The sequence below is a fragment of the Rhipicephalus microplus genome, chromosome 3, assembly GCF_043290135.1.
Source record: "Rhipicephalus microplus isolate Deutch F79 chromosome 3, USDA_Rmic, whole genome shotgun sequence".
In the NCBI taxonomy this organism is placed as follows: Eukaryota; Metazoa; Arthropoda; class Arachnida; order Ixodida; family Ixodidae; genus Rhipicephalus; species Rhipicephalus microplus.
Window position 1 is genome coordinate 177,367,688 of NC_134702.1, and position 72,089 is coordinate 177,439,776.

General features: G+C 46.1%; 1 long non-coding RNA gene and 1 other non-coding gene across 2 annotated transcripts; both read left to right on the forward strand.

The window, feature by feature from the left end:
- The first annotated feature begins 1,016 nt into the window (after window positions 1–1,016).
- LOC142804057 (uncharacterized) lies at window positions 1,017–46,058 on the forward strand. The gene is made up of 4 exons (XR_012894446.1): window positions 1,017–1,122; window positions 5,734–5,811; window positions 5,885–6,062; window positions 45,926–46,058. It is a non-coding gene; the product is annotated as an uncharacterized LOC142804057 (long non-coding RNA).
- Window positions 35,940–36,012, forward strand: TRNAI-UAU (transfer RNA isoleucine (anticodon UAU)). The gene has a single exon. It is a non-coding gene; the product is annotated as a tRNA-Ile (tRNA).
- Window positions 46,059–72,089: the final 26,031 nt, after the last annotated feature.

Sequence of the window (72,089 nt, forward strand, 5' to 3'; positions counted from 1 at the left end):
TTTGTACTAATTTCAGAGGATGCCTTGCATTAAAAAGTTGCTTGCTGATTGACGGCGTCACTTACGTAGCGTTAATTATAATTACGTTTACGCAATTCTAAAATTTTTACGTTATATTTGTTGCATGTAACCTCCAAAAACGTAAAAACCTATTTGAAGATACCCCCCTACATGAGTGGCGCACTATTGTAGTTCCAACGACCGCCGCTTCCCAAGTGACCACCGATAATCCGGCTGGCACAAGAAATCTAGGAGGCATTGACAACAACAACGCCACCATTGTGCCCAGTGATGATGTCATCTCCTGAACACTTTTCACGTAGCGCGCCGGTTGGGCATGCCCTCTCCTACCTTTCCTTCCTCCGTGTAGATGGAGAACTTTATTGAGAAGCAGAACTTTATTGAGACGCAGAACTTTATTGTCAACGTAGGAGGTGCAGGTAAATCGTGAACCAGCGCTGCACCTTCTCTGCACTTTTAAAACGAATGGCAAGGTACAGCACCTTGTGAACGGGTTCACGTGGTGCAGGCGAATCGAACAGACCATCGGATTGAGAAAATTTGTGGAGATGGCAGCGCCCAGTGCCCAGGTGTTCTGTGCAGTGCCCACGTACGAAACGCAAATCGGGGTATTATGCTGAGCAACTGTTAAGAAGTCGTGTCCCGAACGCTCGCACCGTCACTGTGTACAGGTTTGCCGCTTTAGTTGCCCGTCTTATCCTGGAGTACTCGAGCTGCCCGCTCCTCGTTCATTGCTCACACGTGAAGCATTTGCTACTGGACGGAGAATCTTGTCACCGTGCTGGAGTTTTGCGCAGTGTACGGCTGAAAAAGCATCTGCAATCAAAACCATCTACCGCGTCGCAACTTCCAACGTGAGAAAAAACAGAGGGCTCAGTGAATCGCTACGGTGAAAGGAAGTAATTTCAAGTCTCCGAGAGCTACTGTTTGAAACAGGCTCGTGATAGTAACTTCAACCAGTGTTTATCGTTAATGCGTGTAATGGCAACTCCAATAAAGCCTGCTCGATTAAGGCCTGGTGGGGTGCCATCAGTTTTTGTTAATGAAAACAATGCGTCGGAGATACTCGGAGCAGCATTCTTGAAGAGGCCAGAAGATGAGGTAAGATTTTGAATATTGAAGCTCACGGAGGGCATGTGGTCTTGCAAGAAAAAAAAAGCGACAGCATCTCAGTAAAGAACACTGTAAGGCAGGGAGACAAGATCTCCCCAATACTTTTCACCGCGTCCTTACAGGATGTTTTCAAAAAAGGGCCTCAGATTCGGAAGAGCAATGATTTATAGTTCATGGATAGTACCTTAATTTGTAACCTGTGGGTCACTGATAATATTGAATTAATAAATTACTGAGGGGAGGAATCACAACTTGTGATTACTGAACTGGACAAGGAAAGCAGAAAAGTAGGTCTAAATATTGATATGCACGAAACCAATGCACAGCAATCTCGGTAGAAAATAGCGCTTTGCTATGGTTAGTGACAAACGGGAAGCTTAAAGGTATACGTCCTCTTAGGACTAGTAATAATCGGTGACCGGTAAAATGGGCAATCGCAGGAAACGGTGCAATATGCCGGTTCTGGTTCCACGCTCCACACAAGTCAACAGCGGCATGCACGCATTTTTGTACTGCTCTGTTGAACAAAGCACCTCGCCGTGCAATGTCTGTGCTTTATTTATTTTTTTGCCAACCGTGGCTGTGACGATGACAAGCTACGAAAGCCATAAACGATCCGGAAAATTTTTTGTCGCACTGAAAAGATCTGCAATGCTCTAATGCTGCTCGGGGGTGCTGTCAGTTTAGCTAGTAGATCAGTCGATACACAAAACAGTTTTCTCGGTCCACCACCGACCACCTTGTCCGAATCTAAGCACAAATTCGAGCAGTTTGTTCATAAGCAATTTTTTCTTTCTGTGTTCCTCGATATGGAAAAGGCATATGACACAACATGGCGCTTTGGCATATTGAGAGACCTGTCACATTTAGGTGTGCGGGGCAGAATGCTGACAATAATCTAAAGCTACCTGTCCAACCGGACATTCCGTGTCAGAGTTGGCACTGTGTTATCTCGAATATTTGTCCAAGAAACAGGAGTGCCACAAGCAGGTGTATTGAGCTGCACACTCTTCATAGTTAAAATGAATTCCCTGCACCTGTCTCTCCAACGTAATATTTTTTACTGCATATACGTCGATGATGTACACATTGGTTTCAAACGTGCTACATCTCATTGTGCCAACGTCATGTTCAACTAATGTTGAACAAAGTATCACGATGGGTTGATGAAAATGGTTTTATTCTCAGCGCGCAAAAGAGCTCTTGCGTCTTGTTTAGCCGAAAGAGAGGCCTCTATCCTGACCCCGACATTGACCTGCATGGTCAACCTCTGTCAGTGAAGACGGAGCACAAGTTTCTTGGACAAATATTAGACACTAAACTAACCCTCATCCTACACATCAAGTATTTAGGAGACAAGTGCTTAAAAACAATGAATATTCTTAAAGTGTTGTCACGCACTACGTGGGGTAGTGACAGGAAATGTCTGATGAATTTATATAAAAGCCTCGTACGCTTAAGCCTAGATTACGGTGCTGTAATCTATCATTCGGCACTACCATCACCCTTAAAGATTCTCGACCCTGTCCACCATCTAGGTATTCGCCTCTCTAGGGGGCTTTTCCAACTAGCCCCGTGGAAAGCCTGTACGTGGAGTCGAATGAAAGGTCGCTCCACCTACAGAGATGTTACGTGTCTTTTGTGTACTTTCTGAAGGTAAAGGCAGACAAGCAACACCCCGCTCATTTCACAATTATTGATTAGTGCTGCTTTGGCTTCTCTGAGAACCGTCCTTCGTTGAGGCAGCCCTATTCGCTCCGTGTAAGGGCCTGACCAAACACAGTTTGATGGCTCCTTCTGCATATCTGCCACCGTGGCAGTGGCAGCTTATAGACTGTGATGTCTCTTTTTTTGGAAGTCACAAAACACGCACCACTTGCACACATACATACTGGCTTCCTACAACTACAACATAAATACACATGCCCTGAGTTCTTTACCGATACCTCAAAGTCTAATTCTTCTGTGTCATATGCAACGGTAGGCCAATCCTTTTCCGAGGCTGGCGTTCTTCATCCTGATGCAAGCATTTTCACTGGAGCTTACGCAATACTGGCGGTCGTAAAACACATCAAACAGATGAAATTACAGAAGGTGGTAATATACACAAATTCGCTAAGTGTGGTCAAAGCACTGAAAACTAAAAAAGACAAAAACCCCATGCTGGTGTCACTTTACTCACTTCTGTGCACATTGTACACATCAAAACAGCATGTAGTTGTCTGCTGGGCGCCAGGGCACCGTGAGATACAAGGGAACGTTTTCGCCAACAAGATGGCTGCCTCCGCCAACGACACTTCTTCCTATGCGTCAATACCAATTTCTGCACTTGACTTGAAACCGTTTCCAAAACGAAAGCTCAGAAGGTATTGGCAGAGCACGTGGGATAGACACACAGACAATAAACTTCATGCTATTAAGCCGCAACTAGGTAAATGGGTGCCACTATCGAAATAACGACACACAGAAGGAACACTAACAAGGCTTAGAACAGGACATACACTCTCTACACACTCATATCTTCTATCTACCGGCAATCCACCATCGTGTGAGATATTCTCGTCCAGTGCAATGAGCTAGATGCTCTAAGAAAAAAGCACTTTTTACTGCCCTACCGACAGCAGCTCCCACTACACCCTGGCGTGCTCATCGGTAGGGATCCGTTTCTTAAACTGCTATCACTTTTCACGTTTTAATACATTCTCATGGCTTTCACACCATATTTCGAGGTGATCCGTAGTAGACCTCTGTATTGTGGTCGTGGCTGCATCTACATCATAGTTTTATTATCATGACATTTTGCCATCCACTTTCACTGCACATATCTCACGTCACTGTCACGATTTTATTACTTCCATGTTTTTACCCGTGTTAGTGCGAGGACTTTTAAGACCCCTTTACAGCCACGCATCATATCATTGTTCATATCTCTAGTCTTTCGAAGTGGCACTCTTTGGCTATCAATTGGTCCTTGCGCCATTAAAAACCACTCATCATTTGGCTAGAGGGCAAGCAGGGGGCCAAGCAGAGCAGAATATGACAGGGAAGTTCGTCCCGAGAGAGCTTTTTCAGTAGCAAACGGCTAGTGAAAACTTTGCAGAAACACTCTAGAACTCCAATACATGCTGTTCGATGATATATTGCCAACTACTCATGACCTGAACGCCGGCAGAGCACAAACGCAAGTAGAGCTTGCAGCAGAAGATGCATCAGCATTTCTTCTTCCTTCCCTTCGCTAGGATTTTTTCAGTAATTTCTAACTCAGGAGAAGCAGATTTCTTGTCTATTCAAGTTTATTTTCAATAGTAAAGGAGCAGTGATGCCAACTTTGTGCATGTCACGTTTTTCGCGTCAGTGTGTAGTTTTCTATTACATGGTATCGATTCCGTACTAATAATGTCACAGAGCGGAGAATTATTATACGTGATCGCAATTAGTATCACCAGTATCAAAGGCATTTCAAAACGGGTGTAAAGCCTGCCAATTTTCAGCTCTTCCATGTGGTCACGTCTCTTGGTCCCACCCCATCTGATCACATGGCCACATGAATTGATGATGTGATCTTCGGTTGACATTTCGTCTGCTCGGCACGCACGTGTATAGACATGTCTTCGCCACCCCCATTGTTGTCGCCGCCGTCATCAGTGTCCACAAGCGACGATGAAAACACCGTGTAATATGGCATAGCGGTGATCTGTGGCTTGGTGAATTATTTTCGGTTGGATCCTTTACTGAGCAGTGATTCTGAAATCGAAGCAGGACAGAGCAGCGAAGAGGCAGCTGGAGACGCACGCTTGGGCAACGCTGGCTGTTGAGACATACGAACGCTGTGTGAGTGTTAGTTGTTTGCAATGACCGTAGCTTCATATTATCACATTCATGATCACGACTACATGAGAAATCAATCGAAGCGGCACAAAGGAAATGCTGGACTTGTACAAACGCGCTAGGTGAAGCAAGCGAAACAAAGCGAGTGGAGCCGTTGCTAGGCAGCCAGGTGCCGCCACCAGACGTAAACACCTCAAGGACAACACTAAATTGTCGGCATTAACGCTGCTCGCTCATCATCACTCGAATCCTGAGGTGTGGCCTAGGAGTTAGCTGAACACATCAAAATACTGTCAATCTCTCATGGCCGAGAACGTGTCGACGTGCCTTGGGACGCTCCTTGCTCTCGAAATAGAATAACTTCTACGTAACGGACGTGAAGGATACTTCGCCAAAAAAACCTTTCATGTACCAAGCTAATCGAATGATTGCCACATCTTGAGTTCCAAGATTTGGCGTCACTGCCCCTTTAATGAATGAGAATAACACAAATATCATTTCGTATATGATGTTATTTTACCATCCATTCCAAGTCAAACTCCATAAAAAATTTTATAGAAGATTCAATTTTGTAGGCAACATTGGTGTCTATTACAAAAATACAGTAGTTACAAACAGACACTGGAGGAATAAAAACATAAGTAATTATGTAACAGTGTAAGTGATTTACAACATCCTTCTAAACAGGCCTGAAAAGTATTCATTGAATAGTTATCATAAGTACCCATTTTGTTGTGTGTCAATAATCAATTCTTTCATACACTGTTGGAGATTCTTGGGCCACTGCTCTCTAAAGACTCCAGCATGGGGCACCCACCTAGACAAAGTGATTTCAGCGAAATGGATCACGTAAGAGGGCTTCTTTTCCTGGCTGTAGTCTTTGGCAATGTCACTCGCAACAACACAAGCTGATTTGTTTCAGGATGAGATGGCAGCTGAGTCAGTACACCAGGCAGCACAGAGTACGGCTTGTGAGCTGGATGATGTCCCAGTTAAATCTGTTCAAGTGCAGCTACTAACCCATGAAGAGGCATCACAAGCAGAAAAAAAAATTCTGTCAACAAGTGCTACGCAAACAGAGTCACAAGATATTTCTGCAGGTATGTCTATGCACTTTCTTAAGTTAAAAAAATGTATGTGTTGCGCTGCAAGAGTGAAGGAATTATTTCTATAGAAGTACATCTACATGTTCCATCATGTTAGGCTATTAGGCTATGAGCCCAGTTCTTTAATAATCAATCTTTCTTCAATCTGCTGACCGCTGTCATTAGGGGCTGTTTTCAACATGTCTCCATGCATGGTTTACTTCCTTGGGGGTCAGGGAATGGATTATAAGGAAAACTATGAGCCACAGTAAACTTTGGAAGAACAATATTTATTGTAAGTTTCAGGAGCTGCTGCTCTTGCTGTCGAGCCCCAGATAAAGACTAGTGCAGCTGGCTGGATCCTTGGGGAAATCGAGGTACTCGTGTAGCAGCAATCATAGTTCGTTGGCGATCAGGGCAATTTTGGACCTGTGCAGTATACGATCCTTGAAAAGATGCTCACTATTCTGTGGCTTTGAGCTTATTGTCTGGAGTCACAATTTAGCTGGCAGTCCCAGATGAACTGTTTTATGCCCACCTGAGTGTTTCAGTGGCTGTAGACATCATTGTCAAAGGTTTCGAGGCCTCCAGGATTTAGGATATGAAATGAGGGGACTCGGGGAGAGGTCCCCTTGGCTGGTTAACTATAGCACTTTCGCAGCCGCTTGACAGTCCCTACAGGCAATAGTTCTAGAGTTTCCGCAGGCATGTGTGTGCTGGCTGTAAACATCTCCGCATTCAAGCACTACAAGTGGCTATTAACAAAAACTATGCTGCTGTGGACAAGGATCTAACCAAAAGCTACAAGATTGTCATTACTGTTGCATACAGGAGTTCCGCAACTAAAGGAAGATTTTAATAATACGAAGCAATAGTTGACTCCCTTCAGCCTCCCTTTCCACCAATGCGTATGGGTTGGCACTCTGGAGAAAATCACAACATTTTTTTCCCTTTCTTTGAAAGAAAGGACATGAAAACTTGGGTTTCGTAAGCATCGCACCGTATAATACACACACAGTGTTTGATCGATTGTAACATGACCACGATTGTAACACGAAAGGTGACATTTCATTATGTCCAGGAAAATAAAAAAAGGAATTGCGATTCTGTGTATGCAAGAGTTAACTTGAGTAGCAAAAGGAAAGAAAAAGAAGAAGACACTTGACATTGGAGTCTATCTGACTGTCGTAGGCACAGCTCAAGACCTGTTATGAAAGGTTGAATGATGGATGGATGGATGCATTGAAAAAATTTGTTGATAAAGCACCTGCAGGGTTGCCATCTTGGGCTCAGGCCACCCGAATAGATTACTACTAGAGAAACCATGATATACGCATGTTCCATTTCTCATCATACTGCATGAAAAACACTGAACCGCCACAAAGTAAATTGCCAATAGGTTCTAAAGGCATTTTTTCTCGAGTATCGGGCTTAGGTGACGGCCAACAGCAAGTTTTCGAACAGTCTGCAGATGACACTAAGCTGACTGCGTTAAAGCACCATCGTTTCGATGAGTTTGCATTTATGATAACACCAATGATATCCACTTTACACTGGCCTTTCATGTGCAAGGAGCCTTGGGCATTTATTTTGCGATTTATTGTTAACTTCAGTGCCTTCTTTCTTTAAAGACTGCAGTATGAGGATTTTGTGGTTTCACGCGCTGTTAAACACACCATAAAAGAAAGCATGTAAGGAAACAGCTTCTGTTATAATGTGCAAGAGCTGTGATTACCGACTATGTAAATCCTATGTGCTTGCTCAAAATAACTGTTACTGGGCTGAAAGCTACCTCATTGCTACATGAGTCACCAATTTTATTTTAAAGTGGGCGCACAGCGAGCACACTGTATCATTGTCGAGCTTCGATGGCACAATTTGAGCGCAGTTCCATGTTAGTTTATGTCGTACAATGCTTGGCACTACGCTAAAAGGTCACAATTTTTTATCTCTGCGGAAAACACTATCTTCCACATCAAAGACGTGCTTTGCATTTGACAGCTTCTGTCCTTTTGACAGCACCATCTCGCAAAGGCTCTCGACCACGCACACCACATCGCTTAAACCGTAGCAGCAAGTAATTGCTGGCAACGCTGCTACCCGCTGCGTCAAAGTTCAGTGAAGTGTCCCCTTCTTAGCTGGTAATGCACTTTCTAAGGTAGCTACGTGGCGCACATCGAACAAAACCAGTGTTAGTGTCGCTTGGTGTTCACTACCATGGAAGATGAAATAAACTGAGGAGAAGCCGTTATGTCAAGGTTTGTGAAGCCGGACGTAGGAAAGTCTAGAGGCCTTCTCCTCGCAATGGTGGGCATGCTACGGCAGCTCCCGCATGCACAACGGGCGCCAGCATGAGGAAGGCAAGTCGCGCTAGTCGATTTCGGACGCATCAGGCGGCGCTACCCCCGCCGCCACCTGATAGACGAGCTGGAAAAGCAAAACTTTTGTGCTGATAATGAGCAAACGTGCTGTGACACTCGCTTGTGGAGTGTCTGTGTCGCTCCCACCCACATTATGGCTCAAATCGTGAATCTACAATAATGTTTCAGCTTTTCATATTGTGTTTATTAATCTGTTGAATGCAAGACAACAATGACGCGAATATTCTGGATAATTGCCATGACAGGCTGCTTTCTTCTGCAGATACGGTAAATTCGGGGTACGGAACATAATGTAATAGTGAAAGTTCATTTAATTTGTCTTGCTGTTTGGCCTGATGAAGTGCCTCTGAATAATTTTTTGCCATGCACGATACGATACCTGTGCACGAGTATCGCTCGCAGCAGCGTGCAGACTGGCCATAATCAAAAAAATTTGGCCAAAGATGAGTTTACCGCGAGCAAGACGTTAAGAGAAAGCGATAATTCAAGCAATAAATCACATTATGCATCAGGTACGTCTAGTTCTTGACTTGGCAAGCTCTGGTGGGAACAGTGGGCCGCGCACTGCTTTCCGATAGTTGTGACCTTCGTACACGAGAACGGCTCACCGCCACCTCTCGCGTTAGAGCCGTAGACACTGCCGTTCTTGTCTTGCAAGTTATAGGCTTCCTTCGTTAAGGCGAGCAAGGACAGTGCTAAAGAAAAACAGCGAAGCTGTGGCGCCAACCATTTTCGAAAAAGTGGTCACGAGCCTTGAAAACGACCGTTTTCGACCTCAAGCAATATGAACTAAACTTGAAACCGTAAAGATAAGCTCTCACTGTAGACCTCTGACACTTTGAATCATCTTTGAAGTGCAACACCTGCATTAGAATGCACTAATGCACATTCAGAACTCCAGCCAGCTATCAACAACGCAGTCATACAAGTGGTGATGCAGATGACACGAGACGCCGGCGTGCCCTTGTAATCCCACAACCCCACTGCAAAAGCACATGACTTCCACCACACTTGTCGCTTGGCAGCTTGCATTGCAAGGGCCTCTCCTCAGCTTTCCTTCCTCCATGTTCACTACGCATTCTGCGAGGTGCATGAGGGCACATTGAGACATGCCCATAGTACACTTCGTGGCAGCTTTGTATAACTAGTTGTGTATCAACACTGTCGGGCTAGACTGCACCTGCACGCGCTTCTTATGGCATTCTCACTAGTCGAGAAAGCGATGGGAGAGCTTTTGAGTATATTTCGCTACTGGCCACCTGTCGTCGGTAGGGGCGTTGCGACCCTGACCGCGCATCTCCTGCTACGCGCAAGGGTGTTGCTTGATGTGAAACCGCAAAATTGGTGTTCTCGATGAAGAGGGCGAGCAGTGGGATTGTTCAAAAAGTAGGGCATAGAGAGAGGATCTTCTATTTAAAAAAAGAACACGAAAAGCAATGGCTATTAGACGGCTTGCCTCATAATGTAGGTATGCAAGTGTGAGAGATAATACAAATTGAAACTCAGTAAAAATGCAGTAGAATCGTCTAGCAAGGCATAATGCAGGAGGCATAAAGCTCCAGCAACGATCAGAGAGAGTGATATACAACACTGCACCTTTTCTGCTAGCAGAGAGCACCATATACCTTTGGCCCTTGGTCTTGTTGGACAACAAGGCCACAATTACAAGAGGTCACTCACAGAAATTATGAGCATGCCTTCTCTTTACTGGCTACTTCCTATTTCCTTATTCTTACAGATACATTTGGAGTGTTGTTGAGGGCTAAATGCTGTGGTCTGCCTCTTGACAGCTCTTGGAAACACGTACATGAGTTGTATCTCTAATAGTTAAAAAGAACTGTGTATAGGCAGATAGAATAAAAAATAGAGAGTACTTGTGCTGCAGAATAACCCCTCCGGGTGGCACACCCTGAGAGTAGTAGTGTGCATTGTCAAGGTGTTAACACTACATGGAAATATTAATTCAGGGAACCCCTAGCTCTTAGGGGTTCTCTTGTGGTCCAAGTCACGTCCATGAAGAATGCCAAGAAAACAGCTGCTTACGCTTGCAAGCCGCTTGGCCTGGAACAAAAATCTAGTGCAAAGCAGTTTTTGCTAACCTTCGAGTTGGTGGAAAAAAATGTTTAGAAAGAGAATCCGACAACGTTCCGACTTTCCAGCAAGTGAGCAGCTTTTTTTCAAAATAAATCCGTATGAATGATCTTGTGGCTTAATGCTACAAGCAGGTTGTGTTCAATTTTCTTTTCTCTCTAGCATGGCTTTTTTTTATTTGGGATTTGCCCACGGCGGCTGCATATCGTTCTGTGTTTTCTCAGTGTTCAGTTGGCAGTGATTTCTCGACTTGAGAAGACGGTCGTACAACCTTCACTGTGCGCAGTACGTGCATGGATATACATTAGCTTTATGACGGCGTATTTATGTGTTTCGTATTGCAAGTCGTGCTCGGGGAATACACCCGGAGTTTCTTTTCACCAGTTCTCAAGCAATACTGAGCTGTGCACTAAATTACAGAAGAATATTGCGAGAGAGAACCTCATCGCCAAGGACAGGTCTGCATCGGCTGTCGTATTCAGCTGGCATTTCCGCGATGAAAACTATGTGCCTGCGTGCCGTACCAGAAAACTTTTTTCCTGACTTTACACTTACTCTCTTCGAGGACTATCCTTCCTAATTGATTCCAAGTGCAAAGAAACCTCGCAAAGAAGACCCTGTTTCACCAGCTTCGCCCCGACGTCAAACATCAAAAGCGAAAAGCGGAGACCAATGAAGCAGATTTTGATCTTGCAACCTCACAAAATGCTTTCATGAGACAAGAGCAGCACGTGTATGCACGTAAAAAATAAACAGCGACACTCATATCATGGGTCAATACTTTGCTATGATAAGAAGATTTCGCTCCCAAGTTTGGTACCATCGCTCTAAATGTGAGAAGGTGCTACAATTGCTGAAAGAAGAGGAAAAGGCATGCGAATACTGTTTGTGCATCTACAACAATTTGGCAACTTGTTTTTCAACACACGGGGAGTGAAGAAGCACGCCCGTACTCATGTGTCGGCGTTTGGCGAAAGGTCAAAGTTGCAGCGCCCCCACCGCCTCCCTCAAATTAGCGGCGAGAGGACGCAAAGGCCATAAGAAGCGCCCGCACAGGTGTAGTTTAGCAAGGCCGTGTATTCAGACAGCATGCCAGGGCGGCGCATCACCTTGGAGCCCGTCTGACGAAGAGAGCTGGATCTAACGTGTGTGTGTGTGTGTGTGTGTGTGTGTGTGTGTATGTGTGTGTGTGTGTGTGTAAATCTATATTGATCATCGCACTGCAAAGGCAGGGAGACTTTAAGGCCTCATGTGTGTCTTTGTTTTTGCAAAGACTCTGCTTGAGACACTGCAACCATTTCAGCCTGCATACCTGCTGAGCTTGGGTGTCAGCATTTGAGGGCACGAGAGGTATATCAAAGGGTTGCCTGGTGCAAATAGGTAGCTGCGCCTGTACACTATTGCTTGGAATATTCATAGCTTCCGACTCTCGTTAATTGTCTGGGAGACTCCCTAATTTCCTCCTAATCTCCCGATTGTTTGAGTGCTATCTCGAATCTCTCTTTCCTTTTGTTTTTAATTACGCACATACGTCAGCCTTTCCTGCTGTGACAGTGGAGGTGCGGTGGTAGAGTACTCGCCACTACATTTCTGGTTCATTATAACCGTGTAGTAGAGTACTGCTAAGTATATCTGGGCACTTGAGCACCACGTAATCGGGCGAAGGCTGGCGGCCTCAAGACCCGCTCACCACCGTACCAAAAGAAAGTGACCACAACTTTTGTATCTGTCTGCCTTGTGGAGTACTCTACGCCTATGCCGCTTCCCTGGCCACCAGTTCTGTTTTTACGTGGCTTTGGTAGTTGCGTGTTTTCTGAGTTCATCTGGAAGGTTTTTGGCGGTTTCAAAAGTGAAGTTTTTGATGGTGTATCTGGACTCTCACACAACCGAGTTTCCGTGCTTTGTAACTTCGTGGAAAGGTAGCATGTATGGATTGTGTACTCGCTACGTTCACTCGCTAACAAGATTGTCCCAAAGTGGCAACAACTTTATTAATAACTCTGGCAAATTATTGGCCTGGGCTTAGGCCTCTGCTGAGGAGGATCCGAGCCTCGCGACCTCGCTTGCTTGCTGGATGGCCCACGGTTGATTTTGAAGGTTGGAGCTTACGCAGCGCAGCCATCCACCGTGCCGCAGCATCCTCTGGGGAGACAGCATTTTCTTCTGATAAAACTGCACATTCCCAGAGAATGTGCCTAATTGATGCGTAAGTCCAATTGAAAAATTTACAAGTATCACCTGATTGAACATCTGGGTATATTCTCTTAATATGAATGAGGTTGGGGCAGGTCTAGGTTTGCAATTGCCTCCAATCTACTTCTTCGGATTTGTGGAGTTGGGGGCTTGGTAGTGGATAAGTATGCCTATATGTTTTATAAAAATTCGTAATTTTGCAGTATCGGGTCATTCTATGCCTCTATGTTCAGCCCTCTATGGCATGCCCATTCTCTGAAAAGGACCTTTCTATGCAAGCGCAGAACATGACACCTCACTCTTCTTGATGAACCTCCCCATTGAGGTTGGGCATGGGGTTGTGAGGAGACGTGTGAACTGCGAACCATATAATGTCGTTCTTCTAACTCTTCGAAGGTTATATACTTCATGTTCTGGCAACCGCATTATAACGTGTCTCTCATCTTAGGGGACTACAGAATAAGTGGTATGCGTAAACATGTTGTTTTATGACAGGGTGAGCGCGAGTCCAAAAGACCGCATGGTAAGCAATTCTTCACTCTAAGCAAATATGTTATAAGTGGTCTATAATGTAACTGGTTTTCGTTGTATATATAAAACATAGAACTGAAATTAGTGTTGATTTCAAAGATTGACTTCGTTTCCAGCAAATGAATCGGTTGAATGGATTACAGGTTACTTAGCGGATTTTTGAGATCCCACTTGAGTTCGATTGTTTATTGGCCTAATAAGAATATCAGTGTAAGCACATCTGCAATATACAATTTTTCTCTTCTGATGCGTAGTTTGAACTTATTTACTGTGGTCATTACTGAAAAAGCAGTAATGTTGCTGTATGCTTGGGTACAAGTGAGCGTTTCTGTCTTCTTTTTTTTATTTAGAATGAACTCTCGATGTTCGCCCACATCGAGAGTTCTCTCACACAACTGCGAGTGGTGCTTCTCGCTTATGTGCTTGCATCATACGCTATTTTTTTGGACCCTGAAAAAGCTAGACATTCTCTTGCGCAGCCTGTGGGTACATCAGAGGATACTGTATGTGACATGCAGGATGATGACAAACGCAACGCTTTGCATATGCTATTCTAAAACTTCTTGGCGAAGCGGAGTTTCTCGGCGCTCGAGACCTGTGGTGCTGAACCAAGTAACAACAGGCCGATTCCATTTGTGAAAGGCACTGTTCACGTGATCGTGGTTCCATCCAAGTAGATGCCAGCTATCGGCCGCTCAGCGTGTTAAGGTTGTCTCCTATAAAAAGCGTGCGGTAGGCTTAAGGTAGCACTACATTACGCATGTGCCATAGCACTGTAGCTGAAGGTGAGAGCATTGTCGACCATATGTCATACTGACGTGTTCATCGGTGCCCGCCATCTCGCTTTCATTCTATTCTAATGCTTACCCGCAAAGGTGTTGCGGCAATTGAGCGAGTCATAATTATTGATCGTCCCATCCAGGGCCGTACCTAGGAATTTTTTGTTGGGTGTTTATGTGCAGGATGCTCAACTTTGTGCAACTGAAGATTGGTGTGAAGGTGTTTAAATATTTAGAATGTACGCAGGATAACTTTAAAGATCCACTTGGCACTTTTAACGAAGTGACGTACCATTATCAGTTTTCTGGGTGGAGGTACTCGCTTCCACATACTAAGCTCACTCGGCCGGAGTAATGGGTTTTTCAGATGCTACAGGCAGGTTCATTCCCATCTCTAGCACATTCAGCCACTTTGCTGATGGCATAACTCGAGGATCCCCTAGTTGTGAGGCACATAACTGCGCACTCGCTCCCATGCTCTGACAGTGCCCGGCGTTAAATGGCGCAAAGTTCATCCCTGAACACTGGGAGAGGGCTCTTAAAGCTCCAACATCTCAGTCCAATACTTGGCAGTCCAGGAGGCCTGCGAACGGGCAAAGGAAAACGGTCTTCCAGTCCCAGTGTGGACGTGGCCAGCAACCTTGGCATACCCCTCTTAGGGTGGTGTCTGACCAGTTCTCCAGGACTAAATAAAGTTCAGTTTACTTACCCTGAAAAGCGAAACCATGAACACATTTTTGTAGAAAAGGGATTGAGGTGGCAGAACCCTTTTAAATATGGCTCGTTATGGCACCCATCTCTGCACTTCTAGAAAAGCGACCGCTTTGCAGCACATTTTGGCGTCAAGTTACTTTTGGTACAAGGAGCTATCGCTGAGGCCGTGAGGCGTAGAACGAATTGCTGCTAGCCTCCTAATGCTTTCTCAGAGAATACCTTCCGAATTACAGAGCATCATATCGTCAGCATAAATAGTGTGGCCAATGCATTTGATTTCCTCCAGTTTTAAAGGTGCACGGACAGGATTCTGAAACATCGTAAAATGGATATTTTTCCCGCTTCCTTGGTATGCAGTGTCAGCACTCTCCACACACCAGTGTGAGCCAATACCTTTAACACACATATATATATTGTCGCGGTTCAACGTAAGCAGTGCACCGAGACGTTGAGTCCGAGAACAGACGGCGTGTGTTTTTATGCAGGAGCCAAGAGCAGGCGAGCCAAAAACGAAAGTACGTCGTCTTCTTCAGTCCTCCTTTTTCACGAGGCTGTTGGCGCGCACATCGTCTTCGTTCTTTGTTTCGGGCGCGGCATTTGCCTCCCCTTAAAAGAGCATCGCCCCGATGGTATAGCTGAGACAGTAGTTTGCACAAGAAGTCACTTTGTAGAAGCGACGCTGCCTCGCAGAGTCACTCGCTGACGTATGGCTTAATGCGCACTACGTGCACAAGCTCAGGTTGGTGCTGGCGACGCCTTGAACAGTTTGGGCTATCCGGGACGACTTCATAGGTAACGTCACTTAGTCGTCGCAGCACTCGGTAAGGTCCGAAGTACCTTCTGAGCAATTTTTCGGATAGTCCCCGTCTTCGTACAGGTGTCCACACCCATACCCTGTCCCCGGTTTCGTACGTTACAGGTGTATGACGTTGGTTATAGCGGCCTGCGTCGTACTCTTGCTGGTTGTATATTCGCAGACGTGCGAGCTGCCTGGCTTCCTCTGCGCGTTGAGTAAACGCGTCAGCACTCGTTTCGTTGTCATCGCATTCGTGTGGCAGCATCGCGTCTAACATCGTTCTTACTTCTCGTCCGTAAACAAGGCTGAATGGGGTCATCCGTGTGGTTTCTTGTTTCGCAGTATTGTATGCGAACGTTATGTAAGGGAGAATCTCGTCCCAGTTTTTGTGTTCGAAGTCCACATACATTGAAAGCATGTCTTCTAGAGTTTTGTTAAGTCGCTCGGTCAACCCGTTGGTTTGTGGATGGTAAGCTGTCGACTTGCGATGAATAGTACCACTGAGCACCAACACATGATCTAAAAGCGCGGCCGTGAATGCGGTTCCGCGATCTGTTATAACGATCGATGGCGCACCGTGTCTCAGCACAATGTTCTCTCTGAAGAACCGGGCTACCTCCTCTGCTGTGCCTCTCTGGATGGCTTTTGTCTCGGCGTAGCGAGTAAGGTAGTGGTCGCCACTATAACCCAACGGTTACCAACACTAGAGGTGGGAAGTGGGCCCAAAAGGTCCATTCCGATCTGGTCAAACGGCGTTGTCGGGATCTGGACAGGGTGTAGCAAACCGGCTCGTTTCGTTGGAGGTGACTTGCGCCGCTGGCAATTGAGGCAGGTCCGAACATGATGCTTCACGGTAGCGGTGAGTCTAGGCCAGTAATATCTCCCTCGAACTCTGCTCAGTGTGCGCGTGTAGCCTAAATGTCCAGATGTTACCTCGTTGTGGCACGCTTGCAACACCTCAGATCGAAGAGTGGTAGGGACGACAAGCAGGTAGGTGGACCCGTCTGACTATATGTAAATATTCTTTATTTTGAAGTTTTCGTCGATGGCAGGCCAGCCCCACTTCGATGCACAATATTCCTATGAGTTCAACTGAGTTGGCGATTTCTGCATCTTGCACAGTCTGAATCGCAGAAATCGCTGTCGATGTCACTGGAGACCATGCACTTATTATTGTTTACCTGTAGAACGAGCAGACGGCAGATCCTCGTCTAGGACTGCGCGAGTCGTTGTCATCCCGTGATGTCACACTGCCATGGCACAACATGAAGAAGCTGCCTGCTGGATACCGAAACCAAAAAAAAAGTCTCTTTTCGTTAGCAGTATCAAAAATATGTGCGATGAACTCCCACACACCACAGTACTCTTTTTAGGGTTCTCGACACAATTGCTTTTATTTAGAGCAACAATCTCAAAATATTTAAAACTTTTTGCCAGTCCTTCTTTAAAGGGGCTCTGCAACACTTTTTGAGCATGGTCACAAAATGCTGCAGATCTGTAGTCAAGGCTCCCGAAGATACGTGAGCCAAATATTATAATGCAGCATACTGCCTGAAATATATAATAAATTTTCAGTCAGCTAAAAATCGCTTTTTGTTCTCTCAACAAGTGATGCTACAGACTGAAAAATGACTGTGTTGCAGACCTTGGATCAGCCATTGGTGAATTTGAACATAGCCTGCTCGGTCATTACAGAGTCTGCCATGGGAGGCCGCGACTTGTCCACGCATGCGCCTGCGAGCACACTGAAAAGTCACGTGCAAAAAAAGAGAGAGAAAGTGCTCAAGGTGTCATCCGTTTCTGCTTAGCATCGAGTGCCTTTATCGACAAGAGAACTGAGTACGCAAGCAGCGTGTGACAATTTTTCTCAACTCCTCTCTTACTGGAAGGATTTAAAAATTTTTTGCACCTGGTGAATCATGAGGCAATAAGCTCCTGTATTGAATCTAGTCAATGGCTACTTGGAAAAGTGTGGCAGGTGTCCTTTAGAGAAAGAGCAGCTAGGACAAGCTTAAATAGCGTACGGAAGAGTGTGGCTCTCTTTGAAACACTAACCTGGTTTTTAAGACAGGAACTGCGCTTGTTGACAAAATAAACGTTAAGCATTTAGCCTTTCAGAAATGCGGCGCTAAAGTGGTGCACTTTGCCCTTGCTTTGTGTTTCTTGTGTTGCTTGCATGGTTGATACACGGGGAGAGGAAGGCCTTGTTGGTGTATACACTATACGAATGCATGAAGACATAAGGAATATACTAATTGTAAATTACAAGTATGAATTCGTATTGGGTGTGTGGTAGAAGGCAGTTTTCATCTAACCTCTACATTAACCTTCCATACACAATGCCTATATAGGGCGAAAGCCTTAGGTGCCACAAGAAATGGTAAATATGATCATTGCCTGCGACCATCCCGCGCAGCATCGGGGACAAGTGACGCAGAAATTCACTATCACGTGATGACGTCACCGTATGACATCATCAGGGTGCTACAATTTTCAGAAATTTATAACATTATCATGACATCGCAAATTTGAGCTTGACGTCATGTAAGGTAAGGCCACGCAATGCTGTTCTAGCACCCTCCTTTGGGTGTCTTGCCAAACCGGGGAGTGGTACCTTAACAAAAAGAAAATGAAGATTGCACTTGGCAGTGCCACGTGAAGCCGTGGCTCGTGTTCCCTGCTCCCTTATATATATACTGAAAAGAAGACAGCTATCATCTTTAAGTCACCTTCGCACTTGTCTCGAGATGGAATTTACTCTGGCAGTAAGGGCGATTTGTTAGATCAAACTTGGCTTCCACCTTTCTCTGAAGTCTTATATCTACGAGAAGAGTGATTTTTTTACTGAAGTGAGGCTTTTGCTATGCACTTTTTTATCTGATGTGCACTACCGTGCCCGGTTATAATTACTTTCCTTAACTTCATTGCCCCTTTAACGTTAGGAAAGATGGTTACTTTGGCGATTGCAACTAACGATGATAGCAGAGTTTGCGAGGGGACAGGAGTGGTCAAAGGAAAAGTGGAATAAGGAGGAGACTTCTCGCTGGTTTCTATTCCCAGTGCCATCGTTTTTCTAATCGGCCGATGAGGTGCTCACTAGCTCGGTGTCGGGAACATACATCTTTCTAAAGACGGTTGATTCTACTTTTCTCCAACTTCTTTCACTCCAGTTTCCTCTTTCACCAACTATGCTGGGCTGTGCTCCCTCATAGGCTGCAGAAATATGTACTGTTTTTTCTAAACCACTACTTCATGAACATTTGCACTAAGGAGCACCAGGAACATGACAACTCTTCATCACAAAACCTGGTGAGCTGCTATAGGCAGTGGTTATTCCTGGTGCCTTCTGAATTCGAAGAAAACCCTTTGATCAATTAGCATAGCTGTGATTGTTACTGGTGAATGCAACGAAGAAAAGTGTGCAGGCAGCTCAGGTGAAAGTTTCAGTCCTCTTCTTTGAGGTGTTCATTGTGAATAAAGTACAGCAGTAGAAGTGCCTGCTGTAGGTCGTAAGGGAAAACAGTTGTCACTGAAAGGAATGCAAAAAAAAGATTCACCAGGGAATGGATTTGAACTAATTTGTGGTTGGGGTTTTCACTCATCTGTCGTTTCTGGAGAACAAGTGGCATAGGTCGCATTCAATTATCACAGTTCTCTGGATGTGGTGGCAGCCGTGTGGAGCTTTACTGGGTAGTGCTCCACGCGGCAGGCAACGTGCGTATTGGCTGCTGTATGGAGCACTGCTCAACACTTGGCTATACCGGATGACTTTCCCTGTTTCCTTATGGCAAGTTTCGCTACCGATGACGCTACCCAACTTTCTTCAATGCCTGGCACCTGGCAAGCGACGTGTTTTCGTTATGTCTAAGGCATCCTCAATTCTGTCACAGTGATAGAGTGTGCTTCAGCGTCGTCTCCCCCTTGGGCATCATCCCTGGAATAGATTTCACATGTAGAATGCGGAAAAAGGATGTTTGCTGGTTTTTCTGAAAGTTTTGTTACAGTGTTGCTTTGCACTGGTGAAGCTCTCCTTCGGTATGCATGTGGTGCAGTGCCTGATGTCTTACACCGGCCCAGGAGGGATCTCAGCGTATCCAATAATTTGCTTGAAGTGCTTGAACCATGCTTTTTTTTCACGTGTTTGCAAGTGGTAACCTCGACGTGGAGGCTAGCTCTGGGTTTCTCTCCGTGAGAAAGGGAGAGAATAGAAAAGATGGGAAGGCAGGGAGGTCCACCAGTCCAGGATAACCGGCATGCTCCTCTACATGTGCGATACGTAGATTGAAAGAAGGGTAGAAAATGGAAAGAGTGAGATAGCACCTCACACAGCATGTGTACAAGCACCTAGTCAGTAAGAGTCCATTAATCCGGCGTGAAGCTCTCACAGCCGCTTGCCCAGGTCCGTCTTCCTCTAAAACATCAGCATGAAGAAAGCCGTGAATCATATACAGTAAAACCTCATTAATTCGACCTTGGTTATTTTGAAATCCCACTAACTTCGAACGATTTTCATGGTCCTGTATTTTGTAATTTAAGTTTGAGTCGATAATTTGAAGCGTCAACTAGAGCCAGGCCGGTTAATTCGAAAGCTTTGGGTGCCATGTGCCAATTCCCAGTTTTGATTACGCTGAAAATCCGCGGAAACAACCGCTTTTAGGATGCTCAAGGTGATGCAGTGGACTGATACTAATCAGTGACAGGTGAACCACCGCAGCCTCGCTTCTGCCAGCACAAAAATGAAACAAAACAAGTGTGCCTGCAAAAAAGGACATGCTTCACTGCAATACAGCAGGGCACGCAGGCAGCATGTCGCATGCTTCTCTGAACGTCGGCCCATCAATCATCACTTACTCATTCCTTCTAAGAATATAAGTAAATTATTACAAGTCTGCTGAACACTATTTGCAGTGTATGCGAACCCCGGATTGGCGGTTGCTCCAACAATTTTCACACTTACACTGCTGGCGTAGTTTTTGCCTGCACTGCCTACTTCAAAGAGTTCGTCTAGAAACTTAAAAAAAAGAAGTAATGTTTTCCAGACAAAAAAAACGTTATGAATACCTTCACTCTGGTCGTTAATAAATATTTATTTTATGATAAAGAATGACCATATGGTAGCTGAAATTGGGAGGAGCAGGCGTTGTGTTTTCCGCGTGTCACCCCTGTACTACAGTGAAGCACAATTTTGTTTCCGTAGGCACACGTTTTAGTTGACACCGAGACCACTTTTTATTTAAGGAGCTTGCTCCTTCTGATTGCTGCTTATCTTCTGTCGGCAGCGTGTACACCAGTTTTGCCTGTACACTCTTGTGGTCGTGCTCATGATCGCCTCTCCGATAATTCCAACAATGTTCACTAAATGGCGTGCCGCCCCCCAAAATTGTAAAATCCCCAAAGAAAACTAAGGTGGCGCCAACCACGCCCCTCGCCTCTGCTTCCTCTCTCAGCAGCTGCAGCAGCCCCCTACAGCGTACAGCAAGAAACTACAGACACAGGCATACTCTTTTCGGGAGCACAGGGAGGTAAGCTAGTGCAGCGCCGCCTCCTCGCCAGTCTCATCGTGGAAGCAAAAAAAATGCAACTAAGGACAGACAAGATGGCGCTGGCACTACCAAGGCTACCAGACATGAGGGAGAAGAGAAGCCTGCATGAAGACACGGATGGCGCGACTAAGTTAATTCTAGTGACATTAAAGGGTGACAGTTTTCGATGGCCCATGCGCTCCCCTCCTTGAAGTGAATTTGAAAGAAAGGGAAGTGAAAAGAAAAGTGTGTCGTGGTAACTGTTCTCGTAGGAGGTCACCTCAACAACGCCACACGGATGAATAGTGGGGGAGAGAAATGTGAGAGAGGAAAAGAGGAAGGTGTCAGTGGTGTTTGGCTCAGTCGTACGCGAACACATGCCCCCTTCCAAAGCATAAGTGTTCCAGTGAATATAACAGTGCTCACTAGATGGCGCGTCATCACTCATGACGGCGCACACCGCTTTGGCACGTCCTCATTCTGTCTCTTTCTCAGAAGCTCACGCAGTGAGCACACTTGGTGGTCGCTCGGCCGCCTGTACAACCCACAAGCCAAGGCAGGAGAGCAAAGGGCTCCCAACGCAGCTGCAGCTCGGGCTCGTCGCTAAGGCCCTGTGGTGACAGCGTCAGAGGCCATTGTGAACAGGGCTAGCTTGCTTTGAAACCCAGAGCTGCGGGTTGTGTATATAAAATGTATGTAATTTGTCAAAATGTATATAGTGCTGCAACGAGGGCAGTGGGCATGGAGCTCGAGTATAGAAAAGGAAGAAGACTTGCTGTGATCGCAGGCTTGCGTTCAGTTAGCCCTTGCGCTAAATAAAGCTCTCCTACGCCGAGTGAACTCCTGCTTGTTCAACAACCCGTTGCAAGTGGTGGAAGTGCGGGGTACATCTGGTCCTCACCCTGGAACTTCGCAGCCGCACACTCCAACGACCTCCTACAATGACTGATCCGGGACCATCTCATGCTGCTACTCCAGATCTCGCACCTGTGCCTGTCTTCTGCGCTGGCGCTCTCCGGCAGCGTGACCCCCCCATATTTGGTGGCACAGAGGACCAAGATGTGGACAACTGGATTGCCGAGTATGAACTGGTGAGCGCCGTCAATAAGTGGAACGCAGCCGATAAGCTCACAAATGTGAGTTTTTACCTGACCGACGTGGCAAAACTATGGTACAGAAATCATCAAAGTGATTTCAGTACCTGGTCAGAATTGGCAAAAACCCTCGCGGAAGTCTTTGGCCGTCCTGCTGTCCGCCGCCTTCGTGCTGAACAGCGCTTGCGGGGCAGAGTACAGAGAGCAGATGAAACTTTCACGAGCTACATCGAAGATGTGCTATTTCTCTGCAAGCTCGTCGATTCGACTCTGGACGAGGCAGGCAAGATCAAGAACATTATGAAAGGAATCGACGACGGTGCCTTCCAAATGCTGGCTGCGAAGAGTCCCCAGACGGTCGCCGAGGTGATTCAGCTCTGCCAAAGCTATGATGAGCTGCGTAGGCAGCGCGCTTCTACACGTTGCGCTGCTCAAGACACCGCGGACATCTCATCCCTCGACTATCGCCATGACACCGCCGACCACTCCGCTTTGATGCCAGTCATAAAGCAATTCATACGCGAGGAGGTCGCCCGGCAGCTATCTATAATCACAAGAACTACCGAGCCGATGTCACCCTTGTCGCCTTCGCTTCGCCAGGTCATTCAATCGCAAGTTGCCGAAGCATTGCCGCCAGCTCAGGCTCCATCAACTGTTACCGCACCACTAACGTATGCAGCCGCAGTTGCTCGGCCACGTGCGCCAGCGTCTCCGGCCATCTACGAAGCTACTCGCCACGTTTATTCGTCGACGCCACCTGCCCGCCCGTTGACTGTCCCGTCTCCGGCTGTATACGAAACAACTCAGAACGTTTATATGCCGCCGCCGCCTGCACGACCATTTACGGTACCTTATTCAGCGAACAGTGCCCCTATCGTCAGCCAATGGCGCACTCCGGATAACCGGCCAATATGTTGTTCATGTGGCATCCCAGGCCACGTAGCTCGTCACTGCCGTCGTCGTAGCTTTCCTTCTCACGACATTGCAGGGGCCTCACATTACATGCCCACCATGCCCACTCAGCCGCGATATCCCGTTCCTGCCGATCCACCTCTAGACGTACGTCCCGGTCGCCGACCATCCGGCGCAAGCCGTTCACCTTCTCCTCGTCGTCGATCTATTTCTCCGATGTTACGTCGCAACAGCCCACCGCAAGGGGAAAACTGACGGGCGCAGTTCCGGAGGCAAGAACTGCGTTGGCAGCGAAAATTTCAAGACCTAACTGCTGTCCCCCGAACGAAATCGAACTCTATATTGATGGCATTAAGGTGCACGGACTTGTTGACACTGGAGCTGCCGTATCTGTAATTAGCGAGAAACTGTGCCGAAACTTGAAGAAAGTGACCACACAACTTACCGACCTACCTCTGCAGACAGCTACGTCCCATCATATTCAGCCTTCAGCTTTGTGCACTGCACGAGTCGTCATTCAAGGTGCGATGTACGTCGTCACATTTGTAGTTTTATTCCGTTCTTCGCATGACGTTATCCTTGGGTGGGACTTTCTTTCGTCAAATTCTGCTTTGGTCGACTGTGCTCGTTCTGAACTCGCGTTATCTGTGCCGTGCTATGACCCCGACGATGGTGCTTCGTGTAGAGTGTTTGCTGCTTCTGACGTTGACATTGCGCCTTTCTCAGCTGCTGTTGTCTCGGTGTCGTGTGCCTCCCCTCCGAAATCACCTGTGTTGTTTATGCCATCGGTCCCATCTGCGCGCCGTCGAAATATCATGCTTCCGTTCGCCGTCGTCATTTTTCGCAATGGTCACGCTGCCATTTATGTGTGCAATCCCTCGGACAGCCCGTCATCCCTACTACGTGGAGAATGCCTGGGAAGCTACGAACCTTACGAGTGCATTCTTCCGGCTTCTATACCCGATTCTACGGTTTCGCTCCCAATTTGTGCTGTCACTCCTACCAACGCGCCTAATGATGCTCTGGACGTATTCTCGGATGCCATCGACTCTGAGCTCGCACCAACTCAACGCGAAGAGATTATAAATCTTCTTCTCCGCTTTCGTTCTTCATTCGATCGTGACCAGTCAGGCTTAAGCCGAACCTCTGCGGTCGTTCACCGTATTGACACCGGTCAACAAGCCCCGCTAAGGCAGCGTCCGTACCGTGTGTCATCTGCTGAACGCCGTGTCATCGACGAACAAGTGGACGACATGTTGAAACGTGGCATCATCGAGCCCTCCAACAGTCCTTGGGCTTCACCGGTTGTTCTCGTCAAGAAAAAAGACGGATCCATCCGGTTCTGCGTTGACTACCGCCGACTCAACAAGATAACGCGCAAAGACGTATACCCTCTGCCGCGCATCGATGATGCTTTGGACTGCCTACAAGGAGCAGAGTTCTTTTCTTCGTTAGATTTACGCTCAGGCTACTGGCAGGTGCCCATGGCAGAGGGTGACCGCCCGAAGACAGCATTTGTAACACCGGATGGACTATATGAATTCACCGTTATGCCCTTTGGCCTCTGCAATGCGCCTGCCACTTTCGAAAGGATGATGGATACCGTCTTGCGAGGTCTGAAATGGAAAACGTGCCTCTGTTATTTGGATGACATTGTGGTATTTTCAAGCGACTTTGCGACTCACCTCAGCCGCCTCGAGCAAGTTCTTACGTGCCTTTCCACGGCGAGACTTCAACTTAACTTGAAGAAATGCCACTTCGGCGCTCGCAAGCTTGTAATTCTCGGCCATGTGGTTTCTAAGGACGGCATTCTCCCGGACCCTACGAAACTTAATGCAGTCGCAGCGTTTCCAAAGCCAACCACCATCAAAGAGCTTCGAAGCTTCATCGGCCTATGTTCTTACTTCCGCCGCTACGTCCGCAATTTCGCCTCCATTATCGCCCCCTTGACCAATCTTCTTGCCGGAAGTTCTGATTTGTCAGCGTGGTCGCAGGCGTGTGACGATGCATTTCTGGAACTCCGACGGCTCCTCACCACGCCTCCCATACTCCGACATTTCGATCCGTCTGCTCCAACGGAGCTTCATACGGACGCTAGTGGTGTCGGGCTAGGTGCCATACTGGCCCAACGCAAGGAGGGCTTTGACGAGTACGTCGTTGCCTATGCCAGCCGCACCCTCAGTAAAGCCGAGAAGAATTACAGTGTAACTGAAAAGGAGTGCCTCGCCATTATTTGGGCAATCGGAAAATTTAGGCCTTATTTATATGGACGTCCGTTTGATATTGTAACAGACCACCATGCGCTTTGCTGGTTATCTTCACTAAAAGATCCTAATGGTCGGCTCGCTCGGTGGGCATTGCGGTTACAGGAGTTCGATATCCGTGTTATCTACCGTTCTGGCCGGAAGCATTCCGACGCCGATGCCCTGTCACGTTCGCCATTAGCTTCAGAGCCTGTCGGCTCGCCTATCTCCACTAGTGCTGCCTTGGCCATCAGCATTTCGGACATGCCTTCCGAGCAACGCAAAGATGCTTGGATTTCTTCTCTTTTGGACTTTCTCTCAAACCGGACGCCCGCTCCAGTTTCCAGGACGCTTCGCCGTCAAGCAGGACACTTCGCTATTCGGGATAACCTGCTTTACCGCCGAAACTACAGCTCGATCGGCCGTAAGTGGCTGCTCGTCATCCCCCGACATCTGCGCTCTGACATCTGTGCCACGTTCCACGATGATCCGCAATGTGGCCACGCTGGTGTGTTAAAAACATACACCCGCTTGCAGCTGCGGTACTACTGGCGCGGTATGTACCGTTTCGTTCGCCGTTACGTGAGGTCTTGTCTTACCTGCCAGCGACGCAAAATGCCCACTCAACATGCCACAGGTCCCTTGCAGCCGTTGCCATGTCCAGCACGAGCTTTCGATCGTGTCGGAATCGACCTTTACGGTCCGCTTCCCTATACTTCGAGTAGCAACCGCTGGGTCATTGTCGCTATCGACCACCTAACGCGGTACGCCGAAACAGCTGCGTTACCTTCTGCTACCGCAAAAGACGTTGCGTGTTTTATACTGCAAAACCTGGTTTTAAGGCATGGAGCACCTCGGGAGTTACTAAGCGACCGTGGCCGCGTTTTTCTCTCCGATGCCATCAAAGCGTTGTTGAGCGAGTGTCGCATCATACACCGCACTACCACAGCCTATCACCCGCAAACTAATGGGATGACAGAGCGCTTTAATCGTACACTTGGGGATATGCTGACCAAGTACGCTTCATCCGACCAGTCAAATTGGGATAGCATACTCCCTTTTGTGACATATGCTTACAACACTGCAACGCAAAGCACGACTGGATTTTCGCCTTTCTTCCTTCTTTATGGACGCGAGCCATCATCAACAATGGATACCATTCTTCCTTATCGACCGGACCCCTCAGAGATGACTACCGTTTCTCGAGCAGCAGCACACGCTGAAGAATGTCGGAAGCTTGCTCGTGCGTTCACGTCACATGACCAGACGCGCCAAAAACATCGTCACGACGCGTCAACCACGCATATGAGCTTTGCTCCGAACTCACTGGTGTGGTTATGGATTCCTTCCACTCCTCCAGGACTCTCCCACAAGCTTTCGTCCAGGTACCACGGCCCTTATCGAGTTGTAGGCCAAACATCCCCTGTTAACTACCTTGTCGAGCCGCTGGATGCATCTCCGGACAAGCGCCGTCGCGGAAAAGAAATCGTACACATCTCTCGGCTCAAGCCATACCATGACCCTTCTGTGTACACCTGTCCTTAGGTCGCCAGGATGGCTCCCTCATCGGCCGGGGGTGATTGCAACGAGGGCAGTGGGCATGGAGCTCGAGTATAGAAAAGGAAGAAGACTTGCTGTAATCGCAGGCTTGCGTTCAGTTAGCCCTTGCGCTAAATAAAGCTCTCCTACGCCGAGTGAACTCCTGCTTGTTCAACAACCCGTTGCAGTGCATTCAATTGTAAATAAATAAACATTGTGTAAGCAATGGATATATAACGACAATGTCACTCTATATATGATAGCAGGTGTGTACGGAGGACTCGCGGGATATCTGATCATACCCGAGAGAGCTCTTCTAACATCATTTACTTCATGGATGTGGCTGCGATTATTTCTTTACGTTTTTACTCGAATATTACGCACACCTTTTTTATAGTATAGTGGGCCCATAAACGACGTGCATGTGAAAATCGAGTACAAAAAAAAAGAGAAACCGTTATTTTATTGGCATTGGCATTTCAAAATTGGCCACCTTTTATGTTCTTTGGCAATTTTGGCCATTGTGTCTCTCATGTGCGGCACGTCCTATGTACGCTGAGGGCTTGTGTTTTCACATCGACAGCATGTGAACACACAGACTCTGAAGACTCTGAAGACTCGACGAGTGTACCACGATGCAGCTTAAAAGAGAAATCATCATGTGTGCAGAGGTAGATAGAAATCGGGCTACATCGTGGCCGTTCGGAGTTTCTGAAACATGCGTGAGACTGGCGGAAACAATCAGCAGGTTGTTGACAGCAAATTTTCATGAAAAGGCTTTAGTGGATCACTGCAGGGCCGGTTTCCGAAAATTGAAGAGCTGCTCACTGAGTTTGTGCTTGAGTAGTGAGCGACACAGTGACCTGTGAAGGCATATCTGCACCATATCTGGGCTATGCAGTTAGCTTTAGAAAAAGGGCAAACGTGAGTGGGTTCAAAACGAGCAGGTGCTGGCTGACAAACTGTATGAAGAGGAAAGGCTTTGCCCTATGAAGGCGCACCGGCATATACCAGAAGTTGCCGGAAAAGTATGCAGAAAAGCTTCTCAGTTTTCAGAGCTTCGTTGTAAACTTGCGCCACAGCAAGGTACCAGCTTGGGCAAATCAGGAATGCCGATCAGACACCTTTTTACTTCAACATGCCTGGCACCACAACCGTTAAGTAGAAGGCAAGCAATTGTGCGTGCTGACATCCAATCATCAGAAAACAAGAGTTACGGCAATGCTCTGTTGCACGTCAGATGGGCTCAAACTTCTTCCGCACCTGATATTCAAACGGAAGATGCACCCAGAAAGAGTCGTCTTCCCGAGTGGTGTGATCGTGTGAGCCAACGAAAATGGTTGAATCAAAATGGACCTAGTCGCGGATAGGATCAATTACGTGTGGCGAAGGCAGCACAGCACCGGTTTGGCCTGCGAGTGAACCTCGTCCTCAACGCGCTCAGGTGCCATCTGGACCATTGGATCAAAGACAAGCTCGCCGTGTGACATACAGACCTTGTCATCATACTTGGTGGCATGAAATCACAACATCAACTGCTTAATGTCTGCCTGAACAAGCCGGTGAAGGACAAGATATAGGCACTGCATACCAACTGGCTGATCAATGCACGACAGATTTCATGCCAAGCAACAGGATGAAGCGCACCACTCTGCAATACTTCTCTGCGTGGCTGAAGGACGCGTGGTGTGTGGTACCATCAGCCATAGTCATCAATGCATTTAGGAAATGGATTGGTACCAAGGATGAGATGCTTTATGGTGTTGACAGTGAGGAAGACTGAACCGTTCCCCGCTGGGGGGCCTGCGCAAGTAGGCGTTTGGTGTGTAGCGACACGACGCACCCGAGCTAACGGGGGAGTTTTGGCTCCCTCCCGCGCCTAGCCGTGCGTGACTTTGCCATGTCCGGGGAAAAGGGGATCCTGGGGGTTGAGCTGACGCCGGGTGATTGGACCTGTAAGGCCCCCCCGGACGAGGCAACACACCCCTTTGGCCCCGGCTTCACGTAGACGGCACCCCTGGGCTGACCCTCCCAGAAAAATCGGCAGTCGCCTTTTCCTGTCTCTCTTTCCCCACATCTTCGTCTTTCTTACTTTTTTATCTTTCCTGTCTACTTCTCTCTTCTGCTTACTTCTAATTTTCTCGGCGGTAAAGGTTAACCCTGTGCAAATAGCCTACGTTGGCCTAGGCGCATTGGGTTATAGCAGAGCTGTACGGCTGAAGTCTGCAAGCTTTCAGCATCCGCAAACTTGCAGCATCCCCTCGTTGGGCTCCGTGGTGGGTGGCTGCCAACGCTGCTGAACAACATACGATTAGCATGCGTAAAGCATTCCCTTTACTTAGTGATCGTGTCTCCTCAAAGCGGGTACACACCAAAGATATCAATTTTTTTATCCGGCCAAGACAAATCTATCCTCATTTCCACGTTATACACTGCGAGAAAACTAACAAGCAAACCAGAACTGTATCCCCCTTCGTAGTGGCTAGGTGCTTAACCGAAACTCTCGGTCCTGGGTATAAGGTTATCAAAATGGCCAGCGGAGATTTACTACTCCTTGAGATACGTGACAAAGACCAATTCGAAAAACTGAACACCCTCACAACGTTCGGAGACACACCCTTCAGTATTACACCGCACAGGTCCATGAACTCATCTCGCGGGGTAGTATCGGACGCAGATTTGCTTGACCTGACCGAAGCTGAACTTCCGGAAGGATGGAAGAGCCAGAACGTGACAAACGTACAGCATATTAAGATAAGAAGAAATCAAAAGGAAATACCAACTAAACACTTAGTACTGACCTTTGCTTCAAGCGGTTTGCCGGAAACCATTCAAACTGGGTATACAAAGACATCCGTGAGGCCATATATTCCCAACCCCCGCCGTTGCTTCCAATGTCAGAGATATGGCCACGGCTCGCAAAGCTGTCAAGGCCGGAAAACTTGTGCTCTGTGTGGAGTCATGGGCCATACATCCGACAACTGCGAAGCACCTTCACACTGTGTGAACTGTGGCGGTAATCATGCCGCGTACTCACGTTCCTGTTCTTTCTGGAAAAAAGAAAAACAGATCATCACTTTAAAAATAAAATAAAACGTTACATTTAAAGAAGCAAGAAGGAGAGTCTCGCCATTTTATGGCCCCACATATGCTGATGCGGCGCGCCAGGGGGAAGCGTCGCACCAGCCCTCGCCACTCCTTCGGCCTGCGCAGAGCGAGCCATTCACTGTGGCGCCTGCCCCCAAGGCGGCAGTAGTGTAGTCTACTCCGCCTACTATTGAACAGAGACCAGAGACTCCAGGGTCCTCGGGTCTCAAGGCCTCACCTCGCCAGGCGAGGCCCAAGCTTCGAAAAACCAACTCGCATGAGCGGGCATCCAGTGCTTCCGAGGAGGCAATGGATATGGCGGCACCCCTGGTGCCAAAAGAGCGGCGCGGCTCTCTGGAGCGCGCCAAGGGAACTAAAAATTATAACAGGTCTTGATGATAGCCCTGTTACTTGAGCTCGACCTTTCAGCTTGAACAAGTCACTCCCTTAATGTACACACAGCACTACTTTACATCCAATATGGAAACACAAATTATACATTCGAACGTCAGAGGACTGCTTAAAAACCTCGAAGACGTTCGAGAGCTTTTATAGAAACACTCACATCAAGTGCTGTGTGTACAGGAAACACACCGAAAATCCTCCAATACAAAATTTTTACGTGCTCACGTCATATACCGAAAGGACCGAGATGATGCGGTGGCGTCATCCGGTGGCGTAGCCATTATCATTACTAAGGAGTAGCGTGTACACATTTACCACTCCAGACATCCCTTGAGGCGGTGGCTGTTCGAGCGGTACTTTTAAAAAAACTCGTCACCATCTGCTCTTTGTATGTAGCTCCCCACCGCCATCTTGAAAGACGTGAATTCCAGTCTTTAATAGATGAACTGCCTGAACCTTATTTGCTTCTTGAGGACCGAAATGCACATAGTGGACTGTGGGGCGATTCTCGCTGCGATGCACGAGGTCGTCTCATTGAACAATTTCTCTTCTCTTCCGGTGCCTGTTTGTTGAATAGGAAAGAGCCAACCTACTATAACGTTGCCAACAAAACTTACTCGTCTATAGACCTCAGCATCCTATCACCTTCACTTCTACCCCTACTGAAATGAAAAATCATAAATAATCCATATGGAAGTGACCATTTTCCTGTAGTGTTGAGTTCACAAATAACATATGAATGTCCTCTACATGTTCCCAAATGGCTGATAAACAAAGCAGACTGGGAACAGTTTCATAACACTGCACGTTTAAATTGGACAGACATATGAAGGTTAAACATAGATGAAGCTGTGCAGTACTTCACAGCTTTTCTAACTGTTGCAGCAGCCAAGTGCATACCGTAAACATCTGGAATGCCCGGCAAACGACACGTCCCATGGTGGAACACAGAGTGTCGTAATGCGCGAAAGGAACAGAACAGGGCATGGAGGTTTCTTCAGAACTCATCAACAGCCGAAAATCTTGACACCCAAAGAAAATAAAGTCTCAAGGCAAAAGAACGCGTCGGCAGGCCAGAAGAGAAAACTGGCAAAAGTTTTTGTCAGAGATCAATTCATACACACAGGAGGTTAAATATGGAACATGGTCGGAAGGATAGCAGGAAAACAAGTACACACACTTCCACTCGTAAACACTTAGGGTGATACCTTGGAAGATCAGGCAAACTTCCTCGGGTCCCACTTTGAACAGGTGTCCAGCTCGTCCCACCATACTGACACTTTCCAAAAATACACAACAAGAATAGAAAAGCAGAAAATCGAACACAATTGCACTAGATACAAGGCATATAACCCAGCTTTCAGTCTAGCTGAGCTCTGAACATCTCTAAACTCCTTCAGTACTGCTGCCCCAGGTTCTGACCGTGTGGTGTATGAAATGTTAAAAAACCTACCAGCCTAAACACGAAACACCTCACTTTGTTTGTACAATGCTATCTGGTTTTCTGGCACTATCCCTACCTCCTGGAAATACGCTATCATTATTCCCATTTTTAAAGAGGGTAGGACCCTTCTTTAGCTTCGAGTTATAGGTTCATTGCTCTCACAAGCTGCTTGTGCAAAGTCTTTGAAAAAATAATAAACTGCCGACTTGTACATTTATTTGAAACAAACAAATTGCTCCGACCCATTTCAGTGCGGGTTTCGAGAGAGTAAATCCACCACAGACTACCTTGTTCGTATTGAGGCACAGATCAGAGACGCCTTCGTCCATAAGCAATATTTTCTCTCTGTGTTCCACGATATCGAAAAGGCTTATGATACAACATGGCGATTTGGAATTCTCAGAGACCTGTCCCACCTTGGCGTACGCGGAAGAATGTTTCACATAATCGAAAGTTACCTGTTAAACCAGACATTCCATGTCCGAGTGGGCACGGTTCTTTCCTAAACATTTGTCCAGGAAACAGGCGTGCCACCAAGTGGTGTACTTAGCTGCACGCTTTTTCTCATCTAAATGAATTCCTTGCACTTGTCCATTCCTCGCAATATGTTTTATTGTACATATGTCGATGTCCAGCTTGGCTTTAGATCTTGCAGTCTGGCAAAGTGTGAGCGGCAGGTTCAGTTAGGTTTAAACAAGGTCTCCGAATGGGCAGAGGAAAACTGATTCCGACTGAACCCACAAAAAAGCATGTGTGTCTTGTTCTCCCGAAAGAGAGGCATGCACTCAGAACCCGACATTGAACTGAACGGTCAACGTCTGTCTTTTAATGTGGAGCATAAATTCTTAGGCTTAATCTTGGACAACAAGTTGACCTTCATACCGCCTATCAAGTATTTAAAAACAAAATGTTTAAAAGCCATGAATGTGCTGGCACGTACTACGTAGGGTAGTGACAGGCAATGTCTCATGAATCTGTATAGAAGCCTCATTTGCACCCGGTTAGTTTATGGGGCCGTTGTTTATCAGTCTGCAACTCAAAGTGCTTAGAAGATGCTGGACCCCATGCACCATTTGGGCATCCGCATTTCTACGGGTGCTTTTCGCACCAGCCCCGTAAAAAGCCTTTACGTTGAGTCAAATGAGTGGTCGCTTCATCTGCAGATAACTTACATGTCCCCTGTTTATTTCCTTAAGGTGAAAGCAGACAAGAAGCACCCCTCATACTCTACTATTAATGATTTGTCTAGCTTCATTCTGTTTTAAAACAGGCCATCGATGAGGCAGCCCTTCTCAGTTCGCCTGAAGGGTCTAACTGAGGAAACTGGAGTGTAACTCTAACACAGTTTAATGGCTCCTGTAGCATACCCGCCGTCGTGGCAGTGGCAGACTATAGACTGCAATGTGTCTTTTCTAGAAGTTACAAAACATGTGCCTATGGCCCATATCCAAACATACTTCCTGGATCTTCAACACAAATACACACGTCCTGAGGTCTTTACAGATGCCTCCAAATCTAACTCCTCTATGTCCTACGCTCCCGTCGGCCCATCCTTTTCGGATGCTAGCCCCCTACATCCAGGCACAAGTATCTTCACAGCGGAAGCTTATGCGATACTTGTGGCGGCTAAACACATCAAGCAATTACAAATACAAAAAGCAGTAATTTATACGGACTCCCTCAATGTGGTAACGACTCTGCACACTCTTAAAAAACAAGAAAACCCAGTCCTTGTCCCACTTTACTCCATTTTATGCACACTCTACACACTCAAACAACATGTTGTAGTGTGCTGGGTGCCAGGGCACCGTGAGATCCAAGGCAACGTGAGGGCGGATCAGCTCGCTGCATTTGTCCACAAAAGCAATGCTCCTACACCCATATCATCCCGGCCCTTGATCTTAAGCCATCTCTCAAACGAAACCTCAGGGACTACTAGCAGAGCAAGTAAGATAGACACACACAAAACAAACTACACATTATCAAGCCACACCTTGGTCATTGGCTGCCAGTATTAAAATCGCGTCATACAGAGATAATACTAACGAGGCTAAGGATAAAACACACATACACGACACACACATATCTTTTGTCCGGTGGCGATCCACCATTGTGCGACAGATGTGGTGAAGCATTAAAGGTCTTTCACGTGTTAATCCAGTGCAAACAGTTAGAAACTCTAAAAAAACAACATTTTCCATTACCCTACGGACAACATATATCTTTACACCCTGCAATGTTTGTGGGGAGGGAACCGCTTCTAAGTCATAAATCATTGTTAGCGTTTTTAAAAGAAATTCATAGCTTTCATATCCTATACCCGGGCATTCCGTAGCAGGACCTCTCCAGAGAGGTTTTCGCTGCGGTGGCTACACAACAAAGAACTTCCCTCAAGGCCCTTGGACGCAAGGGTATGAACGAGCGAGGCACTTGTGCTAATGTCATACATGTCCACCATCAATTTTTATTATCACCAACTTTTGTCATCTATTCACACCACACACGCCTTTCACGGTAAGTAATAAAATCATGACGGTGTGGTCATGATTTTATTACTTATATGTTTTTACCCGCCTTACAGCGAGGAATTTTATGGCCCTTATACAGCCGCTAATCACAATCATTGTCCATATTTTTAGTAAGATGAACTGGCGCTCTTTGGCCGTGAAATTGGCCTTGCGCCACAAAACTACAAACATCATCATCATCAACGACTGAACCATTACGCGACTCGCATCACTGCCTTAGTGATGGCAGTTTTAGTGGCAGGCCCGGCTGCTTGATTTTGTGTTTTATTTTTAGCAACCTTAGTGCTTTAAAGCCCAAACTCTTGTTCCTCTGAATGTGCAAAGGCTCACTCCTAAGGACGTGTTTTTAACACGATAGCAATAGGGCTCGAGTTGCAGAAATTCCGTCGTCGCTGTCGGCACTGTTGGTTATGAGCGAAAAATTGGCCATGAGCGAAAAATGGAGAAGGAAGCTAATATAATAAAGAATAAAATTTTCGGTTTCACCGAGGATTGAACCCGGGCCGTTCACGTGGCAAGCCAGTGTATTACCACAAAGCCACAAAGTTACTTGCAGCTGCTTTGGGAAAAAAACACTACATAAATGCCATGAAGTGGAAGGAGTCTCCTTAACGCATTTCTTTCAACAGTTGTCACGATGAAAACGAGCCATTTGGCGATTTGTACGTGCGTTTGGGTGGCCATTAAACTATGTCGAAAAGGCCGGGATAGTGCAGCCATCGCCGCTAAAACACACAGGATTTTTTAACTCTAAAAATGGACAACTACGTTCATCTTGCGGAAAACATATCATGCCTTTGCGGGAAGCTTGATCAAGCAAACAGCAAACGTTAGATAATGTGCTGCCATATGTAAGGCATTGGAGACTCCTTACCGCCTCCAAAATGGCGAGCGCGCGTTGTGAATCTTGGAGGCCATGTGACATGGGCACATACTTGAAACACGTGGCCAGCCTATAGAATTATTCAGATACATTGAAACAGTACAAAGAGAGAGTAGAAAGACAAAAACTTGAACCGAACTGTGGAAAAAAAACAAGCCATACAACACACCATTTTGCTTGAGTAAACTGCTGCAGTGCTTAACTGCTGCAGCAAATCTGCCCTAGGCTCTGACCATGTTATATATGACATGCTGAAGCACTTAACTAGGTTTATTTGAGGAACTGCAACAGTTAGGCTCGCCATGTGAAAGCGTGACTGATATTGTAGTTCCGCGTGGTTCCTCGATCTTCAGGAAACCGGTGTCGCGACTTCTCTTGAAATTTTTGATTGCTACAGAGCATGTGACTGGTGATAAGTGACAATTGTGTTTGGAGTATAGTGCAGCAAGATAGAGTACCGCAACAATATTGCAAGTGTTATAGCACAAAGACCGCCGTCTTATGCAGCGATACGTTACGCTATGCACGATATTTACTTGAAAGCCTGCTCGTGCTTTGGTAAAAAACAAAGGACATTAGCTACAACTAGCAAAGAGAAAACCGGTGGGGCAACTGCCTGCAAATTAGATACGCCGGCTACCTACAACATCCTCAACCTCAACCTCTTATCATGCAACTCGTGCCTCCTGATATAGTCACTTTTTTTAGCCACCCTGACAGAGGAGGTGTGTGCCCATGTCCCGAATGGCCGCCTCGGTAGCGCAGTAGGCAGCGCGTCAGCTTTATAATCTGAAGGTCGTGAGTTCAATTCTCACCCGAGGCAAAGGCGGCATTTTTTTCTTTCTATCGGTCGTCGCATTATATTCGAGTTGCCCATTTCGGGCATAAAATTACTTCAATTCTCTAGTGATAACCTTATCATGCAACACGTGCCTCCAGGTATAGTCGCTTTTTTAGCCACCGTGATAGAAGTGGTGTGGGCCCATGTCCCGAAGGTCCGCTTCAGTAGCGCAGTAGGCAGCTCGTAAGTCTCATAATCTGAAGGTCGTGAGTTCAATTCTCACCCGGTGCAAAGGCGGCATTTTTTTTCCTTTCTTTGGGTCGTCGCAATATATTCGTTTTGCCCATTTAGGGTATTAAATTACTTCAATTCTCTAGTAATAACCTTATCATGCAACACGTGCCTCCTGGTATAGTCGCTTTTTTTAGCCACCGTGATAGAGGTGGTGTGGGCCCATGTCCCGAACGTCCACCTCCGTAGCGCAGTAGGCAGCGCGCCAGTCTCATAATCTGAAGGTCGTGACTTCAAACATCACCCGGGGCAAAGGCGGCATTTTTTTTTCTTTTGGTCGTCGCAATATATTCGAGTTGCATATTTAGGGTACAATACCCCTGTCACACGGGCACTTAAAAGTTTTTAGTAAGCGCTCTTTTTCCGAAAAGGAGTTCCTGACAGCAGACACATGGCACAGAGTGAACTCCTTTTCAGAAGCGGTCTTTTTCGTAAACGGAGTTCGTCGATCTCTTTTACGGCTTCGAATGAGTAGCCTCGAAACCAGTGGGCGCAAGCTTTTTTTCGAGTGGTGAGAAAAAAGAGCGAATACTTATTTTTCTGTCACCAAAACTCTTTGTAAAAACAAATTTCATATCCTGCAAAAGGTGTAATGAACTCTTTTCATGGTTATTTCCTTTTCTACTCTCGTAAGCAGCTACAACGCGTCGGCAATATCACGTGGTGACGCTCTTGCGCCGCGCCATTTTGCACAAGCGAGGAAAGCGTGGCAGTCGTGTGTTTGCCCGTCATTCAAGTGGTCAAGCTTGTATAGGGCAATGTCGACTCGCTTCTCAGGAGTGATGGTTTCACGCACGCTGGTGCACTGTCTTTCGAGCTCACTGCGCAAGCTCTCCACAATGAAACGAAAGGTGGACGGGTGCACTCCAAAAGATTGCTTGAAGTTCTGCTCACCGAGGTGAGGTACAGTTCCCTCGAACCACCTCTCGTTTCGTCTGAAGGCCCTGATCGATCGATCGCAGGCCTTCTCCGACACCTCCAGTGCGCACAGCAAGTAATTGCTGAACAGCAGTTGCTGCTTGATCCTCTCCTTGGCGGCTTTTGCAACGTGTGCCTCGCTTTCCAGAGCGAGAAGGCAGGCCGTGAGGCTTGCGATTCTCGCTTTTTCTTCCGTACAGTCGCTTATAACGTGTTGAGAGCACTCGAGAGCAGCGAAAAACAAATACGGTAAATAAAAGCCCAGTGGTGCCAGACGGACTTGTGCACATCGCTAGTTATGGGAATGTTTCCTTAACTAGTGCAACAAACTTTCACATTGTTGTTTCTTCATCTCTTATTCCTAAATTTATTTGAAGAAACGAGCAGTGCAACAAACCTTTAACTTGTACATCGTGATACATCGTTTAATTTTCATTGCTTCTGTTTTAACTGCTAGCGCCACGCTTTCGCTAGCGTCTTCGAACGAAAACACTAAAAGGAGATCGTTGCTGCCGGGTGTCTGCGCCGCAACACCTCTTTGTTAAAAGTCTTTCAACTTCGTAAAAAGACTGCTTACATAAAATACTTTTTGCGCGCCCATGTGACACAGGTATATGACATGCTGAAGCCCTTACCTCATGAAACACATAAAACTCTTCTCGGTTTTTGCAACTCCGTATGGTCTTCTGGTGAGATTTTCGCTGCGTGGAAAGAGGCCATTGCAATACCTATTCTTAAAGAGGGCAAGGATTCACCTGCCATATCGAGTTACAGACCTATTGCTCTGACTCGCTGCCTCTGCAAATTATTTGAAAAAATGATAAATTGCCGATTATTATATTTCCTGGAATCAAACTCCTCGACACATATCAGTGCAGATTCCGAGAGGGTTGGTTCACCTCGGACCATCTCATCCGCATAAAGGCGCAAATCCGCAAAGCTTTCATTCATAAGCACTCTTTTCTATCTCTCCTCCTTGACATAGACGAGGCGTACGATACAAGGCGGCGTTTAGGAATCTTGAGAGACCTCTCGCACTTAGGTATACGAAGTAATATGCTAAGTGTAATTGAAAATTATCTGTACAACTCAGTGTACAAGTGGGCAATGCATTGTCATGACTGTTCGTGCAACAAACTGGAGTGCCACAGGGCGGTGTTCTAATTTGTACTCTCTTTAGTGTCATAAAAACTCCCTTGAATGCTGCATCCCGCGTAACATTTTTATTCAACATACGTTGATGTTTCACAGATAGGTTTTAAATCCTGTAATCTCTCGGCGTGCGGGCGACAGGTTGAGCTTTGTGTGAACAAGGTCTGTATATGGGCAGACAAGGACGGTTTCAGTCTGAATCCACAAAAAGCTCCTGTGTTCTGTTCTCTAGCGAGAGAGGCCTCTACCCCGATCACCATGTAGTGTTGCGGGGTGAGCACGTAGCTGTCATGAGGGAACAGAAATTTTTAGGCATAATTCTGGACATGAAGCTCACATTTGTACCACACATTAGGTACATTAAGAAAAAATGGATGAAGACAATGAACATCTTAAAGGTGCTGTGCCGTATAAATTGAGGCAGCGACAGAAAATGTTTGATGGGCTTGAAGCCTTATATGAAAGCGTTTAGACTATGGGAAAATAGTTTACGAGTCCACAACACCAACTGCCTTGAAAATGCTGGACCCTGTCCACCATCTAGGCATTAGCCTTTCTACAGGTGCTTTTCGTACTAACTCCCTGAAAAGCCTTTACGCGGACTAAGACAAATGGTCGCTACGTGTACAAAGAGTGTATTCGTCTTTTACGTATATCTTGAAAATAACCGCAAGCGCCGACCATCCCACATAACCTGCTGTAAATGACGCCTCCAGCTCTCAGCTTTGTCAAAACCGGCTCGCATTGAAACAGCCGTTTTCGCTGTGTGTAGGAGCACTAGCTGAGGACACGGGCGTCCTGCTGCTCGAACACGATGTAATGGCGCCTACTTCATGTCAATGGCAGGTTATAAATTGTGACAAATCTTTCATGAATGTGGCAAAGCATGCCCCCCTCCTACACATACAAATTTACTGATGCATCAAAGACCCATGCGGGAGTGTCCTATCCAGTGATAGGCCCATCTTTTCCGGATATTGGTATTCTACACCCTCACACAAGCATTTTCACAGATGAGGCTTATACGATACTGGCAGCAGCAAAACACATTAAAGGATCAGAAATAAGTAATGCAGTCATATACATGGATTCATAAAGCATAGTAAAAACTATAAAAACCATCCTAAAGTACAAAAATCCTGCCGTTGTTTCGCTATACTCTCTTCTTTGTGCCGTTTATGCAATGAAACAGCGTGTAGTAGTATGCTGGGTCCCAGGACACCGTGAAATTGAGGGAAACGTACTAGCAGATAAGCTTGGCAACATCAGTCTATGCAAATGCTTCGCAGTCATCTGTAGCTGTCTCCGCAGTGGACTTAAAACCCTTCCTGAGAAAAAACTGACGGATTACTGGCAGCGTACGCAGTGAACCCCTTACTATTTTTTATATTTTGATACAATGCATTGAATTAGATCCTAACAGAAAAGAGCGTTTCACAACACCTTACCGAGAACAAGTACCTCTTCACCCAGCAATGTTCATCGGTAGCGATCCACTTTTCAAACCTCATTCATTATTTCCACTTTTAAAAGATGTTCATAACGTTCACGTGATCTATCTTGGTAATCTGTAGCACGACCTATCATAACAAGTCGTCGCTGCAGTATGCTGATTACAAAGGACATGTTTCGCGGCCCTTGGAGGCAAGAATGCTGAAGAGACATTCTTGCTCTATAATCTTTTCTTAGCTTTATCATCAGAACCATTGACCACTAATTGTCACTGTACACATTTTTTGTCACTCTCACACTTTTATTACCTATATGTTTCACCTGCCTTTACAGCAACCAATATTAGGCGGCTTTACAGCCAGTCATCGTACCCAAATTTTTTGTCTTGTGTACTGGCGCTTTTTAGCCATCACGTGGCCCTTGCGCCAAGAAACGTCATATATCATCATCGTCATCGTTGCACTTCGCAATCGCTTGTAGACCAGAAACCGTAGAGGTTGCGTCCCCTCTCAAAAGAGTCTTTACATAATAAAAGTTTTCTCTTTTTGTAAGGTTTTCATTTTCATCAACAGAGGCCTTAAGCTGCTTCCCTAGCGAAGACCTATGGCAGAGCTTTCTGTCAAACGTCTGCACCTGGAGTTTGGGAAGCTTGATTGCCTTGCGCAGTGCGTGATCCTCGGGCGTCTGGGATGGCCTTGCAGCTAGAGGCTGGGTTGTCCTAGAACAGTGGTTTCGACGGAATTGCCACTCCCGAGCCTTCAGTGGTTTTGACGGAATTGCCACTCTCGAGCCTTCAGCTGTCCTAGCATTCCTAGCACAGCATCTTGATACGTCAACACAGCTTCAAACTCTGTGGTGTATTCGTCTTCTGGAGTAAGCTCTTTCAGCTCAGAGTTCACCTTATCTAAATCGGCATTGTTTCCTTGTAGCCATTCAACCAAAGATGAAATCTTTGCACGGTCAGCACTTTCAAACACTGCATTGGCTTCATTTATAAGATGTACATTCATCTGTCGTTGCTCCGCTCGCTTCTCTTTCAGTGCTTTGACGCTATCCATCTTGTGCTTCAACAATGCGTGACCCCACTCACCTCAGTGCACTGTTCAGTTATGCTGTCATGGCAAAAAGCAGCGGCCTATGTTCATTCAGGACGTCCTGCCTGGCTTTCTTCTAAGGTTGCCGCTAGCCTCACTATGTGCTGTCTTTCATTGGAAAGTTCTCTATTGGCACTGCAAGCATTTATTGTCCCAGTGAGTACTCTCCGGGCGTTTCGGCACCACTTTGTGAAATCATTGGTCCAGCATACAAAAAGACAAAACTATATTTACATTATTTACACATATTGGTTTCAACATAGTTCACGGCAGACACTTTTTCTCTTCTCTTCTTTCCTGAGAGCTCATGCGTTCTTCTCGACGGCTTCTTTTTCTTTATCTCCTCAAAGAAAGGTACATTATCAATATAGCTTATTAGGTATATTGCTAGCACATCTAGTTATCATACCAATTTACAAATTTCCACTCACACGAATGTTATTCCTGACTTTACAAGTTTTGTATCAAGATTCTACTGTAGTTTACTCCTATATGTTGTGATAGAATGAAAAAAAAATAATGAATGGTACAAAAAACGGGAGGAGAGATACGCACTTAAAAAAAGGTATTTCAGTTTTCTGCCTATTACTATGGGTTTTGCGATGCCTGCATGCAGGATCAGAGCCATTGAAACCTTTCTACACAGCACCTTGTTTTGTGTTGCCTCTGGAATCGACTTAGCTTTGACCAAGCAGTGATGTTCTCTGATGACGTCATTGAGTGACGTCGCTATGACGTCATCGTGGGACGACAATCTTTTTTTTTATCATTTGTGTGTATGTCATAGACGCTCCCATCGACGATGTCACTTCAAGTTTAATTCGAAGAAGAAAAACACTTCAGTCATATTTTGCATTCACTCGGGCATTTAAGGCTTTCACCTTTAATGCTTTATGATAATAACGTCTGTCGTCTAAATTCCTTACTTCATGCAATCTCTATCATGATTTGTGCTCATTTATTTGTGTACTCGAATAGATGGTTTTAATAATGTAGTGTTGATAAGGAATTTGCAAAATCAAAGCATTGATAAGTGCATCAGAGGAAAAAGCGATGGATACGCAAAACTTGAGCGGATTGGGTTTGAGCTCCAAGCGGTAAAAAATGCAACGTGTTGTGTTCTAAAGAGATTCCTTTGATGGGGCACCAGTGTGGCCAACCCTGGGGCCGGGTGCGCAGAAAGGGGTGTTTTCGCTCTACTAACGGAAAAGTAAGAAAAGTGCATTTGAAAGCAGTCTATCACATGGTGCTCCATCTTCCTACATCACAGGTTTTGGTTTCCTATGGCATGTAGCGAATGGTGTTTCAGCTCCAGGAATGCCGTCGGCCATTTGTTGGGGTAAATGTTGTTGCCTTCCTCATTGTTGGAAGACTGATGGTGATTAGTAGTGCATAGCCAATGGATGGAGCCGAACTGCATGGCATGTATAATGACAACATTTAGACTGACAAGACGAGCCCCCAAGGTGCTTTGCCCCAAGACTGAGAGATTGCTTTGGTTCTCTAGACATTCGTATCCAATATGCTGGTGCATCACACTACTACCCAGCTGTTCAATTCTATAGTTTCTGCGAAATGAACCTGTTCATGTTTTTGTATTGTGCTTATGGCATAGCGAGATCGATATGAAAAAATTAGCCTTGTTTCTTAAACTTAGGAAATAAATCATAGTTGCCTAATTACTGTACTAAATATTGCAAAGATAAAACTTAAAGACCGTGAACTGACCCAATGTTTTGCGACCCGATTCAGTCTCTTCTTTAGGTGTGTCTGCTCAACCGGCTCGCAATTTTTCTTGGCAATGTCGCCCTCTCCATCGTTCTTATTTCCACCAGTGTTGTTGTTGCAGTGTTTTTTCAAGTGGTTCTGTCGATTGTGCTCGTATACGCTGGGTTAGGTTCCAGTTGAGCGGTTGACATTTCCAGCTCCTGTTTAGATGTGCCAGAATTTTCAGAACTGTCTTTTTATGTAGCTACCCTCCATTTTCATGACCCAGCAGTCATTGAAATTGATGCAGTAGTCCATCTTTTCGCTGTGTTCAGTGAGAGTGTTTCGTGCAGCGTTGAGGTTGCGCACATCATTTCGATGTTGACGTATCTTTTCGGAAAAGGGTTTTTCCGCTTCACTAAAGTCACTGGAAAAGTTTATCGAAAATACTTTTCTTGCGCCTCATATGCAGAAACGGTTTTGTGCCGGGATTCTATGGCCTTCCTAAGATTTACTAACCGCGAATACCGCTACAATCGATAGTTGACTTCCGAACATCACCACTTCGCATGCTGCCTGAACATCTACACTGAACCCTGTCATCACTAGTGGGGAAGACAGCCACACTTGTAACAAACGCCACCCATTTCGTTCAGAGCATGTGGGAAATGACAATCGGCAGCGTCAAGAGGCTCATGTCTTTTTATGTGGTATGTGGTTTTTCTGTTCACGAGGCTGCCCGTACCCTTTGCGGTCTCAGTTGCCTGGACCACCCTGGAAACGGATCAAAACCTCAGCAAGAGGACAAACATCAGCACGGACAAACTGTGCTGCTTGATTGAATTCTGCCTCAACGCGACCTATTTTATTGTCCCTGGTGCTTTCTGCTAACAAACAAGTGGAATTGCCATGGAAGCGACCATTTCAGCTACAGTGGCAAATTTGACGATGATGCACATCGACATACGCGCTTCGGACACGTTCCTCGAGCAACCAAAAATATTTTTGAAATATGTGGATGATGTTTTTTGTGTGATTAAGGATTCTAACAGCACACTTAAATTCGATTGAGCCGGCGATTCAATTCACTATGGAATGTGAAAAGAACAACGTTCTTACTTTCCTGGTTGTGCTAGTGAAAAGGCGAAAAGCGGAGGGTAGTGGTGGACAATTGAGTTTCTTTATGAATTGAAACCCACGCAAATTGGATGGTATATGCAGTCAACTTCTGACCACCCAACCGTACCACAAAAAATCGATGGTCAAGACACTCCTCAATCATACAAGGGCCATCTGCAGCTCAAAAAAATGCGAAAAAAATGAAGCGATCATTTCCGATGTAGGACAATGGATACCCGAAATGAATTATTTCTCGAGTACACCAGCTACTTGGCGACCGAGAAACTGCCCCCCACCTGCCATCTGCAAAAGATGACCCTAACAAAGAAGTCTATCCCAAACATTCCAACCGCATCACTGTCTCATACATACCGAGAATCAGCGAGCTGGGGAAAGAGGGCCTTGAGGTTGCGCACAAACTTATCTCTACAATCCAACGATTCTTACCACGACCAAAAGACCAACTGCCGCAAGAAAGGTTCCCCGGACTGGCCTACGAAATCCCTTGCACAGACTGTCTCCCACCACCTACATCGGTGAGACAAAAGCTTCCCTTAAAGGATACCACAACATCAAAACAATGTGCATAACCTCAATGCCGCACAAAATGCCCTTCCTGAACACCACGAAAAGATTGACCACTGCATTACTTTTGACGGCGCCCGGGTCAGCGACACTGCGAGTAGCCACACCAAAAGACAGTTCTTAGAGTCCTGGCACATCGAAACAATACCTAGAAGGGTTAACCGCTCAACTGGAACCTTACCCAGTGTGTACGTCCAAGGTCTGCAGAACCAGATGAAAAAACCCCTCAGCAACAACGGCGAAAAAAAGGACAATGAAGAGGGTGACACCGCGAAGAAAAATTGCGAAATTCAGAGCCGACGGAGCTGTCAACACTGAAGAAGGCACGGAATCGGTCCCGAAATGTCGGGTCAGTTCACAGTCTTTAAGTATTATTTTTGAACTCTAACTTTACTGAAGAGTTTATGTTACTAGTATGAAAGTTCATGCATTTAGACAGATATCTGTCGAAGATGTTCTCTGTACTAAATATTGTAATTCATTGAATATTTAACCAAGGGTATAAGCAGGGTTGAGTGTGCTCTGTTGTTTGTGCTGGCTTTAAAATGCCCTTTGTGTTATTGCGAATGTGTCCTTCTTGCCTCCCGATAAGTTATAAAAAAATGCATGCTTTGAATATTGTCAGGAGAGCATTGCAACATGCCATTCAGAAAAATTTTTGAATAACTTATCCCGTGTTACGACCTTATACTTTGGGAACTTACGACAGTGATGTGGCCATGTATAGGCCGCTAAATTGGATTTTATGTATTGAAACATGAAATTAAAGAGCTCTTCTTGCACATTTAGTTTTTTGTATCTTGTAAGAACTAAAGAATTTCATTGTCACCTTTATATTTTAATCATCAATTTCCACAAATTCGGCATTGCTTACAAAGCACAAGTTCAGACTATGTATTTAATAATGCATTGTCTTGTTGCTACATATATATTCCTGCAGAGCAAAGAGTTCTGCAGATAAATTTGCTGCAGTGCTCAGTAGTAGAACTTTAACATTGTAATTAGCAATATATAAATAATTATTCATAAACGACCATGCAAGTGGCTTTAACATCTGTTGCATGTGTGTCATTGTATTCCCTGTCATCATGATGATCTTCATTAAAGCAGTATGGAAACATAGTGGAAATTCTGTAAAATTTGCAGTAATGTAAATAAACTTTTGGTATTGTGATAAACATTAGGTTCCCTGTTCTAACTATAAAAAACATGATGCCTATGTAAGCGCTATCACTTTATTAACTTTTTTATACTATCACGTTCAATGTTTATGAAATTTTCTATTTATTTTTTCATAATGAGGTGTTTAGATGTGCATGGTGTGCCTATGGATACTTCTATGCAAAATAAATCACAATAAGTAATATCATGTGTTAGTGTTCATTTGTACACCATCAAAAGCACACTTTTCATACGGCGTCGGAATGTCATTTAAAGCAGTTTTAATATTTTGTGTATCTCGTATAGTATTCATCGGCATCACGGTTGCAATTTTTCTGAAATATGCTGGAATGGGGTGCTGTGGTTGTAAGAGGAGCTTTGATTCTATTGAGGCAATGTGATGATCTGCTTCACTCCAGTTTTATGTATGTACGACACACACTGAATAACCTTTGTATTATCTCAATTCTTTACAGCACCCTTGTCATCTGCACCTCTGAAGCAGTCTTCTCCATTTGCATTTGTACGAGGTCAACTTCATTCCTGCCAACAGTGCACCTATGTGACCCTGGACAAGTCAGCTATGAACACAAACCTTCAGAACCATAATAGCAAGCCCTTCTTTCAGTGCCACCTGTGTCCAGGTGCATTCACTCGTAATTCCGAGTTTGAATTGCACGTGCTCACACACAAACAATGGCGCCCCTCTTTCTCTGGCCACTGTAATGCAGACTTTTCCCAGAAAAGTACTCTCAGTGACCACATGCTCACTCACACAGGAAAGCGTCCGTTTCATTGTGACCACTGCAGTGCATCATTTACGAAGAAAGCCATCCTCATTGCGCATGTCCGCTGTCACACAGGAGAGCGACCTTTCTGTTGTGACCACTGCAATGCATCCTTTAGGAGAAAAGCTCACCTCGTGAAACACCGCCGCACTCACACAGGAGAGCGTCCATATTTCTGTGCGCACTGCAGTGCATCGTTTGTGGTTAAAGACTACCTCACTGTGCACATGCGCTCGCACACAGGAGAGCGTCCGTTTTGCTGTGTCCATTGCAATGCATTTTTTCCCGCAAATATTCCCTCATAGAGCACATTCGTAATCACACAGGAGAGCGTCCCTTTTCCTGTCTCCACTGCAAAGAATCGTTTATGCTCAAACGCAAACTCAATGAGCACATGCGGCGCAATCACACTGGAGAGGGTTCCTTCTGCTGTGTCCACTGCAATGCACTCTTTACGCAGAAATCTTGCCTTGTGGAACCCATCCGCACTCACACAGGAGAGCGTCTCTTTAACTAAGTCCACTGCAATGCACCTTTTTCGCACAATGATTCCCTTATAGAGCACAATCGCATTAACACAGGAGAGCGTCCCTTTACTTGTCCCAACTACAATGAATCGTTTATGTTCAAACGCGAATTCAATGAGCACATGCGCACTCACACAGGAGAGTGTCTCTTTATTTGTGTCCGCTGCAATGCATCTTTTTCGCTCAACAATTCATTCTTAAAGCACATTCGCATTCACACAGGAGAGCGTCCCTTTACCTGCGTTCACTGCAATGCATCATTTATGACTAAAAGTCACCTTAATGAGCATACACGCAATCATACAGGAGAGCGCCCCTTTTCATGTGTCCACTGCAATGCATGTTTTTTGAGGAAATCTCATCTCAAGACACATCTCCGAACTCACGCAAAATAGCATGTCACTGCATTGCATGGTTAGCAAAAACACTTCCTCGCTGAAGACATGCGTCCTCGTACACAGAGCGCCACTTCTCTTGTGTTCACTACAGTGCATTTTTTTCGGCAAGAAAACTTCATGATGGACATCCGCAACCACACAAAAGAGCGTCTGTTTTGCTGCGTGCACTGCAATGTGTCTCTTTTGTATAGAACAAGCCTTGTGAAACACATCCGCGCTCACACATGGTAGCGTCCCTACTCTTGTGTCTGTTGCAATGCATATCTTTCACAAAAACACCACCTCACAAAGCACATGTCCTGGCCACGTTCATAGAAGCCGTAATTATGGGAGAAGCAAAGGTCAGGTGCAGCAGAATGCAGAGTGGCAGTTAAAGCTGACAATTAACAGTTAATAATGATATCTTGGGCTTCTCGTCCCAAAACCACCATATGTATATGAGACGTTGTAGCGGAGGGCTCTGGAAATTTCGACCACCTGGAGGTTCTTTAACATGCACCAAAATCTGAGCACACAGGCCTCCAACATTTTCGCCTTCATGGAAGATGGAGCCGCTCCAGCCGTGACCTTCGGTGTAGCAATTGAATGCCATAACAACTAGAGCACATTGGTGGAGCAAAGGTGTCAGATAAAGTTTTGAGTTAAAGGTGAGGGGACTGTAGGACCGTGATAAGAATTAGTAGCGCAGCAGATTTAGTTTTATTTATTTTGTGCGGTAAGCTGGGAGAGGCATGTTAGCTGTGTTGCTGCATTTGCTCCGGCACGCAGCATATCTTTGACGGCACTCAGTCGAAGTGTACAACCGCATCAGCCTTGACTGCACAGACACTGCAGTGCCCACACGTAACTCTGCGAAGTGCCTGCTGCACCCCGCCGTGCATTGTGAAACGGTGGGATTGCCCGCGACCTTTCGTCACTGTCAGGCTCGCTTCTGGTAGATCTCGAAAGCGGGTGGGCGCGTGGCACGCGAAAACGTGGCTTACGTCGGGGTGAGCGGGTGCCCAGACTGCCTCTTCAATGAAATCTGTCGCATTGACACACCTTCAACTATTTCCGTGCTAATCCTTTAAAACGAGCTCGTACGTAGAACCACGCACGGAGAGCAACCGGTTCCATTGAAAGCGCACAGGGGACAGGCGGATTTCTGTCGCATCGGCACTAAGTTGACGTGTCACCAGGAATGTCTTTATTATGGCTGCAAATCCCACTACACATAGCTGTAAGTTTAGATAGTTGTATGCTCACTGAGTTTACCTTTGCCTCTATGACTATTGTTTAGTTTTGTTTAAACTGTATTTTGTTGTTGGTATTTGGGGTGAGGGCATAAGCCCTCACATATGCACAAAAGTGGCGTCCCTGTGGCGAGTTTTTTTTATTTGCCAAGTGTACTTTCCTATCACAGGTCAAACAGGCGACGATTCACCGAGAGTTGTGTAAGGGTGGAGCATCGAGGGAATAAGAAGTAGCCCTGCTGTTCTTCCAGACGTTCTGAACTGGGCTTAAGGTGTTAGGCACCATCTGCTGTGCTGAATCCCATAGGGTAACCCTACAGACAGTTCATTTCCAAAGTGCTTTCTTTCTTTTTCATAACTTTTATGTCTGTAACTATGTACTATACTCTGTACAGTTTGTAAATATAAATTTTTCTCAGCCTTACGAAAACTTCTTCAGCGTTTTTACTTCCTCTTCAAGCGACCAGCGAGTCAATCGCTGCTATTTGCATAGCGGCAGTACGTCACTTCCTCCCACTTTGCTACACCACCTCGGGTGATGTGTCTCGGGCGCCGAGGGGGAGAGTTGGGTTTACAACATCAAAAGAATTTGAATTCTACTTTGACAGTTAAACTTTGGTGGAAGGTTATGAAAATAGCTTAGTTCGCCATTGCTCAAAAGGAGAATGGCACAATGCAGAGGTAGTGGAGTGGAAGAAAAAATATAACCTTAGAGGTTTTCAGTTATATTGCAACTGCTGCTGTTTGTCTAATGAGATGAAAAGGCATAGCAGTCCGGTAGTCAGTGTTCTGGGCATTCGTTTAATGCAGAGATGGATTCTTGTTTTTCCCAACTTTTTTACTGCCATTACCCTTTTGGTCAACAACACTGAACGTGTTTTATGGGTCGCTGCAATATCTGTATTTTTTATTTGAAACCACTACTGCATGAATATTCGTACCAATGAGCACCAGCTAGTGTTAACTCTGCCTTAAAAATGGATGAGCGGCCCCAGGTTTTCAGAATCATAACTTAGCATATAGAATTTGAAGCAGGTCCTTTGATACTTTAAATAGACATTGACCACCGACCCTCACATAAAAACGAGACGTTTCAGTCCCACACTGGGGGCTTGTTCACGATGAAAAATTATTGTACATATGGTCCTGTTATGCATCCATTAAGATATGAACTATGCGATGGGGACGCTTGTAAAGTAAGTTGCCGTTTTATTAACAGTGCATGTCACTATCTGGGACGTCGTAGTTCAAGGTAAGGCGAAGTGTAGTTTGGCATTTTTCTGTTATCTTTGCCCTATGACAGTGGATTTAGTGGGATAGCCTCCGTGTGTTCGGCCAGTGCGTTCGATAAAACATTTTTGTTTCTGACATCATTCATGTGCTGCTCGAGTCTTTACTGAAAGATGCCTGTCCCTTGCTGATGCAACTTGCACTGTAGTCTTCACACAGAATGCTGTAGACCAGGAGTCGGTAACCTGCAGCTCGTGTGGCAGTGTTATGGGGCCTGGGCAACACATCAAACCTCATTCCCCCCTTTTCCTTGGCACTATACCTGAAGGTGTACCTGGCAGTTTTGACCTAAAATAATATTTGGATTGTAACGCATGTTTCATTGCAACTTTGTGACATGGTTGCTGAAAATAACCATGATTTCTAATGCTCTTCCTTGCACATGTGTGCCCTCTCCCTCTCCTGCACTCTTTCTCTCGCCTCACAATGTCAACGCGAGCAGCATCTGCTAGCGAGTTTCTTGGCTGAAAAAAAGTTAGTGCCCAAGCACTCCGTACAAATGGTTAAGCAATGAAAGATGAAGCAATCGGCCCCGGTGTCAAGCATTTTGTTCAATAAGTTATATTGTACAGGTACAGGAGTACTCAAACATTATACTATATGCCGATGACACTAACATGGTCTTCTCAGGAAGGGAATAGCACATCTTCGAACAAGCCAACAGCTGGCTACAATGATTAGATATGGGGCTTGATGCAAATAAACTTCAATTAAGCGTAAGTAAAATAATATACTTGCTCTAAATCTAAAGCAGTGAACACGGCTTGTCATCTTCAGCTGCCGTCAAAAAGTAAATATTCAACAGTCAATCACGGTGAAATTTCTGGGAGTTATATTCCATGAGAACATGTCCTCTCACCACATATAGATTCTTTCAAAAGTAGTATTGCCCGCACTGTAGGTGCATTAGACAGGCTGTGATACTTGCTACCAATTAGAGTGGTGCACCATATGTACAACGCACTTATACATTCCAGTTTAACATACTGTAATCTAGCTTAAGTCAAATACTACACGATTTGGTCCAATGCATTCTTCTGTTGCATTACCGGGGCCATGTGGCCTGTTGGTGCACTGTATCTGCAGATATACAATGAAGCAGGTAGCAAGTTCCTGTCCTCGAGGACTTGCATGTGGACATGGTTTTGGGAGATGATTACCTCTTGTCAGGTGAAGTTCAGCTCACTATGAGTGGTGGCCGATTGAAGCTCCACTGCTTGAGACCGAGCATCCTCTCGTCTCAACTACTACACAATACAATTTAGGATCACTTCGAATACTTTAAGACCCTGCGCTGCGTGCAATAGAAAAGTTTGGACGTATGGTGAGTACCAAAACATATTCCAAAAGTTATATATAGAAGGTACCCAAACGTCATAAATATAAGCTATTTCTTGAAATTATGTGGCAATATAAATGTGACAAACATTCCTTTCAGTTATTTCAGCGTGAAAACAACAGGCTATAATTTCAGAAATGGTTTTGTGTCTATATCACAAATTACAACAAAATACGGGGAACGAAAACTTGCTGTTAAAACTCCTAGCCTTCTCAATGACTACGCCTTAACCATAGATCTCCGTTATTCTGGAATCAGGAAGTAATAAAACAAATAATATTTTCAGAGGACTAAAATAATCAAAGAAGAATGTAGTTACGTGTCAATGTTACCTGTTGTTTTGGTTTTTTTTCTCTCCTCACATGTTGGGGTTCGTACAAATTTCCAAATTGAAATTTTAAGAATATTCAAGGAATTTTCAGGACGTGTCAGGTTTTTTAAAAACTAAAAGTAGCACGTAATGTTAAAATATTTTTACTTCAAAATTTGCAAAATCGACTTACTTTTATTGCACTTATATAGCAGTACACACACGTTGCAATTGTAACAAACAAGTCTATAGTCTGCACTTTAGCTTCCCTTATTCATATTAGCTTCCCAGCCAGCGCGCTACGTGAAAAATGTGGTGGAAATGACATCACGGCGGCCATATTCACTGGGCACAATGGCGGTGTTACTATGGTTTCATATTGCGCAGTGGAGCTGGTAGTAGGGAGCGGCCGCGGCTGGCGGCGGCGTTTGTGCCTCCCCAGGTCTCGTGCTGAGCCGTGGCGGACAATCTCCGTGCTCTGCGCCGCGTTATTGGTTACGCAGTGGTCTCCTGGCAGTTACTGTACTCTTAGCAACGTTTACAAACCATTTTGTTCATCACGGGGTATCAAAAGTGCGTAGAACGAGTGCATGTCCATGTGTCGTGCGGCGGATGACGCGGGTGAACCAATTAGTGTTTAGCAAAATTGCGTTGGGCACCATGTCGAAGCGGACCGATGACGAACACCTTGCAGGTCTGAGATGGTTGGGCAGTGCTCCTACTTGTGACAACGGACGACGCTGTTGAGCCCAGCAAGACGCGATGAGGACCATGTGCACATACATACGTAAATTCGGGTTGTGTGTCTACAGTAACAACTTGCATTAAAACACCTTTTCTGTTCCACTTCGTATACTCTCCCCAAAGCATTGCGTGCAATTTCAACGTAACAGCAACCGCGTTCAAGTGTCACTTGCACCGTGCTCAAAGTAACCACGCTCGCAGAATGCTGACGCCGGTGAGTTTCACGCGGAACACAGACATAGTGGGCGGACGCTGCGTCGGCCGCGTGGCGGAATGCAACGGTAGAAGGCGCACAACTGAGCGTGTTGTCTGTACAGTTGCTGAATTGATGACGTGAAAACACTCGCCGTTGTCAGTGTATCTAGCGCGCGTTCTCTTGTTCTTGCTTCGTTGTCGGTGAGCTGTTACTCCCTGTTCATACTCGGACGAAATGATTTCGGCGAAGGTGTCGCGCTGGCCCAGAGTGTTGAAGCCCGTTCTATTAGTTTCGGATCGTCATGACACGCGCGCTGCGCAGCTCACGTGCACTCCGAGCCGGGAAGAGAGTCGTGCCTTCTATACTTCTGCTTTACATTCGGATGTAAGCAAGAGAGGAGAATTTGCCCAGTTTGGTTTTGGGACGTTAAACCCCACATATCAATCAATCATCAATCAGAATTTGCCCATTCAATATGGCCGACTTCCGGCTTCATCGCAGCTTCACAACGAGTGACGTCAGGGCCTCTCCTACCTTTCCTTATCCGTGATTAAAAAAGTTGAGGTACAGTGTACAAGAAGCCTCTTCTAGTACACTAGTTGAGTGGCGTGGCCGCCGCTCAACTTCTGACGCGTGGCGCATGGAAAGAATAGAGGGCGCTGAGAGCGAAGTTCAGTTCGGACTGGCACAGTGGATGGACGTGTTGTTTGAGTGCTCCCGATCGACTGCGCAGATAAGTGGTTTTGCATGTTTCGAGCTTGCTTTTATAAGTAATAAGGGAGCAGTTAAAACCTCTGTAGCGCAATTAAATTGTAGGCTTTTTCGGGGGTCAGTCACCTTACTAGTTTGTGGGTGTGTGTGTTTGTGTTTTTTTTTGCTTTCCAAAGGGAAGGGGTCACGTGCACTGAACACGCAAATGTATGTAGTAGAGCTTCGTAACATCCGGATTCGGTCCGTCATCTGAATGCACCATTAGAAAACGGCCGTCGTTGGAGCTGCGGTGGGAGCGCCACTTAAGTAGGGTCGTTTTAAATATTTTTTTTTACGTTTTTGCAGCTTATATACTACAAAAATAACGTAAAAAGTTTTAAAAAGGCGTAAACGTAAAATTGATTCATTGTATGTTAATTCAGAAATTTCAAAAGGTGGCGGGCCTTTTGGTAGGGGGCGGTACTTACGTATGGTTCTATATTTCACTATCTGTGACCACCCGATTCAACGGGAACAGCCACCTTACATCATCATATCTAAGGCGTGCTTTTTAAATGTTTGCGACTACGCGTTAGTATGACCAGTAGTATTATGAGTTGGGATCCCACAGTCACTTGTGGATTCACAATCAGTGACGAAGTGTCGGTTATAGCGACATTTCATATCAGGATGAAATGTTTATAGATTTTTGACGGTCAATATGTGATCATCAAAAGAAAAAAAAGAAGCCCGTGTATTTCTAAAGATCGCGTATTTGCGCTACAGGAAATATTTAAAAAGAAAAAAGCACGAACTCAATTTCAGGATTTATATTTACAACGTAGTTCAGCTGCATTGTGGAGGACACCATGAAGTAGCACAGCTACGCCACTACATGGGGCTACGGGGGTGCAACAGCTTGGGCTAGTTGGGATGGCATGACGATAGTTATAGCGCGGGAACAAAAGGACGACACAAAGACAAGAAGGTCCTTCGTGTCCTTCTTGTCTCTGTGTCGTCATTTTGTTCTCACGCTCTAACTAACGTCATGCTATGGGGGCGGCAGACAGGGAACGTGTCATACCCTTCCCCCTCGTCTCAATGTGTGTTTCTACCATGGAATACATGGCACAAAATCACACATACTCGACCACATATACCTGCCAGGACCCCATGTCGGATCAAGGACATGCGCCCTCCGCTCCCGAAAGAAGTTTCTGCCTACGCCTCTGACACCATGTGTGAAAATGCGGAGCTGCCGCTACAGCGACTCTTACGATCATATCGTGGTTTTTGCACCTGAAATACCACAGGCTATTATGCATTCGACGATGCACCATGCGATTGCGACGTCATTCTTGAAGCTTTTAAAGACGTGCTATTGTTAGTGATAACAAAGTCACCATGCATCGCTCGTCATAGGAATGAAGGAATAAACTGTGATAGGTACTTGAACAAATATTGCTTTGTTATAGCAATAACATCGGTGGTTTCAGTTTTTCAGTTCCTGGGATGGATTGTTCACAGGAACTCACGGACTTATGATGTGTGTCGTTGATGAAATGTTGATGTCTTGCCCGAAGATCTTTTCGAATCAAAAAAGTTCATTAGAGTTGGAGGGAAAAGAAGCGCTGTAAAAGGAAATTGTTTTACTTGATAGCTTACCTAACATAACATTTAACAGTCTCAACGTTGCATTCTTGGCCGATCCTCCAAAATGGGTACGTGTTATATATCTAGGGCAGCAAATCAAAACAAATGGATAGGCGAGGAGACTGCACGCTTGCCATTGGGTTTCGGACTCAAGCCAATGGGCGAGTTCGAGGACCTGAAAACGTCGACAATGTCCGTCCGAGCAGTCGATTGTCGAATCAGTCTGCAGCTCTACCAGTCGGGCAGACGCGAGCGCCAGAATGACCATGCATGCTGCACCGCACCCCGAGTCCTCGCTACCTCGACACCGCCAGAGTTTTCCTCAACGCACCACGACCTGTCAGCGCCCGACTCAACACACCTTGTTCTTTTTGGGACTTCGGTGAGAACCTCGTTATGTGTAGGTTGGATTTTTGTTGCCGATAGGAATTTGTTTGTTGTTTGTTTGTTTTTTGTTTGTAGCCTCTAATCCATGGCTCATACCCACTCTGGGGGATTGGCCAAAAAAACATATAGTCTCATATGGATGATAACTGCATTATTGCTTACAACGAAAAAAAAGGGGGGGGGTGTATAGTGAAGACAGTACGTTAAAAAAAGAAACCAAAGATTTAGATAGTGAGTGAAAAGAATCAACAAGGAAGTAGACACTAATAGCTATAAATTGATTTGGGAGCCGACCAGACAGCTGGTTGAATTCTTATCTCTACCTCTTCTTTTTTGTTTCCTTCAACTAAGAAAATCATGGTGTGCAAGCGTTCATTGATCAAGACAGCAGTGATGATGTTTGGTCGTGACCCGAATGATGAAACGATGTGGTCACAGCGCGAAACCGGGATGAAACCGTGTGGTCAAGCTGGCGTCACCTAAACTTTTTCGGAATGATGCCATCTTATTTTACAGCCTCAGGTAAGCGCATGGTTTCAGGGTGCAAGAAGATCGTGGGTGGACGAGCAGTCTGCTGAGGCACGCAATGAGCTCTTGGCAAGCAAAATGAGAGGCTATGCGAAGGCACGCCTTGGTCTTGAAACACTAGTTCCAAAGAACAAGGCAACTTTCAGAGGACTCAAGTGCGATGTTTCATTTGTGGCAAAAGTCCATGAGGCATACTACTGTCGCACGCAGTTCAAGCAACTTAAATTTGTGCATATGCATCCCCTGTAAATGGTACCGTCATTCTACTTCAACCGCCATCTTTCGCAAAGCCATATCGAACAAAGTAAAAGAGGCTCCACTGGTCTAAACAAGACTGCAGGAGGAGTTGCGGGGAAGCTCTGCCGTTGTCGCGTTCTGGTGTGCGGAGGCAGCGACGACAAAAAAAGCAGCGGCTGAGTACTTGAGTGTGGGAACGAAAGAGTTGATTTTTGTAATGTAGTAGAATTACTTACGCGATAGTGATCGAGAGCTTGTTTCGCAGAAAATCCGCCATTGGCGTTTATGACGGCGTCGTTGGATGTGAGTGAAAAATTACCCGTGACCGAAAAATTGGGAAAACTGCAAAAAATAAATAATATAAACTTTGGTCCGGGTGAGATTTGAACCCGGGCCGTCTGGGTCTGGGTGGGAAGCAGGTGACATACCACAAAATCACGGTGATTCTGCACATTTAACATTGCGTGGCAGAAGTGTGAAATCGCGTTAAGCGTCGAAAGATGCGAATTGTGAAACGAAGGGGTGTTTTCAAGACCCACCCATTACAAACGTTCAGAGTTGGTGGTTTCAAGCCAAGCTCCTATCATTGCTCCTGGTTTAACTCGTTCGACCCACTATGGCGAACATCGCAGCGCGCGGATTCTGTTGAACTCACGTAGGGGGTGCACTGGGGGCGAGAAATCGCTATCGCGTTCAACACTCAGAGGCGTAGCTTAAAGGCCCCCAATTTTTTGTTTTGTTTTTCGCTACAGACGCAAGGTGGACGCAACGTCGCAAGAAAGTCACCGGTTGTGTTTCACTACGAAGACGCTCTGATGTCGACGGGAGTCAGGACTGTGGTATTCGAAAGCGAGGTACGCTCGGCACGCTGAATGCCGCGCGAGCTGTTGGAGATGGCCATATCAGCCTACTCAGCCTCATGAAGCAGCAAAAGCATTTTCCTATGTCGCTGACTGGTTTCGGATGTGGCACTATGGCATATAGAATCACCAATGACATCCACGCCACGGTGGTTATGGCACTCGACTGATGACACGAAGGTCGCGGGATCGAATCCAGGCAGTGGCAGCTGCATTTGCGATGGCGGTGAAGTTGTTGAGGCCCGTGTGGTTGTAATCAGGCCACGTTGGCGTCTCTCATAATCATAGAGTGGTTTTGAGACGTTAAACCCCACATATCAATCAATCAGGCTACGTTATATAAGGGTCGAAGTTTCCACTACGTTGTCTCTCATACCGTGATTTTGGGACGTTATTACCGATGAAAGCACTGTAGGCTGACGTGTTCATCGTGTCAGCTGACTTCTCAGGAACTGTCGCTATGTGTAATCCTCTGCATCAGTAATGTGCTGGCATATTACAACCTCAGGTAATTCCTCCACAAAGGTTTTCAAGTGAAGTTTTTGCCCGCATCGCTTCTGTCGGTTACAGGTGAGGCGTAGTTAACAAGTATGGGCTTAATGAAACAGGTGCACACAAGTTCAGCCAAGTCTTGGCGATGCCGGTCGCCGCCCATTGCACATTTAGAAGGGCTGAATATACTAGCGATGGCACAGCTATGTTTAGCAAGGATGTCAGGGGCTTTTGGAGATTAGGCCTCTCCGTCAGTGCACGGCAAGCAAGCATTCTTAGAGTCTCAAGGACGTAGAGAAGTTCGTCGGATGGGTACAGAAGTCCGCCTCGTCCCTGTTGCCTGGTGAACTGTTGCAGCGGCTGGACACTGGGAACTTTACAGCTGTAATCACAATCGATGTGTTCCTTTACAACACGCGTGATGTAACCGCCCATATATACGGTGGCCGTAACTTACAGGGTTGGCAAGGTGGCTGGCACAAATTACACTTTGAAATGCTTGAGAACGTCTGTGGCGCCTCGTGGAAGCTCAGATGGATTCCTGGGTGTTCGGGTTACAGCAGAGAGTGCATTGCTTGGTCCGGACTCTTTCTCGTGTAGGACGTTGCTGCCTTCAGGCACGGCTGCTATTCCCGTTTTCAGCAGCTTCTCGAGGCCTGGCATTGCAGACCGCACGTCCAGGGTGTCGTTCAATCCCAGTGATCTTTTCAATGTACCGAACAGAGATTCCATAGGGTCACTAATAAACTTCCTGGTGAGCACAAAGCAAAATTCATTTTTCGAAAGCAAATGCTGCATGAAATTTACCTACTGTGGTGTATGTTGTTAAGAGAAGCGCTTCCTACGTTTCTGCAGTGGAAAATTTTTTGCGTGGAAGGTTACCTGTTATTTTTTCTTTCATACACATAGGAAAAGGTAATTCGAGCCAATCGAGGCGACTGTGCTCGGAAGTCTTCGTAGTGCCTCATATCAGCTAGGGAGGTTTCTGATGAATCTACTGTGAGGTGTTGCTCGTGTCATGCAGCAGAAAACAACGGTAAATGTTTCGCATGAAAACTATCGCAGGTCCTGCTGACGCGAAGGCAGCGTTGCAGCTTTGCCCTAATTGCTCTCTCAAAAACTCTAAGGCCGCCGTTACACTGGGAGAGAAAATTTCCAATGCACGCCCTACAGGCATTTTTTCAATATGTTTGGATAGACGTGCTTCCTAGTTAGTTTTCTTAGAGGTTTAACAATGAGATTTTCCTGCAGGTCGCAGCTATTTTTCAAATAACGGGATGAGATTTCTCCGTTTGAGCCTATTTCTCTTTCTAAAAATTGCGACCACATATTTTTCAGCACGTGGCAGCAGTCGAAACTCAAAAATAACAATCTCTCAAGCTCAACCAGGCGCTCGACTCTGTAGGTTAGAAATCCTCCACACAGTTCTTTCATGGCGCTAAAATTTGTCTCGTGGTTGTCGGCCATGACTCTGTCGACCTTGATTCCTGATTCCTCCACGGTCTTGATAACTGTTCGGGGCACTTGTGCCAGTTGAGTACCAGTGAGGGGCTGTGTAAAAAAAATACGACACAGCAATCCTCTACGATGTTGACAGGCCATTTATGACGAAGCACAACAGCGAATTTGCCAACACGGGCTCATTCACCGGGTCTTCCGTGCTTGCGTCAACATGACCCACGAAACAATCTTGCCGTTTTAAGTGTGAATACACTTTATAAGCGACCCCAAACCATCGTCCGCAGTCTTCTCTCTATCTTTAAAAGAAAGAGGACTTGGCGGGCCGCAGCGCGACGCTCTACCGAATAAGCCATGGACACGACGCTGATATCGATGTCAGTAACGCGCCTTATACCCCCTCCCCCTTCGCTCGCTCCTCCGCTCTCCTCGCTCGCTGCAGCTGCGCGCGCACCCCTCTCTCTCGCGCGCCCGCCTTCTCTCTCAGTCTCCCGTCGAGAGCGGGTCGTGAGGGGGAGTAAAGTTAAAATCCGTTGGCATTCGCCAGTGACTCCCCCGTGTGATCAAATTGCGATTCCCAGGAACCATTACACCATTAAGGCACCCTAGTGTGATTAATAAATATAATAGTGCGAATTAATAAATACCCCTCATAGCATCACCCCGTGTATTCGCACTTAACCATGTTCACTTTCGGAGAAATGCTTGGAAGTTTTTTTGTATTGCAACTTTGGTTTTATGCGCAGCTCATACATGATGAAGAAGCAATGCCTTGAAGCAGGCGAGGTTGGAATTTCGCTCTGTGCTTTTGAGCGCAGCCTAATCAAGGAATAAAAGCCTGTTTCTTCACTCTGTCCTACGATGAAATTTCGGAGGGTTGTTATCCTAGGCATCCTGAGCAGTACTTCTTTTCTGGCGTGTTTATAAGCTTTGTTGAACAGGTGCCTCAGTATGATGCAGTGACACACAACGTCTTCCGACCAGGTGGGTTTTTTGCGTCTGGAAATAATTATCTGACTCCAAAGAAATATTGCTCTTGTGTCTTTCTGCTTAGCTTGCTGCCTTATGTACGACATATCCGCAAAGTTGCAGTCTTCTTTGATCTTACCTAATTCTGCCCTATACTTATCAACAGTTTTCTGGAGTCTGCCCATTCTTCTTTTCATTTCCTTTTCTTTCCTTAGCCATCGCACTCTCTCGCTTGCTAACTGCAAGCCTCATCTTCGTCGAGCTTCATCTCTTCAACAGGCATACGAGACTCGTTGTCTGAGTGATCATCGACAGTCCTCGTCTGAGGTACACACAGTTGCTCTAGTGACGCAGTAAAGGATGGTCTTGATGACTCTTACTCGGTGGTCGTTTCATGTTCCATGGGCGTCTCTGTCTCATTAGCTGAGTTTTTTGTTGCTGCGTCTTTTCAGGTTGCTCTTGTGACTGTCGCATGTGCTCAAGTGCTTTTTATGCTTCATACACACGCAGAACTTCTGGCGATCTCTCTGGAATGATTGTCGGTACTGTGCCCTTCTTCAAACAGCGCCTTTAGCCAACTGTGAAATCTTTGTTTTTGAAATGTTTGCTGCAGACCTTCACATAATTCACATTTGGAGTCTATCCATGTCTGTCGATTGCTCTGAGCCTTGGTTTTCACAGTGTAAAGTCGACAGGGATTTTATGAAATGATACACCCGGTGCCTTTTGTTTTTCGCATTCTATTTGCAGTTGGGCACACAACAGTATGTCATCTTCCTGTGAAGAGAGAGAGAAAAAAAAGGAACAATGATGTTTTGACTCTCTCACTTCTTAAAATCGTATAGAACGACATTTTTATACTAACTGTTAGCGTATTGTTAATATATCAACCGTACCCATTTAGAAAGCAAAACATATTACTTCGACAAGACGCATAATAATTGGGGGTGTGCGAATATTAAACACTTCAAATAATTTTCGAATAGTGTTTGCTATGCGCCCGGAATTTTACTATTCAAAATATTTTAACTTTCCGAAAACAAATACGGGTAATGCCCGATTAACAATGGTCCCTTCCAACTTTTGATATGCTTCTCGCAAGTGCATAGCAGCAAAGATGTTTTTCAAATTGACGTATTTTTATTTTTTGCGTTATTTATGGCTCCGGACTCGAAAAGTGGTTATGGGTAGTCCATCGGGCCCCCGACGCAGCGGAGAGCCTTAGTCTTTCTGTTTCTTCGTATGAGTGGCCTGCAACGTGTTAGAGCGCGTCCCGATGGACCACATTAAACTTTATCTATCCATCCATCCATCCATCCATCCATCCATCCATCCATCCATCCATCCATCCATCCATCCATCCATCTATCCATCCATCCATCCATCCATCCATCCATCCATTCATCCATCCATCCATCCATCCATCCATCCATCAATCTATCCGTTCATTCATCCATCCATCCATCCATCCATCCATCCGTCCATCCATCCATCCATCCATCCATCCATCCATCCATCCATCCATCCATCCATCCATCCATCCGTCCATCCATCCATTCATCAATCCATCCGTCCATCCATTCATCCATCCATCCATCCATCCATCCATCCATCCATCCATCCATCCATCAATCTATCCGTTCATTCATCCATCCATCCATCCATCCATCCATCCGTCCATCCATCCATCCATCCATCCATCCATCCATCCATCCATCCATCCATCCATCCATCCATCCATCCGTCCATCCATCCATTCATCAATCCATCCGTCCATCCATCCATCCATCCATCCATCCGTCCATCCATCCGTCCATCCATCCATCCATCCATCCATCCATCCGTTCATCCATCCATCCGTCCATCCATCCATCCGTTCATCCATCCATCCGTCTATCCATCCGTCCGTCCGTCCATCCGTTCATCACCCGCCCCCTCTACAAACATTCGTGGATAATTTTCTAACCAAGAAGCTACCTTTTTTGCACAGCTGAAAACTACTGCCATGATGCCAGCTTTACAAACGAACATTTGCGTTTTTTTTGCTGCATATGTAATTTTTTGCGCCTTACACAAGAGCAAATACGGTTATACGTTCGCAAATTTATTGACTCAAGAAAAAATGGTTTTCATCAGTACAAGGACGATAGACACAGCAGAGGTGGGGTTCGATTGTTGCCGTTGTAGACACGAAATTTGGGCAGAAATTAAAATACCAACACCAAACATTTTTAGCACCCTCAGTTTCAGATTTTGTTTCATATTCACATCTACAAGGCACATTAGGAGCTCTACACCAGAAAAATGTGTGCTCTTGTACACCATAATAATTGGGCTGCCATAGAGGTCAAAATAGTGGAGAGGCTGAGGCCATGACATCTTTTGCTTTCACGTGTATAGTATTGTGACACCACACTGGTAGCAACCAATCAAGTAAATGAATACGATTTGGCCTCCACATTGCCTCATCCTTGATGAAACAACTAGGTAAAACCATCCCTCCACCGCTTCACCTACCCGACTACCAAATGAAACTATCCCATGTTCCTATCTCATAAGAATGTGCTCAAGGATCTTTTGCTACTCTATAATATCACCTCGAAGTAGGGAGACGCTAGGTGGCGTCGAGCGGATCGGACGCGTTCGTCTCGGCTCCTCAAAATTTTGCATGTTTTAGCGTGAAACTTCGTGGCTTCTTTAATGCAAACGCAGAGTGTGTCTGGAAGTATGACGTGATCATTTTGACACCAAGTTATTGGGACAACGACACCGATTTCTTCTCTTCTGATGTGACCAAGGACCTGGCATGCCCGGCCGCCAGGCTAGGACTAGCGGCGGACCGGGGAGCAGTGCATCGACTACCAGCAACTCTCCTGGGCGTGCCAATGCCGCAGCCAATAACCCAACGGACGACGACCAGGTAATGGCAAAGGAAGCCATGGACACGGACGATCAATATTTGAGCACAGAACTGGGCTCTGCAGAAGATTTCGTCAAATACTCCCCATCGTCTGACGAGGCGATACAAGTGTAGTCAGCCAGCGGCGACGCGAGCGAACACCATGAAGCATCAAAGGGAGTTGACGACGAGGCGAAAGACGGTCAGTGGCAGCTTGCTCTTTCATTACGCGAACGTAAGAGACTAAGGAAGCAAGCGCGGGCCATGGAAGATCCCAGGCAAGTTGGTGATTTTCAGCAAACTTCACCAAATCTTACGAAAAGAACAACTAATGACTTAGCGTCTGTGGCAGACAGCAGCTTCAGAGACAGCGAGAGGAACGCGGGGGGCAGTTACGGAACGCCTGAGCGGGCGCACGGGAGTAGACGCGACGCGTCGTGTACCATGAAAGGCCGCCGACGCTCACGTGCGACGCCTCTACCCAAGAATGATATGAAAATTATTATACGACCCAAACCAGGGCATGTGGTGAGAGACTTGAAAACATATGAAGTGGCACGAGCGATCGCACGTGCACGTGGAGACGCGGAAATAGGCAGAGGTGACAAATTCCTGCTGCGCCTCCGGAATGGATCCAACATTATCATTGCAAGTACTCCGCACGAACACGTCGCCGAGCAAATTTTGAAAATCAAGGCGCTCGACCTCAAGAACACCAGACATCTCGTGAATACCTACATTGCCACACCCGAGGGGTTTCTCAAGGGAGTTGTGCACGAACTGGAACGTGAAACACCGGAAGAACTTCTCAACAACCTTAGAGTACACACACAGGGCGTCACAATCGTGCAAGCACGCATGTTGGAAAATCTGAGACAGCAATGATAACCTTTGATGGACCCATTGTGCCGCGTTTTGTGTATTACTTTGGTGGTGAGATGCCATGTCTACCATACCAACCCACAAGACAATACTGTAAACTGTGTAAAAGCCAAGGCCACAGGACGGACGTCTGTCCAACACCCACTGTGATTGTGTGTGGCGGCTGCAGGCTTAAAGACCCTCCAAACGACCACGAGTGCGTTCCCAAGTGTGCACTGTGTGGCGGGGATCATCCAACGGCGGCAAAAGAATGCACTAAAAGGCTTAAGAAAGTCCCCCAACGGGCAAAAGAACAGGTACAACAGCTTAGACACGAAAATGGACAACGATCTCCAGGAATACTGAAGCGTCGGTGGTTCAGCACCGAAAGGCAGGATATGGATTTAACGGAGGGGTCCGACGCGGGATCACGCTCCGGATCTCAATCCAGTTCCCACTCGAGATCAAGGTCCAGCTCGAATTCCCGAGACCACTTCAGCCCCAAAGGCAATCGGCAAGAAGAAAGAAAGACGAACAAGAACAAGAAGCTCAAGAAGACATCGAAGCAACAGCAGCAGCACCACCACCACCAACAGCAGCAGCAGCAGCAGCAGCAGCAGCAGGAACAACAACAACAACGACAACAACAACAGCAGCACCACCACCATCACCACCACCAGAAATTCATGGTAAGCTGGGCAGCGGCAGCCTCCCAACCTCCTCCAAACCAAGCGCAATCAACACACACACAGCTCGCGCGACTCGAGCGAGAGCTAGACTTAATGCGTGTAAGAATGGGGGATTTAGAAAAAAAATCGGCAACTTAACAGCCAACAAAAACAGCAGCAGCAGCAACCACAAGAGAAACCCACTCAATCTTCCTTGGCAGGACAGCAGCAGCAACAGCAACAAAGCGTATCAATAGTGAACGGCGACACTGTGGTGAAGATAGCTATTCTGAAAGAAGCCGTAAAAGAAATAGTTCCCTCCACCGTTGAACAGGTCATGGGGCAGGTAGACAGGAAACTCGACGTGTTGGAAAAAAAAATTCAAGCACAACAGATAGAAGTCACGAAGGCGTTGAGAAAGCATAGCAATGGCAGCCACATAAGGGAAAAGGCAGATTAGGCATACAACAGGCCGGGCCTACTTAATGTGACACAAGAAGATACTGACAATGCATAAGCGACGTAGAAAAACTACGGAAGAGTGTGACATATGGCAGTGGAACTGCCAGGGATTCCGACGAAAAAAGGAACAGCTTTCACAGCTGGTGGCCATGCAGCCGAGGCCACCTGCTGTGATAGCTCTCCAAGAGGTGGGAATAAGGCCAAGCATGCAGAGTTATGACACTCATGGTGAAGCTGTGAATAATAACAACGAATGGAGAGTGGCGACATTAGTCCTCAAATCCATAACCGCAATACAGCATAAACCAATAGAAGGAATCGAAATCCCACATATCCTTACGGAAATCCTGTACAAAAAGAAGAAAAAGAGAAGCATTTTCATCCTGAACACTTATAGCCCACCTCGACAAAGAAAGGCAACTTTCGACAAACTATTTGAAGATTCAGCAAAACTATCGAAGCAGAACACGCTCATAGTGGTGGGGGACTTCAATGCAAAAGACCCAAGCTGGGGATACCTCACTCAGGATGCCAAGGGCACAAACATAGCCCAGCAAATTGAAACTACAGGTATGACACTCCTGACGGATCCAGCAATGCCAACAAGACTAGGAAACAGTAACTCCAGAGACACGACACCGGATCTAACTATGTGCACAAATTGTAGAGGTGGAATGGCACAACACTCTAGAAAATCTAGGCAGTGATCACTACATATTATGCACCACTATACACACAGATGAGATACGTAAAAAGATTGACGTTGCCAAAATAACTAATTGGCATGCGTTCAGAAAATCACTGGAACAAAGGTTGACTGCCTCAGATATAACAAACTTGAGTGATTGGTGTGACGAAATAAGGCGTAAAAAAGAAAGTTACAGTAAAGAAATAACGCAATCAAGCAATGCCCCTGAGGTCGACTCACACCTACTACATCTTTGGGAAGCAAGAAGAAGCCTTACGAAAAGATGGAAAAGACAGAAACGTAACCGTGAATTGAAAAAAAAATCAAAGATATCACCCAGCGCGCAGAGGATTACGCCAATCAACTAGCTGCAACTAATTGGGCCAATTTCTGTGATTCACTCAATGGAACGCTGAGTACGGCCAAAACATGAAACACACTGAAAGCCATAATAGACCCCACGAAGACAAAATATGAAAACAGTAAAGCTGTTGAACGATTGCTGCACTTATACCCAGGTACAAAAGAGGATCTCATTCAAGCCATGCATAAAAAATGCTTTGGGGAAGACGGAGTGACGCCTTCATATCAAGGAAGGTATAAAGGATCACCGCAACCTGATTTATACAAGCCTTTTACGGACGCTGAGATAAGGGCAGCCATATTTAGTAACAAGAAGAACACAGCCGCGGGTGCAGATAAAATCACCAATGGTATGATCAGGAACCTAAATGACGAAGCTATTGAAGCTCTGACTAAATACTTAAACAAACATTGGCTGGCTGGAACTGTCCCACCAGAATGGAAACATGCGATTGTGGTCATGGTGCCTAAACCAGGAAAAAAACTTGCCATTGAGAACATTAGACCTATCTCGCTCACGTCCTGCTTAGGAAAAATCTTTGAAGAACTGGTGAACACCAGGCTCCTCAACCATCGCGAGAAGAACAACCTCATGCCCGAAACTATGTTTGGCTTTCGCCCACACCTTTCTATGCAAGGTGTTCTACTACTTTTAAAAGAACAAGTATTAATGGACATCTCTAAGGTTGGGGAAAAGTCGTTATGGCAGTTGACATGAAGGGAGCCTTTGATAACATCAGTCACAAAGCAATACTAGAAGGTCTGGAGGAAGCTAACTGTGGAGAACGAATGCTCGACTACGTCAAAAGTTTTCTTAGTAACAGGACTGCAACAATCAAGCTGGGAGATTACGAATCCGACATCATTAAACCTCCAAACAAAGGAACACCCCAAGGAGCGGTCATTTCACCGACACTTTTCAATGTCGACATGACAGGCCCTCAGGAAAACTCAGAGATATTGCCGGTCTACAACATGCGATATATGCAGACGATATTACGGTATGGACAACCACAGGCAGCCTAACAGAGAAAGAAGATAGGTTACAACAGGCAGCTAACACCATAGAAGAGTACGCAAGGATACGGGGTCTTCAGTGCTCAGCCGAAAAGTCAGAGCTCATTCGCTTCACGAAGAGAAAAGCACGGAGGATCGACCCGAATCTAAAGCTGGAAGTCAAGCTCGACGGAAATGTCATTCCGGAGAAAAATACCGTACGCATACTAGGAATGTGGCTTCAAGCTAATCAGAGATGTCTGCACACACTAAATCAACTCAAAACATCAGTACAGCAGATCTCACGCATGATCTCGCGAATAACAAACAACCATAAAGGCATGAGAGAACAAGATACCCTAAAATTGGTCAAAAGCCTCGTCATCAGTCGCATTACATACTCGCTTCCATATCAAATTATGAACAGGGAAGAGAAGGAAAAAGCAAACCAAATAATTAGAATGGCCTACAAGACAGCCCTGAGATTACCGCGGAATACTTCAAACGACAACCTGCTGGCGCTTGGTCTTCATAACACAATTGAAGAATTATCCGAGGCCCAGTTACTAGCGCAAGAAAATCGCCTTCTCCAGATCCCAACGGGCAGAGCAGTCCTAACAAAACTAGGGCGCGATACTTTATTACAAACACACCAAGAAACTAAAGAAGTACCAAGCGAATTCAGAAAATGTACACCGTATTGCCAATACCAAGAAACATGGATCCTACTCTGCATGCTGGAAGAAGAAAGGCAAGGGCTGACTACATAGCAAAAAGACAAGATTTTTGAACACGGCCAGATTCACTGACGCCGCGCCTTATCAGACCAATGCAAAGAGATATGTGTGTGTAGCCACCGACCATAGAGGGAAAATTACAGCCTGCGCTTCAATAGATCAGACGTCGACAACACAAGCAGAAGAAGTTGCCATAGCACTCGCAATAAAAGAGGGATGGACGCGAAACACTCCATTAACAATCAATTCAGATTCGCAAAAAGCTTGCAGAAACTATCTAAAGGGCAAAATTGGAGCACAAGCGCTCCGTATATTGGTTGGGACAGGATGGGACCCCACAGTGAAATACGTACAGGCTGTGACTTGGGCACCGGGGCACGAGGGTGTGACAGGGAACCTGCGCGCGGATGAGGCGGCCCGAGGCTTCACAAATCACCGAGCCACTCAAGCCAATGCAAGCGATGACCCTACACCCCTGGACCCTAGCTTCGCAACAATTTTTAAGTACTACAGAGAAAATAGGCAGCGGTATCCACGTCCTCACAGCAAGCTCAGAGCTGCGTAGGCAACAGCGCTAAGAAAAACACAGACTAACACTTACATAAATCTGCACACTCTTCACCTGATCTACCCCACGGCGTACAGAGATATGTGCCCGTGGTGTGGAGCCACCCCAACACTCTTTTACATCACGTGGGAGTGTGCAGAGCACGACGCAGAACACGACACCACTGGCACGTGGTAGGAATGGTAGGGCGCTGCTGTCTAGCCCAGCCCTAGTGGATCAGCTGCGACTGATCCAAAGAGCTGAACGGATGGCTCGCGCCAGTGGGGCCCTGGAATAGGGGCACCACCCTGCCGGACAGACTTCGCTCTCCACCCCGTATATTCTTCGGGGCAATAAAGTTCAAGCTTGTCTGGATTTTGTGTATAATAAAGTTTTGTACTACTACTACTACTACTAACTCTAAGTAATCTAAGAACATTTGAAAAACATTCCAAAGTCATTCAAAAAATATTCGATTCGCACTCGAACTTCATTATTCGAATTCGCTTCGCGCCTAAAATTTCGCTATTTACACAGTTCTAATATTGCTTCAAATGGTGACATATATGCAATCATAAACTTCTATCGCGTGCAATTATCCACTGTGTGCAAGAAGTACAACTTCAACTCACAAATAAATTTTCTACAACATAAAAAGTAAGCGTATGGTGACACAGTCGTAGTGAAAATCACTGCACTATTGAATCATATTTAGTTCACTACATTCGCAAATACTTGATTTTGGTGCTCCAGCGTAAAATCTTCACTTCTTGAACATAAACTTTACCTTCTCTGTGTCACAGCTGCGGAGAAACTCAAAGAAAACAGTAAAACATTCACAACGTCGTTTGGTCGCTTTTGCAGTCCCCTTCACCTTCCCCCCGTAAAAAATTGCCTGCTACTTCAGTCGTCTGCTGCGGCTGAACCCCGTGGCACGCCTGACAAAGAGAGAGAGAGGACTTGATTCGCAGCACCCTGCGCGCAGGTAGTTTCCGGCCGCGCAGGGCTCAGCCTACCCTCCTAGTGCTTTAGTATAATCAGCGCCTCCTATATTTTTTCGTGCCTGCCGCGTAAGTGCCGCCGCACCCACCATACCCTCTCCCTTTACTGTTTCAATTTTGCCCCTTGACGCCACTTGGCGGATCTGCACTATTACCCTTCAGCAGACGACGCCCGCCGTCGCTCGCGTGCCGGTTTTTGCGCCTCTTTTGTCGTCTGCTTAGAGAAACGCGAACCTTCCTCGGAGTTATTGCTATCACAATAAAAGAAGTAGTATTCACGCATAATAAATAATAAAAGGTGAAATAAACTGTCAATATGTCTCTTACCGGAGTGATAATTTGCGTCCCAGCCACCTTGCCGACCAAAAGTTTAACCCGTCGTTTTGTCGCAGTGGCAGATGTAGGTCCGTCTGCTTGCTTCAGCGGTGATGTCATCCTGCTTTTTTCATCGGCCACCACGCACTGCTGCGGCGTTTCGTTCTACCAACAAAATCACTTCTAGCCAACAAAAGCACTTCTACTGCATGCACTTCTAGCCAACAAAAGAAAGAAGCAGGTGTGTGTCCTTTCACTAAATTCCAGCGATCACTGAGCTATGTGAACGCTGGCTACAAGATATCGCGTGGAAGAACTGCTTGCCGAATTCCATTTCGAATTACTAGGCCGTGTGCAGCCTACAATTTGTGGAAACTGACTTTAGAAAAAATACCAAAAGACGCATGCTAAAGCCTGATGCGGTGCCCAGTGTCTTTCGGCCTTATCCATCCTACATGAGGAAGGAGCCACCAAAGGTGAAAAGCTGCAGAAACACTTAGAAAAAAGCGCGATTCCTCAACGAACACGTTAGCAAGTCTGCCAAGTCAAGAAATCGATTTTCGCCCTGCAACAGCGCCAAAAGTTCGCGCAAACACGCTTGCCGAAGCCACTGAGCCCAGTACTTGGACACAATCAGAAAGGGTTGCTCCAAGCGACGTCCAAGACTTGTCTTTTGTAGCAGCAGCTATTGACTATGGTCATTCCGCAAACTTTCTTTAGCCAACTGATGCGAAGCCAGTGGAAGAGGGTGCAGGTGCGCGTGCCTTGAGGACCTTTGGTGTTCAAGCCAACAGCAGAAGCTCCGCAACAGCCTTCTTGGAGCGGAGAAAATGGCGCGACAAAGAAGTGGCGTGGAAACAACGAAATGACAGGCTACAGGCAACAGTTCCTACAAGAAAGAGCTGCATATATTAAAGGAAGAGGGCAACGTAAGCAAATTTCTTCAAGGAACCAGATACTATAATCAGGGCTGCACTAAAGCCAGAGTGATAATGGACCAAGTCCTAAACTACAAGGTGAAGAAACCAAAGTGGTGTGAAACCACTATACGACAGCTTGTGATCCTGAGAAGCATCTCAACGAAGTCATACGAGTATACCAAGACCAGGCTCCTCGCACTCCCGTGCAGAACTACTCTACAAAAATCCATGGAAACAACTGTCGGATAAGTAGGCATGAGCTAGTGAAGCAGAGGCTCAGCACTGAAAACAAGTGCCTCGGGACGGAGCGAGCCAAACTTTGCAGCGTCATCATAGAAGAAATTAGAATAAAGCAAGACTTGAATACCACAAACAACGAGTCGCCTTCTTGGGAGACATAGACATAGGCGCTCTCAACCAAGTGTTGTCAGACTCAGAAAGAAGCGAACTAGCTTTTGTGCTTTTTGATCTGTGACCTTCACGCTTCGTTTCGGATTCCAGTGGGATGCTTCTTTACGAGATCATGCACTGGCGAACCACTTGCGGAAATGACCAAGCACGTCATCAAGAAAACTGAAGGAATGGGATTCAAGATACTTCACGTTGTGACGAAGAACCACAAAATAAACGTCACTGCAATGGAAATATTATCAGATGGCAACCGAAAACCCGGGTGCCACATCCCGCCGACCCAAGCCGCAGTTTGTTTCTGACGTTCGATCAGAGTCACATCCTCAAAAACATCCGATCGCCATTTCTGGCACGAGAATTAGGAAGAAATGGCGAAATTTGTTCAACCTACATAAAGGACCTCTACAAGATGCAGCGGGGATCGAGCCGGTCCGTTTTCTCACGAGAAAATGCGTCTATACATCTAATATAGAAAAAAAATTGCCCGCAGCTTCCCTCGGGGAAACACTGAGGAGGATGCGGAGCATATAATTGGTTAACGGGGTGTTAAAGTGCGACTTACTTGGGTCGATGGCTAAATTGGTTAACGTGGTTGTGAAATGGGGTGTTAAATTGCGACTTACTTGGGTCGATGGCTAAATTGGTTAACGTGGTTCTGGAGGGGGTGTCAAATGAGTGAACACATACACACGTATGCGAAAGGGCGGCGCTGGTCGAAGGGACGTCGATCATTGTGTTTGTGGATTCGTTGGAATTCATTTCACCACGACCTTGGACGTCGACGCGCCGTACAAACCAACCGACGAGCGGCAACTGAGCGAGCGAGCGCCGACCTTGAGTATATATACAGCGCGACGGCGCATGCACTGTCAGCTGTTGAATGTTCTCGAAGCGCGACGGCGCATGCGCGTTCACTGGAGAATCAGGAGAATTGTAGAATGTTCTCGAAGGGGAGAAGCGTGCGCGGCACTGATGGTGGGTGACGGTGCATGCGCGCGTCAGCTGTCGAATGTTCGAGAAGGGGGGGAAGCGCAACGGCGCATGCGCGCGCGTCAGCTGCCGATGTTCTCGAAGCGCGACGGCGCATGCGCGCGCGTCAGCTGCCGATGTTTTCGAAGCGTGACGGCGCATGCGCGCTACATTATACAGCTAGCGAATGTTCGTGAAGAGGAGAAGCGCACGCGGTGTGTAGAGGAGGAAGGGTGCACAGATGGTGGAGGAGTGAAGCGCGCGCGGTGTGTAGGGGAGGAAGGGATGCACAGATGGTGGAAGAAGGAGGAGGAAGCTTGCGGACGGCGCCGCACTACAAACCTCAAGTATTAGATGCTCCGCATCTAAAAGGGGGTCGAGCCTGCCACAGTTGTTTTCACCAGCCGTGACAGCGGCTTTGTTCTGCACGAAATATCATGGAGGGCAGACGTGCGACGCAAAGTTCGCCAGCGTTGGCCCAACTGTTGAGTTCATGAATAATGTCAGCAGGTGGTTTACTCTCAAGGACGCCAGCAATTACAAGCAGCATATTCACCAGAACCATCCAGACACAGGCAGTTTGAAGATCATGAGGACTCCAGACTTCATTGGCTGGAACTTGTTTTTTAATGCGAAGCATTTCTTAGCGAACTTCAGTGACTGAGCGTTTCTATCTATCTAGCCGCGTACGAATTTTAGCTCTCC